At 43.5% G+C, this 60948-nt stretch overlaps 2 protein-coding genes and 1 pseudogene across 3 annotated transcripts; 2 read left to right on the top strand and 1 right to left on the bottom strand.

Annotated features, from left to right (window-relative positions):
- Positions 1-469: 469 nt before the first annotated feature.
- LOC308488541 (asialoglycoprotein receptor 2-like) lies at positions 470-12505 on the bottom strand (the record flags this gene model as incomplete). The annotated part of the gene is made up of 8 exons (XM_081028342.1): positions 470-626; positions 865-971; positions 5348-5493; positions 5580-5666; positions 5968-6039; positions 6683-6778; positions 6993-7112; positions 12382-12505. 8 exons carry the CDS (start codon positions 12503-12505, stop codon positions 470-472), a joined length of 909 nt encoding a protein of 302 aa, XP_080884468.1.
- An 18110-nt stretch (positions 12506-30615) lies between these two features.
- LOC308489291 (lysozyme-like protein 6) lies at positions 30616-34511 on the top strand (annotated as a pseudogene). Its single transcript has 5 exons — positions 30616-30620; positions 31119-31258; positions 32162-32319; positions 33237-33315; positions 34443-34511. The product of its transcript is annotated as a lysozyme-like protein 6 (transcript).
- Positions 34512-48542: 14031 nt separating this feature from the next.
- Positions 48543-48728, top strand: LOC308488540 (metallothionein-2A-like; the record flags this gene model as incomplete). Its single annotated transcript, XM_081028341.1, has 1 exon — positions 48543-48728. One exon carries the CDS (start codon positions 48543-48545, stop codon positions 48726-48728), a length of 186 nt encoding a protein of 61 aa, XP_080884467.1.
- Between the last annotated feature and the right edge of the window lie 12220 nt (positions 48729-60948).

Below are 60948 nucleotides of genomic sequence, written 5' to 3'. Positions count from 1 at the left end.
CAGCCCAGCCCGACAGGCTCCTTCCCCCAAAAAACATCCCCAGTGCCTTCTAATGAATGCTTCTGCTCCAAGCCTCTAGCCCCCCACCACCAGTGTCCCTCAGGATTATGTATCAAGGAGCAGCTGTCTAGGACTTAAACTTTTTTCCAGACCCTCTCCTCTCCCTCTTTTTTGCACCCTTCATTTCCTTGCTCCAAATAACCAATCCACACAGAGTTTCCAAGTATTTGATTCTTCTTTTCCTACTCCTTTAAGGAGGCTGAAAATTATAATAATGACAGTGAGTAGCAGAAGAAGGCGGGATCTCAATCTCCCCAGCGTCTGAGATTCTTAAACCACCCCCTCTGTCTTTTCCTCTACTCCTCCCCATGCCTCTGACTATTCTTCCTTTCTTTGAAATCCCTAGTAGAGAAGCTGGGGGCAGAGTAGGGGTGGGATACAGGTAGAGATCTGCCGGAGGTCGGGGCTCCTAGCTGGTAATGTTCCGTTTCATCTCACATGCCCAGCGTTGCACCTGCTGGCAGAAATTGTCATTCCAGCGGCCATCCACCTGGACTTCAACACAGTCTTCACTTCCTCCCTCCTCGTGCCCCTGCCAGTTATCTGGTTGAGTGGCAGCCCAGTTCCTAGGAAGGCAGGATAGAGCTCAAATTCAGACCATCCCCGTTCCAGCAACCCTCACCCCCAACTCGAAAAAGCACAGCCTTAGAGAGTTCAGGGAGCAGAAGCAGCAGCCTTGGATGTTGGGAGTCTGGAGGGGAGAGAGTTGGGATTTTTGATCCCTAAGAGATGGGTGGGGTTGTATTGGGGCAAAAGGCCAGGTGGCTATCTGCAGGCCAAACCAGCAGGGTGAGGGGCACTTACTTGTAGCTATACCTATAGTCTGTGCCATCCACCCATTTCCAGGAACCATCGCTTTCAGTGAGACCTATCCAGATACGAAAGGGGCCCATGTGTTGTCCAATGAATTTCTGGAAAACAGGTGGGAGAGAATTTCTTATCTCTTATACCTCTTACACAGGCATTAGCTGTGGTCCCCTCAGCCTTTCCTAGCCTGATGTACCCCCAAGCTGAAGCATCAGCTCCCAATGAAACTAGTTCCTCGTTTTTCCTGCTGTAACCTTAGCTATTTTTAGAGAACATGTACTAAGCTAAGGTACATGCTTCACAAGGATTATTTTATTTAATCCTCATGAGTCCTCTAAATTGGTTGCCCTAATTTATACATGAGGTTAAGAAACTCTTGGTAGTTGGTAAAGCCCAGAAAGTCAATGCAGTGCCTGAGTGTGTGACTTCTGCCCCTGATCGAGCCCCACCCCCTTTCATTCTTAACTCACAGCTGTTAGCCCCACTCTAGTCTTCTCCTTGTCTTCTGCCCACAACCTCAGATTTGAGATCCTGACTCTGGCCTCTGCTGCCCCCATGAACCCCTAGGTTTCACTCGCTTCTCAAGTGCATCTGCCCTGCTCCTGCTTCTATGTGTAGCTGTCATTTCTGGAGGTTCACCAGGCCCAGAGCTTCCGGTTGGATCCACTGTCCAAAGCCCCGTTATGACTTGGCTGTAAGGAGTCTGGCAGTCTGTGCTGAAAGTAGGAGCCTGCCCTGGGTATGAGGGTAGCCCAGTCAGCCAGCTGGCAGGAGCTAGGGTGAAAGTGGTCCTCTGAGATAGCTCTTCAGGACTCACGCAGACAACAGACCCTCCCCCCCCAATAGCTTCCTCTTACAGATATGACCCTTCCTGGGGACTTACACGCTATGGAATGGGAGGATAGCAGGGGGAGACTCTAAAGGAAGCAGAGGGGTGGGTTGACCAACCTGAACACCTAGCAGTTCCCTTTGACAGCATATGAAGTATCTCCAACTGCATTTGGAGGAAGATTTCCTAATCCACTCTCACTTCCTATAGATACAGCTAAGATTGCAGTTTGTCATCTCGTCTGAGGGCAGATATGGTAACATCCCTGAATTCTAAAATCCTGCAAATAGGACAATATCCTGTGCATAAAGGGGCAACTCTCAGAGGCTGATGGGGTACTCCCACAATTCAGAGGAGTCAACAGAGCTGGAAGGAAAGTTTTAGAGACAAGATATCCTATTTGCTGCTGCCTGCTGCCCCAGCCCCTTCTTCCCATCACCACAAGAAGCTTAATTACTGAACAAAAAATACAAATTGGGACGGCCCGGTGGCTTAGGTGGTTGGAGCACTGTGTTCCTAACACCGAGGTTGCCAGTTCGATTCCCACATGGGCCAGTGAGCTACGCCCTCTACGGCTAAGATTGTGAATAACAGCTCTCCCTGGAGTTGGGCTGCGGTGAGCAGCTGGTCGGTGTGAGCAGTCACTGGCTACCATGTGCTGCTGTGAGTGGCCGACGGCCACTGTGAGTAACTGGCAGCCTGCGAGAGCTGCCATGAGTTGCTGTAAGCAGCCGACCAATGACTGGTGACGGACTGCCTCAGCCAGGGGGAGAGCAAGGCTCATAATACCAGCATGGGCCAGGGAGCTCTGTCCTACACAACTAGACTGAGAAACAATGGCTTAAACAGAGTGGAGGCAGGGGAGGCGAAAGAAGCGGGGGAGAATACAAATCATCAAAACCCAGCCCTCTGTGTCAAAGACTGATGGGGGGAATCAAATACTGCCAGATAATCAGAGGAGATAGATAGTCCAGGAGAATTTATCTCCCCTATTCACAGATAAACAACAGGCAAGAAAGAATTGTGCCCATTCATGAAAGTGGAAGAGTCAGGAAATTATCATGGAACTTATGCAAAAATAAAGAGGAGGAGGAGGAGTGTGGGGACAGAGCCCCAGAAAGCAGTTTCCAGGCTCTTGGCCTCACATAGAAAGGTGCTGGCTCAGGTAGTAAATGGCCATCAACTGTGATTGCATGGCCATCAGCTGTGGCTAGTTGACCATCAGCTGTAACCAATGAGCCATTGGCCACTAATATAACTGCCGTGGCTACGCTAGCTGCAAAATGGGGGCTAGCAAGAAGATGGTGGCTGAGCTAGCAAGGGGTGCAGTGAGGGTTGTGAACAGTGTGGCTCCTGCTTCATGTGTCTCCAACCCAGTCGCCAGCGAGAATATAGTGGTATGACTCCCCTATCTATGGCTCCTTGGGTGTTCCTTTTTGGCCTAGCCATATCCTACCTTCTTATGTGGGGAGCGGGAGCAGAGACCCCTCCTGTCACCCTGCACGACAAGGAGGAAGAAAGAATTGTGATATCAAAAAGAGAGGTGAAGGGGCGGCCAGATGGCTCAGTTTAGAGCTTCAGCTCTTAACAACAAGGTTGCCAGTTTGATTCCCACATGGGATGGTGGGCTGCACCCTCTGCAACTAAGATTGAAAACAGCGACTGGACTTGGAGCTGAGCTGCGCCCTCCACAACCAGACTGAAGGACAATGACTTGGAGCTGATGGGCCCTGGAGGGACACACTGTTCCCTAATATTCCCCAATAGAAAGAGAGAAAGAGAGAGAGAGAGAGAGAGAGAGAGAGAGAGAGAGAGAGAGAGAGAGAGAGAGAATGTTCTGGCAAAATGTAGTACTTGAAAATACTGGCTAAGGAGGCAGAGTGACTCTGAATTCTGACTCCATCCTGACTTACTACCGTGTTTCCCCCAAAATAAGACCTACCCCTAAAATAAGCCTGTCATGCTTATTATGAGCCTGTCATGCAGGGACTCATGCAGGTTCTCTCAGCCAGGGTGCAGACACAAAAGCAAACATCCGCCAACACCCCAACAAGGGGCCTTCCTGCACCAGTCTCACTTGCCAGCTCAGCCACCATCTTCTTGCTAGCCCCCATTTTCTGCTAGGGTAGCCACAGCTGTTATATTAGTGGCCAATGGCTCACTGGTTACAGCTGACTGCCAACTAGCCACAGCCGATGGCCATCAAATCACAGTTGATGGCCATTTACTACCTGAGCCAGCACCTTTCTATGTGAGGCCGAGAGCCTGGAAACTGCACTCCTGGCTCTGTCCCCACAAAGCCCCAGTCAAGATCTCAGCCAGGGGTCGGCCCGGTGGTTCAGGCGGTTAGAGCTCCATGCTCCTAACTCCGAAGGCTGCTGGTTCGATTCCCACATGGGCCAGTGGGCTCTCAACCACAAGGTTACTGGTTCAACTCCTCGAGTCCCGCAAGCAAGGGATGGTGGGCAGCGCCCCCTGGAACTAAAATTGAACACGGCACCTTAAGCTGAGCTGCCTCCCAGATGGCTCAGTTGTTGGAGCGCGGGCTCTCAACCACAAGGTTGCCAGTTCGATTCCTCGAGTCCTGCAAGGAATGGTAGGCTGCGCCCCCTGCAACTAGAAAACGGCAGCTGGACCTGGAGCTGAGCTGCACCCTTTACAACTAAGACTGAAAGGACAACAACTTCACTTGGAAAAAAGTCCTGGAAGTACACACTGTTCTCCAATAAAGTCCTGTTCCCCTTCCCCAATAAGATCTTAAAAAAAAAAAAAAAAAAAAAAAGATCTCAGCCAGACGGACGCATTTAGTACATTATGGCGATGTTCCAGAAGAAGATGACATGACTGTATTTGAATAAATGTAGACTGTTGAAAAAATAAGGCATCCCCTGAAAATAAGCCCTAATGGAGCAAAAATTAATATAAGACCCGGTCTTATTTTCGGGGAAACATGGTAGCTGTGTGGCAAGTTCCCCTTTCCTTAGTTCCCTCATCTCTCCCTCCCTCAAAGTGGGGATAATAAGAGTTCCTACCCCGTAGGGTTGTGAGGATTAAAGGAGTGAATACATCTGAAAGTGCCTGTCACATAGTAAGGACTCAGTAAATGTGACCATTAATATCGTCCTTTTCCAAAAAAACGCCCCACCTATTGTAACATGTTGGTTCTTCCCTGTGAACTTTGGTGTTTGGCGTTGTGCGTCTGGTGGCAGCAGTGGGCCAGGGAGACCTGGAGCACCTTACAGGGACTCAGTAACTCATAGCAGGCATGTCACTGGAAATCCCGCCCACTCTCTTCCTTTCACCCCACTGAGCACCACATCCCAAGGCCAGCACACAGCAAGAAGGGATTCTCAGCACCTCCACTGTTCTGCGCTCAGGTCCTGGCTTTAGTTCATCCTGTCCCGCGTTCTGTCTCCTGACCTGTTCCTCATGCCCTGCTCACCTGGCTCCTGCGCCTTGGCCTGAGCCCCTGGCTGTAATCTCCCACCTCAGAATCAATGGCTGCTCCACTATGAAACTCCCAAAGTTCAGCCAGACTTCTGCTTCTGGACTCTTCCCTGGGTTACAAAATAATAAAGCAAGCCTGATCCGGCCTCCCAGAGTTTGCATTCCCCAGGTTTCCTGCTGCCTTTGGGAAGCAGATGGTTTCACCTGCTCCTCTCTGGAGTTGACGACCACCAGGTGCGCGTTCTCCAGCTGGCAGTACTTCTCAGCCTCAGGCCAGGTCAATCCAGAGTGAGAGAACCAGTAGCAGCTCCCTTTGTGCTCCAGCCAGTTAATGGGGCAGCATTCTGTGCCTGAGAAGATGGGGGTGGGCAGAAGGAGATGAGCTCCTGATGGACGGGACAGGCACACTGGGACTGAAGACAGCCCCTGTCCCTACCGTTGCTCCGCAGGAACTCCAACTGACACGCCAGGATACGCAGGTCCACTGGGAAGTGCTTCAGATGAAAGAGCAAGGTGGCGTGATCTGGAGGGGCGGAGTCATGAACACAGATGTGGGCAGTGTGGGTGCCCTATGTACCAGGACTCTCCACAGGACTCCAGCCTTTGGCTGGGAAACTACACCACACACGTCACACACCACACACACACTCACACTGTGCACACACTCATGCACAACACACACGACATGCACACACAAAATACACATCACTCATACCGTACACACACCACACACACTTATACGCACATATAAGACGTCACTCACACCACTTTCACACGTGAAACACACACACACACACACACACACTCAAGGGAAAGTCTCTGACCTGCTTTCAGGTCCCGCTGCTGTTTCTCCAGCTTGGCTTCCATAGATGTCACCTTGTCACCTGTGCTGCCTCCTGAGAGAGAGGAAAGCTAAACCATTTTCCCTCCATGGTGCCTCCTTAACGTCCCTCCATCCTCACACACTGGAGCACCAGTCCGAGTCACCTGGGAGGTTGCAGGCTCTGCCCCCGGCCTCCCAACTCCACCCGGTCTCCTTGAGCTGCCACACTAACTTTCTGAGAAACAAATCTGCTCAGGCTGCTCCCCTGCTTAAATGCATTTATTCGGTCCCCATTTTCTCAAAATAAAAGCTCACTTCACTAGCACAGCTTGCCTGTGCGGCCCGGCCCCTACTCATCTCTCTGGCCCACCCCTCATTACTTAGCTCCTGCCACACTGGAAGGGTTTACAGTTCCAAAATGTGCGGTGGTCTTCCCCACCTCCGGGCCATTGCAAATTCACTTCTCTCTACCTGGCACTACCCTCCCTTTTCACCTGCCTATCATTCTTCAGGGTCCTTCAACCCAGGAAACAGCATCCCTGGAAGATTGGCCCAGCTTCTCAGGCTGGGTTATTTGCCACAGCACCCCAAACACGCCCCTTCGCAGACCTAACATTGAGCAAATACCTCAGAATCCAGCAAGCCTGTGTTGGTAAGCCAGTGCCTCAACGACCCAACCATGCCCACCCCCGTCCCTCTGGGGAGCACCCACTCACCATGGTAGCTAAGAGTCGAGATCTCCATCACAGTGCTGGCAGAGAAATTGCTGAAATCTTCTTTTAGGGTCCGAAACTCCACTTGTAGCTGTGCTCCTAGTCAGGAGACAGAGGGCACAGGACAAAGTGGAGGGGGCTGTGCCCCATGTGACAGCCCCCATCACCATCCATGGCACTGTCCCCCTCATTGCCCCCATACTTGCCCCAGCACTGCCTCCATCTCTTCCCCTATCATACTCTCATTGCCCCCAGCACTTCCCATCTCTCCTCCCCCATCAGCCCCACCCCTGCTGGCCTCTGCAACCCTCACTTTGGGACCCAATCACACAGACGGCCACCAGCAGCAGGACGTTGAAGCCCAGGATGAGCAGGCTGAGCCAGAACTTGGAGCACAGACGCTGCAGCAGAAGGGGCTGAGAAGGAGGCATCCCTGAGAGAGAAGGGATATCAAAAGGAGGGGTGTCAAGAGCCAGTATAATGGAAGTATTCAGGGAGACAGAAGTCTGAGGACATACAACCCAGGTGGGTGGGAGGAAAGTCGATGGGAAGGGTTATTGGGGAAGTCAATGGGCTTTGACTCCAGTGTTCAAGTATTGCACACACACGCATTTGCACACTTGTACCCACATGATCACATGCAAATATGCACATACACACACCTACACAGGTACATGCAACACACCAGCGCATGGCACTAATATTCACATCATTTTTGTGTAAAGCCCTGATCTTGCACCTGGGGGACCTAGAGGCCGGGCCTTGTGTTCTTAAAATCCATGCCTGGACCCCTCAGATAGGTCCAAAACTGGGCCAACCCCCCCACCAATTCCACTGGGATCCTTAAGTTTAGGTCATTCCACCATAGACCGCTCCCCAAGGGCCGCCCTCCAAGCCTCATCCTCTCTCAGAACCCACCCCTCAGAGCCTCCTCTCCCGTATCCCTCTGCCCTTCCACCACAGAAACCCTTGTTCCTCTATAAACTCTCCCCCCTTAGCCCTCAGTCATCTCACAGAAACCTCTCCCTCCCCTTGGTCAAGCTGAACCCTGAGAACACACACACACACACACACACACACACACACACACGCGCGCGCGCGCAATTTTTATTTCACTCTCACAGTCCCCACTGCATACACACCATCGCCCCCAGCACAGCCCCACCCCTGCCGGCCCCTGCAACCCTCTCCTTGATATCTAATCACACAGATGGCCACCAGCTCCATGGCGTTGAAGTCCAGGACGAACGGACACCTTCATTAACACACATCCTCACACTCACACACATTCTTTCATACACACCTTCTCCCATACTATAGCGCACATTCACATATGACACACACACACACGTTCTCATACACTCACACACAGGCACCCACGTCTTCACATGCACAGAACTGGCTTCACCCCTCCTGACACTTCTCCAAGCCTGGAGCAGTGGCTGTCCTCCCAGGTGCAAGCTTCTGCTTTTGCACCATCAATTTCTAACAAAATGTTTCTTTTCTTTGCCTCAGACCTTGGCCTTCCCTTTCTCCTCACTGCCATCATACTCAGGCACCCTCACATCCTGGGGAGGCTCAGGCAGGGGCTCAGTATCTTCCTCCCCAGTTCATCAACTGCCACCATCCTGAGTAGGACACTGTCCCTTTGAGTGACCACCCGGAACTCTTGACCTCCTCATACCAGTAATTGTCACCCTCCTCCACTTCAGCCACACTCAGGACCCCATCTTGACCCAGAGAGGCCATGTCTCTGACACCTCCACTGCCCACTCCCTGCTCTGAGCACTGCCTCCCTTTTGCCTTTCTCCCCATATGTATTCCCTGATTCCCTGTGTTTCTGTCCACCCAGAAGCTCTCACTGACCAGTCTTCCCCACCCAGCTGAGACTCCATGGCTGAGCCTCTGACTGCTCTCTCCAGTACTGTCCACTCAGTGGGCCCTTATCCTGCTTCCCAACCTGACCTATGACCTATGAAACCCTAACTCTGGGTCAGCTCACCAATATGTCTCTGCACCTCTACCCTGAAATCAGACCACCCTTGGCTGAATCCAGTGGTGCCACCAACTAGCTCAGAAATCATAGACAAATCATTCAAACTCTTGGTGCTTCAGCTTTCTTGTATCCACTTACACAATCTAAAATAGTCAAATTCACAGAAACAGAGAGTAGAATGGTGGTTGCTAGGGGCTAGGGGAGGGGAAATGGGGAATTGCTATTCAACCAGTGTAAAATTTCAGTTATGCAAGACGTATAACTTCTAGAGCTCTGCTGTAAACACTGTGCCTCTAGTTAACAAAGCAGTCTTGTGCACTGAAAAATTGGTTAAATGGTAGATCCCACATTAAGTGTTCTTATCACTATATATATATATATATATATATATATATATATATATGCATACATATATATATATGTATGTATATATATGTAAGAATAGTAGCTACCTGATTAGGTTGTTCTGAGAATGAAATGAATTAAAACATGTAAAATGCTGCTTAGACAAGATTGAAAGTCAAAGAAATGGTCTGCCCAACATGGAATAATAGGGGCTTGATTTCCCCTTCTCCCAGAGACAACAGAAACAAAAAACAGACAACTGTAAGAAACAATCATTTTCAAGACGCTGGGACTTCAGGCAACACAGGGCAACGATCCCTGAGAGGTAGGATATAGATGAGATGAGCCCTAGGACTGGCCCAGCCTCGTGCTGGGGGAAAGCTTTCAGGCCCTGGGGCAGGGAGGGGCAGTCCAAGCAAAGCAGACAACTCCCCCAGTTGAGGAGCTGGGTTGAGAGTCTAAGGAGACCAAGGTGGTTAAACTTTACAGGACAGAGGGTCAGAGGAGAGAGCTGCACAAAGAACCCCAGAGATCTGTGGAGAGTTCCCTTCAAGCAATCAGCTGAGTACTGATCAGCCCATGTATGTAAAGAAAACTACCCAAGACCAGGAGAAAAACAATCTGAAATGATTAAGGAACAGTACCTGGCACACATACAGGGCCAAGAATAATGCCTATTCGCACCAGCCAGTCTGGAAAACTCACAACCCACAGGGCATTGGGTAGAAGACCCAGGAAGCCCTTGCCCCCGTGATGCTGCAGACCCACCTAACAAATCATAAACGGTCCAGAATGACTCCAAGTGACTTAACTACATCCCAGAACAAAGCTCAGGAATAGTTACAGGAATATAAACATAGCCATCACTCAACAAAGTAAAATTCACAGCGTCTGGCAGCCAATCAAATATTACCAGACATACAAAGAAGCAGGAGAATACATTTTAAAATAAGGAGGTTAATAAATCTACCAAAACTGACCTAGAACTGACACAGATCTTAGAATTAGTAGACAGGACATTAAAATCGCTATTGTAACTATATTACATACGTTCAAAAAATTAAGTAGAATCTCAAGGAAAATGTTTTAAATTCCTAAGTTGAACTTCTAGACGTGAAAACTACAATGTCTGAAATTAAAAAGACATCGGGTAGAATTAGGGAAGGTTAGACATGCATAAGGAAATATTAGTGAACTTCAAGACATAGCAATAATAACTGTATAAAAAGAAACACCAAATTGAAAAAAATAGGCATAGTGCCAGGTGGGTACTAGACTTATGGGGGAATCACTTCATAAATTATATAAACGTCGACCCACTATGCTGCACACCTGAAACCAATATAAAATAATATCGAATGTCCACTGTAATTTAAAAAAAATAATCATGGGGATATATAGTACAGCATAGAAAATATAGTCAATAATATTCTAACAATTATGTACAGTGTTAGATGGGTAAAAAACTTATTGGGGTTATTACTTTGTCAGGTATATAAATGTCTAATCACTATGTTGTTTTGTACACCGAAAACTAAAAAAAAAAAAAATTTCTCCTAAAAACCAGAATAATTATACAAATATATATATGTATATATATTTATATATATATATGTAAAGAATTGCCATTAAATTTGATGCAAAGGCTATTGTGCATTGTTCGAGACCCTGGAGATTTTGGTTCTCTATATTGGGAGGATGTATGTTCCAGGTATGGGAAGAAGAAAGTAGAGAGATTTTTGATTACCAGAAAAACAAATGGTAGCTGAGAGGATAATAGAAATATTTTAAGTATTCCTCTACCTTTTCTATGTAGGGGCCATGTCTGACTAATTATGTGCAAAAGAATGTAATAGATTCAAGACTTTCCAGTGCTGTCTTCTGTCATGCTGACCAGTGGTGATTCCAGTGGTGGAAATTTCTATCAGCTAATGTCCTTGAGGGATCACGTGAAGCAGTTTTCTACTTCTACTCCCATATAACCATATTGCCTATGTGATATGAGAAAGAAATAAAAATTGGTTGAGTTAAAAAAAAAAACCGAGAAGGAAAGAAACACCAAGAGAAAAACAGTTTTTAAAACTGGAAGAGCATCAGTGAACTGTGGACCACTAATAGATGTACAACTGGAGTCCTAGAAAGAAAGGGAAGAAGGGGGAGGCAGACAAAAACTCTTTGAGGAAGCAATGGCTAAAATATTTCCAAATTTGCTGAAAACCGTAGGCATATAAGGTGCTCATAGAGGGGAAGGTGGTCACAAGCAGGCAGGTAATAGATGTCAGCTCACACGAAGGCAGCAGAGGCTGCTGGAGAGAAATGTACTGATGGTTGTACCACCTCAGAGTTGCCCTGTGAGGTCATCCATCAGGCCTTTTGGGTGAGCTCCTTCTCTCATAAAACACAAAACCTCTGGACTCTCTCCAAGCCTTTTGTTTAAACTCTGAAACCTCTCACCCGCAGAAGATTCAATAATATCCAAAATCATTTTGGAGCGTGTACTACATACAAAGCATCATAGGGCATTGAAGATGCAGAGGGGAGTGAGACAGACATAGCCACTGCCCCGTGCAGCCTACGGCTTGGTAGAAAGGCCTGCCAGCCCACTACCCCAGGAAAGAGGAAGCCATGGGGGGGGGGGATGCCTATCCCTCCTGCTACTCCTGCCCTGCCCAGCTCCCACCCGCACCTGCAACAGCACTAGCTCCTGCAGTCTCCCAGCCTCAGGAATGAGGGGTCCCTCCTCCCAGCCCAGGCTAACTAATCCCCCTCCTTGATCCCCAGCCCCTTCTGTCTCTACAGAGCCTCACTCCATCACCAGCACCCACACACCTGACACGTCCTCCCCCACCCCTGGCTCCTGCCCTTCAGCTTAGAACAGCTCAGATCTCTCTTGCCTTAAAACTTTTTTCCAGACACAAGGCCTTCCTTGGAGATCTGCTAGAGAAGGATCCAGGCAGGGGATTTGGGAGGAGGGGAAATGTCCCAGGATAGCTCTGTATGTATTGCCCCACCCATCTCCATGCACCACCGCCACCACCACTCCAACTTACATACACATTCTCCTGGCTGAATGTGCTTTCTTTGAACACACACACACACACGACGCATGTTGTCAGAAGGATGGTTGGAAGGAAAAGGGAAGGAAGTCATCTCCAGGTTCCACTTATTCCCTCGCCTCTGGGCACATACCCTTTCCTGAGGTCCGGAAGGTGAAGTTGGGGGACAAGCAGATGTATCAGCACCTCACACCTATAGAGGCCCAGTCCCTGCTCACTGAGTGAATATGACAGAGAACTCAGAGAGCCAGAGCAATCGGGAGTGAGACAGAGGTGAAGCAAAGCTCCAGAAACTGGACACTTGCCATTCCAAAATGCATCTTCTACCCTGTGATTGTGCCTGTGAGTGTCTGGCCCCTCACTCCAACTGAGCTGGTGGTCGTTTTCCTCAGAGTCCAGCTGCTGGATGTCTTGCACGTCCTTCGCCATGCTGAGTCCAGGGCTGGAGCTGGACCTGGGGTTGGGTCACGGCTGCTTAGGGCTGGGGCTGAGTTCAGGACTGATGCTTGTGCGAAGATGGTAATTCAGGTGGAGGCTGATGATGGGGTTGGATGTAGGGTAAGAACAGGTCTAGGTGACAACTTGAATTGGGTCTTATGTTGGAGGTGAATTTGGAGCTGAAATACAGCCAGGTCACATCCCTTCTCAGGTGATTACTTAGGCTGTGACATGGCCAGGAAGGAGCCTTTTCTCCACACTCTCAGCCACCAAACCACCCACATCTTCCCATCTGTCCCCCACTGTCCCTGAACGAGGGTATCCCTCATCCCAAACATCCCCAGTCCCACCAACCTCCCCAGTCTTTGTTACCTGTTATGGGTGTGGAAGGCTGACTCCTGGGTCCCTCAGACAACCCAGGCCCCAAGCTAAGGAGGCCTGGAGCCAGGAGAAGTGGGGCAGGTGGTGCTAGACAGGAGAGGAGAGGAGGGGAGGGGGCTGGTCCAGGCAAGGTCCCTGAGCCCATGTGTCTGTGCGTCCAAGTGTTTCTAAACTCGCATCTCCTGACCCCAGGACTTTGGACAGTAAACAGAAGTAGAAATGGAGTTGGAACTCAGGCAAAGCATAGTGGGGGCGAGGGATAAAACTGTCTCTGTTCTTCCTAGAGAAGGGGGTCTCCTGGTCTGTCCTCTTCACCCCCATAAATTGGTCACATCATTCCTCATTGCACAGTTTGGGGGGGCAGGCCAGGAGGATTGGGGTGCAGTTGATGGTTTCCCCTCTGCCCTTCCCCCTGTCACTTTCTGCCTCTAAATTTCCCAGAATTGCTGGTGTCTCTAAATACCCCTGACCAGGATCAGAGAGGCCAGTTCTCTGCTCTTGCCCAATCTGACCCCTGAGCCTCGGCCCCAGCTTCCTGTGGGCTCAACTCCAGGCTCCCCCCTCTGGGCTGACAAGCTTCAGTCTTCTGGGAGTAAGATCCCTGGAGAACCAGAAGTGCAGGGCGAGGAGGGAGGAGTGTGGCAGAAGGCAGCCAACCTTGGGCAGCAGATTTTAAATCTTAATAAGCTCCTTGCATGGCCCTGGTAACACAAACTTTTGTCCTCACTCTCAGCCAGTTTCTCATGTAACTCTCACAACACTCACCTCCTGGTGGCTACTAATGTTGTTTTCATTTCACAGGGAAGAAAATGGAGCCTCAGGGAGATTAAGTGACTTCCCCTGGGTGGAGGGGTCAGAGGGTAGGGAAACTGGGGGAAGTGAAACAAGGTAAAGAGGGTAAAAATCATATCATAAAAGAGGGGTCTTCACAATCCTATGAGGAAAACGGGGTTCAATGAACTGAGGAACATGAATAATACACTCACACTAACAAGAGCTTGGGGAAGAAAACACAGTTTTCGTCCCTAATTTTCACACCCTCACTAAACCTGGGCTGCTTGCATAGTAACCTGTGTTCCTCCTTGTGCTAAAAAGGGGTTGAAACAGAGTCCTGAGCTTTCCTTTTTTTTTCAATGGAGTATAATTAACATATAACATATTAGTTTCAGGTGTCTGGCCTGTACTTTTCTTGTGGTGACTTTTTGACACACACAGGAAGTCACCACACACTCCAATATCCTGACATTCCTATGAAGCCACAAAGCAGTGGTGGCTACTTTGCTGTTTGACTGTAACCTGCAGTAAAAGAGACATTCTACAATGTGAGAGATACAGAGATACGTTCTACAATGTGATCCAGTACAAACACGGTAGCACCAGCACACACAAGCATGTTTGTACGTTTTACTTTCTTCTGAATCCCCAGTGCCTGGTACATAGTAGGTGCTCAACAAATACTTATTGAATGAATGAGTGATTGAATGAATAAATGAATGAATGAATTTGTAGATATATGATTGACATGAAAGTTTCATAAAACAATGCTCACCTTACTACTTGCTTTCTATTTCATGACCAATTAAATTGAGTGTCCTGATCCATTAATGGGTCACAAATCAAAATTTGAAAACACTGTCATGAAGCGCCAATCTTGGCAGGGATGTTGTTTTAATTCCAAGATATAGGCAAGAGCTTAGCAAATAGAGTATCAACTGCATGTCAAGGTTCTCCAACTGCCATCCAGGAATAGGGGTATTCTCACCGGCCACCCACTGCCACTGAACTGATTCCAAGTTTCAAGGTAAAACCCCTCACTCCTAGCACTGGTGAGATAGAACAGAAAACAAGTGACATCCTCTATATCCTACTGTTTCTCCCTATTTGAAAGTCAGAATTTAATTTACCAAAAGTTGACATATACTTGGACTATTTCTGAAGTTTCCACATTGTCTCATTACTTTTTTTTGTTGGGGTTTTTCTGGGTTTTTTGGTTATTAAATCCTTTTTTAGTTAGTTGATTTTGGTTTTGGGTTTTTGCTTGGCTTGGTTTGGGTTGGGTTGGGTTGTTTTTATTTTGTACCTCAGGCATAGAAAATTAGGTTTGTCAATTCCTGAATTCATGATACCCTGTCTTCCTCAAGGGTCGGAAAAAGACCTTTCTGTTTTTCTATTACTTTCCCTCCTCCACCCTGATTCTCCACACCCTACAATTCTTCTACTCTCCACAGGCAGCCCAAATGGTGTGTTTGCTATATGTGATAGTCTCCAAAGATGGTAGCCATCAACTTCTCCCTTCACTGTAGGTGCAAATCACACCACCCATCCAGAGGTAGAATTTATTTCCCCTCCCCTTGAATCTGGGTTGACCATGTGACTTGCCTCAACCAATAGAAAGTGACACTCTACCAACTCTGAACCTAGCTTTTAGGGTACCTAGGAGCTGCAGTTTTTACTCTTGGAAGCCAGCCACCCTGCAATAAAGAAGTCCAGCTATCCTGCTAGAGAGAGAGAGAGAGACCTCATGCAGAGGCCTGGTTGCAGTGGGAGTGTTTGGGATTGAGGGAGAGAAAGAAAGAGAAAAGGAAAGAGACCACACAGAATATCACAAGGCCCTTGGCATGTGAACAAAACCTTCTGGGAGCTCCCAGAGCAGCCCAGCCACCAGCTGAATGCACCCAAGTGTGTAACCCTAGCCAATACCACATGGTCCACCTGGCCTAGCCCTGCCCAAATTTCTAATCCAGAGATTCTTGAGAAATAATACATAGCTGTTTGTTTTAAGCCACTGAAATTTTTGGTTGGTATGTTACATATCAGTAGGTAACTGAAACAATACATGTTCTTAAATATGTATCCTTATAAAATATGTGGTGATGTAGTTTGTGTGTCTATCTGGTTTTTTTATATCCATAAATGGAACTTTTATAAATTTCATTTGCTGCTGACCTTTTTCACCCAACAATAAATACTTAAGATCTATCATGTTGCTATTTGTGTATCTGATTTGTTGCTACCAACCAAATTCAATGGTGAGTATCCATCTAGTTTATTTACCCAGTACCCTAATAATGAATCCTAGGTTGTCACCAACACCCAACTACCACAATTTAACACTGTGATTAATGTTCTCATTATTTTCCAATGCAGACCTAGGTGAGAATTTCCCTTTCAAATACACCCAGGAGTGAAATTGTGAGGTTGCAAAGTATTTTTATGCTTAGTTTCACTGAGTCTTGGCAGGCTCCATTTTCCAGAATGGCTGTACCAGCTGACACTCCCACCACCAGCACATGAGAGCTCCCTCTTCTGATTCATCCTACTCAATACTTGATATTATTCAACCTCCCAATTGCTGCCGATCTGATAACATCTCACTGTTCTTTTATTTTGCATTTCTGGTTAATACTGGGTTTCAGCATTTCTTCATCTATTTGCTAGTCATTGGGTTTCCACTTGTATGAACTGCCTTTTCATATCCTTTATTCATTTTTCTATTGGATCTCCTGAATTCACTTTGTTAATTAGCCAGAATTTCTTGTATATAGATACTTATTCAGAAAACAATGGTCTTTTGAAAATAAAATTAGTAATGTTAGAGCCAAAAAATTAATAGAAGCTTTGGAAGATAAAATTTAAGAGATTATTTTTTAATGATAAAACAGATAGCTAAATTAAGGGGATTTTTTCCCCCTTGTCTCATGTTTTTGTGTATATTTCCCACTAGGGAAACTGGGCCACTCTCCAGACTGCCCTCCAACTCTGCTCACTCCTCCCCAGGGGAGGAAGCTTGATTTACAACTGAATACTCCTGGCTCAGCCACGTGGGGCTCTCTCTGGTGTCTCCCTGCCTACCTTGCAATCTACTTTCTGCCAGGTGGCACTGAGTCCACTCCTGCAGGGAAGGCCTGTTTTGCCCAGCTCTGCCTATAACTCTATACATACGAGGTCGGACAATAAAGTTCACAACCTCATCCTACAAAAAGTGCTACATGCCTCACTGCTGAATACCACTACAGTCACCTTTGAAGTACTTCCCTTGGGAAGCTATGCACTGACGCCAGCGCCTAGTCCACCCTTAAAAGCAATTTTGGAACTCTTTTTCTGGAATGGCCATCAGAGCTGTCATCGTATTACCCTTGATGTCCTGAATGTCATCAAAATGTCTTCCTTTCAATATTTCCTTTATCTTCTGGTAAAGAAAGAAGTCATTGGGGCCAGATCAGGTGAGTAGGGAGGGTGTTCCAATGCAGTTATTTGTTTACTTGTTAAAAACTCCCTCACAGACAGTGCCGTGTGAGCTGGTGCATTGTCATGATGCAAGAGCCATGAATTGTTGGCGAAAAGTTCAGGTCATCTAACTTTTTCACGAAGCCTTTTCAGCGCTTCCAAATAGTAAACTTGGTGAACTGTTTGTCCAGTTGGTACAAATTCATAATGAATAATCCCTCTGATATCAAAATGCGGTTAGCAACATCATTGCAACAAGTCCATAAACTTAATTGTGAGGCCTAATTCTAGGATGAAATATTAACAAGTCCTTTTGATTTAAGGTTTTAAGTCAAGTCCTCCTTCACTGATTATCAGCAATAAAGCTAACATCTTGATATCCATTTATCTGTCTACTGTATCTTATTTCTCATTGGTTTCAAACTTCAGAGGAGAAGAAAGAGCTCGTTTTTTATTAGCTCTGTAAAACCTTCACAAACAATATAAAAGGCCAATTTGGAGAACTAACATCCAACTAGTAGTTCTACAAGATAAATCAGAAAGTAAAAGGGAGAAAGTTATCAAGAAAACAATATAAGAATTTTACTTAGAATTAAAAGGATGAGGCTCCAAATTTGGATGACCCACTAATTGCCCAGCTCTTCACTGAAAAAATGATCCAAAGCACACCGTCACGAAATTTTAGAATACCAGACGTAAAGAAAAGATTCTAAAAGCTACCGGAGAGGGGAAAAAAGTCACCAATGAAGAAACAAGAATGAAAATGGATTCTCCTTCTCAGCTGTTAAATTCAACTCTAGGAGATAACAGAACCGCTGCTTTCAAATCTCCAAGGGAAACTCTTTTCAACCTATAATTGTAGAGTCAAATGACTATGGGTATGAGAGTAGAACAAAGTGCTTTCAGACATGCCCAGTGATCAGAATATGTGTCTCCTACTTTTACTATGTTAGGAAGTACCATAAAAAGAGGAGATAATCCAAAAACAAGACATGTAGAAGAACATCTCAATATGAGCCTTTTTCATTATTATTAAGTTAAACTCTTATTTAACTCTTTCTGTATTTCTGCCTATGGGTCAGGTTTTTTTTTCTTGTAATGTTAACTAGTGAAATTTGAGAGGCTGGCCATAAAAATGCAAGTCATCAGGGTGGCCAGATGGCTCAGTTGGTTAGAGCGCAAGTTCTTAACAACTGGGTTGCCGGTTTGATTCCCACATGGGCAAGTGAGCTGTGTCCTCCACAACTAGATTGAAGACAACGACTTGAGCTGAGCTGCCAGAGGGGCGGCTGGATTGCTCAGTGGTTAGAGCATGAGCTCTCAACAACAAGGTTGCTGGTTCAAGTCCCACATGGGATGGTGGGCTGTGCCCCCTGCAACTAAAGATTGAAAATGGCGACTGGACTTGGAGCTGAGCTGTGCCCTCCACAACTAGACTGAAGGACACCAACTTGACTCGGAGCTGATGGGCCCTGGAAAAACACACTGTTCCCTAATATACCCCAATAAAATTTTTTTTTTAATTTTAAAAAAGAAAAAGATGAACCCAAAGAGGCCCACACCAAGACACATCATAATTAAAATGCCAACGGTTAAAGACAAAGAAAGAATCTTAAAAGCAGCAAGAGAAAGGCATCTAGTAACTTATAATGGAGCCACCATAAGATTGTCAGCTGATTTCTCAACAGAAACTTTAGAGGCCTGAAGAGATTGGCGCAAAATATTCAATGTGATGAAAAGCAAGAACATACAACCAAAATTACTCTACCCAGCAAAGCTATCATTTAAAATTGAAGGAGAGATAAAGATCTTTCCAGACAAGAAAAAGCTAAATGAGTTCATCACCACCAAACCTATATTAAAAGAAATGTTAGAGGGACTTCTTTAAGACGAAAAAAAGAAAAGGTCAAACTTATGAATAATAAAATGGCAGTAGCTACACGTCTATCAACAATTACTTTCAATTGTAGATGGATTAAATGCTCCAATCAAAAGACAGGAGAGCTGAGGGCCGGCCCAGTGGCTCAAGCGGTTGGAGCTCCATGCTCCTAACTCCGAAGGCTGCCAGTTCGATTCCCACATGGGCCAGTAGACTCTCAACCACAAGGTTGCCGGTTCAACAACTCAAGTCCCGCAAGGGATGGTGGGCTCCGCCCCCTGTAACTAAGATTGAATATGGCACCTTGAGCTGAGCTGCTGCTGAGCTCCCAGATGGCTCAGTTGGTTGGAGCTCAGGCTCTGAACCACAAGGTTGCCAGTTCAACTCCCACAAGGGATGGTGGGCTGCGCCCCCTGCAACTAGCAACAGCAACTGGACCTGGAGCTGAGCTGCGCCCTCCACAACTAAGACTGAAAGGACAACAACTTGAAGCTAAACGACACCCTCCACAACTAAGATTGAAAGGACAACAACTTGACTTGGAAAAAAGTCCTGGAAGTACACACTGTTCCCCAATAAAGTCCTGTTCCCCTTCCCCAATAAAAATATTTTAAAAATAAATAAATAAATAAATATTTTTAAAAATCTTTTTTTTTTTTAAAGACAGGAGAGCTGAATAGATAAGAAAAAAAATCCCTTACACATGACATACTTCAGATCAAAAGACACACACAGACAGAAAGTAGAAGGATAGGAAAAGTTATTTCGTGAAAATGGAGACAAAAAAAACAAGACAAAACAAAAAAGCTGGGGTGGCAATACAGACAAAACAGACTTTAAAACAAAGGCTATAACAGAGACAAAGAAGGACCCAGTAATCCCACTTCCGGGTATTTACCCAAAGAAACCCAAAACGCTACTTTGAGGGGACGTGTGCATCCTTATGTTCATTAGAGCATTGTTTACAAGGGCCAAGATGTAGAGACAGCCTGGCATCAAAGGAAGAATGGATAAAGAGGTGGTGGTACATATATGTACGGTGGAGTATTGCTTGGTCATGGAAGAGAATGGGTTCTTACTATCTGCAGCAGCTTGGATGGGTCTAGAGGGAATTGCCATCTGTGGTAGCATGGATGGACCTGGAAGGTACTGTGCTCAGTGGAGTGTCAGACAGAGAAAGACAGATGCAATGTGATTTCACTTATATATGGAATCCAAAGAACAAAATAAGCAACAAAAAAACCCCACACAAAACACAGAAACAAACTCATAGAGACAGAAAACATTTTGATAGTTGTTAGGTGGAAGGGGGGTTGGGGGTGTGGGTGAAAAAAAGGGGAAGGGTTTAAGAATTACAAATTGGTTGTTACAAAGTAGTTATGGGAATATAGGGTTTAGCATAAGGAATATAGTCAATATTTTAATAACTATGTATGGTGCCAGATGGGTACTAGATTTATCAGGTGATAGATGGGAGGCGGGTTGAGAGGTAGGGTGAAAAAGGTGAAGGGATTAAGAAGTACAAACTGACAGTTACAAAACAGTCATGGGGATGTAAAGTAAAGCATAGGGAATATAGTCAATAATATGGTAATAACTATGTAAGCTGACAGCTGGGTACTAAACTAGTCAGGGGGATCACTTCTTAAATTATATAAATGTCTAACCACTATGTTGTACACCTGAAATTGATATAAAATAATATTGAATTTGAACCATAATTGAAAAATTTTAAAAGGGGAGTAGGAAAAGTGAAGGGGAATAAGAGGTCCAAATTTCCAGGTATAAAACAAATAAATTATGGGGATGTAATGTACAGCATAGGGAATATAGTCAGTCAATAATATTGTGATAGCTTAGTATGGTGTCAGATGGTTGCTGGACTTATCTTGGTGATCACTTCTTTCGGTACATAAATGTTGAATAATTATTGTGTATCCATGAAACTAATATAATATTATGTTAGCTATACTTTTAATAAACATCTTTAAAAAACAAACAAAATAAATGAACAAACAAAATAGAAATAGACTCATAGATACAGAGAACAAACTGATGGTTGCCAGAGGGGAGATGGGTTGGGGAGCTGGGTGAAAAAATTTAAGAGATTAAGAAATACAAACTGGGGGGCAGATGGGTGGCTCAGTTGCTTAGAACACGAGCTCTGGGCAATAGGGCTGCTGGTTCGATTCCCACATGGGCCAGCGAGCTGCGCCCTCCACAACTAGAATGAAGTCAATGAGCTGCCCCTCAGCTCCCAGGTGGCCAGATGTCTCAGTTGGTTGGAGCGCGGGCTCTGAACCACAAGGTTGCTGGTTCCATTCCCACAAGGGATGGTGGCCTGCACCCCCTGCAATTAACAACGGCAACTGGACCTGGAGCTGAGCTGCGCCCTCCACAACTAAGATTGAAAGGACAACTTGACTTGGAAAAGTACCAGAAGTACACACTGTTACCCAATAAAGTCCTGTTCCCCTTCCCCAATAAAAAACCTTAAAAAAATACAAATTGATAGTTATAAAATAGTCACTGGGATGTAAAGTACAGCAGAGAGAATATAGTCAATAATGGTGCAACAACTATGCATAATGCCAGGAGCGTACTAGACTAATCGGGGGGCTCACTGCATAAGTTACATAAATGTCTAAACCACCATGCTGTATACCTGAAACTAATATAAAATAATACTGAATGTCAACTGTAACTGAATTTTTTTTTTAAATTGACACTTCTTTCAAAAACAACCTGCAACATTGGGATTCTTCTGCAAATCCTTTGCATTTTTTCACTCAGTCCTGCTAGGATTAAGTGAAGCTGCTGGTGGAGAAGGGGGAGGCAGGATTTCAGCCAGAGGCCCCTAAGAATCTCTTCAGCCTCATCTCCCCTACTTCCCTCTTGCCTCAGCACCACTGAACATATTCTGTTTATTGGATGATCCCATAGCATCCTTGAGGTCCCAGGCAGTGAGAAGTAAGACCTTTGACTGTCCTGCTCAGTGCTGTGTCCCCACCATTTAGAAGAACACTTGGCACATAGTAGGCTCTAGAGAAATGTTTGTTGACTTAATGACTTTTGTCTAAAGAAGCAATGTTTTAAATTATTATGGTAAAAAAAATGTTGGTGAAGATATGGATATGGAGCAACTGAAACTCTCCTCTGCTGCTGGTGGTAGTATACTTGGGGCAGTCACTTTGGAAACCTGCTTGGCAGCATCTACTAAATCTGGACACATAACCCAGGAATGCCAGTCCTAAAGGTATACCCAACAGAAATGCATTCACATTTTCACCAAAATATATACACAATGTTCATAGCATCACTCTGCATAATAGCCAAAAATGGGAAACTACCCAAATACCCATCAGAAGTAGAGTAGATAAACATATTGTGGTATAGTCACACAGTGGGACACTGAACAACTGAGACTGGACCATCTACACCTATGTGCAACAATTCAGATGACTCTCACAATCAACGACGAGTGAAAGAAGCCAGACTCAAAAAAGCATATATGGCATGGTTCCACTTATTGAAGTATGAAAACAGGCAAAACTAACCTATGCTGTTAGAAGTTGGAGAGGGAGCCCAAGATAGCACAATGGGGCTCTGGAATGCTGATAATATTCTTTCATGATCGGATTTCGGGTTGTACATATGTGTTCAATTTGTGAAATCTGACCTATGCAAGTATGAGATAATAGAAAATATATGCATTGGTCCCTACCCCCAGTTCCTGGCACAGAGCTCCTAAAACCCTTGTAAGTTCCTAAGTGATAAGAGAACATCTCTTGTTCTAATGGGCAACTCTGGGTGGACTCCTTCCTGGATGGGGGCTAGTCACCAGAAAAAAGAAGCCATGATAAGAAGCTTGGAATTTTCAGACCCATCCCCCATTCTCCAGAGAGAGCAGAGGGGCTGGAAATGGAGTTAATAATTGATCATGCCTATGTGATGAAGCCTCCATACAATCCCAATAGTATGGGGGTTCAGAGAGCTTACAGGTTGGTAAACACATCCATGTATCAGGAAGGTGACGCACCCCAACCCCAGAGGAACAGGAGTTCCTGCACTTGGGATCCTCCCAGACCACCTAGCCCTATCTATCTCTTCTTCTGGCTATTCAGCTGTATCCTTTATCATATCTTTAATAAACTAGTAAACATAGTGTTTCTCTTAAATTCTGTGAACAGCTCTATCAAGTCAATAGAACCCAAGAAAGGGAGTCACGGGAACCTTCAATCTTGGTATTAGTAAAGGAAAGAGACTGTGCTAGGGCTCAGGGGAGGGAGCCAGTTTCTCAGGTGCACCAAGCAACTGAGACTCCACACACCTCATGGAACTACCCAATGGGCATAGGTGTGGGGGCTGGCACTGCCACATACTCTGAAGCACCCACAGTGCGTTTTCTTGCTGTTGACATGCTGGTGAGACCTAGTGGAGAAGTTTCACTCTCCTGAGAGAACCTGGCCCCCAAAGACTTTGGATGTGATCTTCTGAGATGCAACATAGTGTGATGGGTGGGGGATGGTGTTTATGATGGGCGTGGCAGACAGGGCTTAGAATCCTGACTTTCCCACTCTTAGCAGGGTGACCTTGGGCTTAGTTGCTCATCTGCATATGGGAATAATAATAGCTACCTCATAGTGGTGGCTCATGTGCCCCTGATCTTGTCAGTCAACGAAGTGACTTGTAAGGAGGCAGAAGAGCTTAAGTGACTGGAATCAAGCAGGCAGGCTATGCAGCACAGCACTGCCCCTGATTAGTCGTGTGACCTTGAGCAAGTCACATCATCTCTCCAGCCTCTGCTCTCTTACCTTCTAGGGACAAACAACACCCATCTCACAGGTGGTGGGAGCCGGTGAATGGTCCAATGTATATAATGGGTTTACTGCACAGCTTGTGACATAAAAAGATGGCAGCTGACGTTCTGTGGTTGTTAATTAGCATTGCATAAGACCTGGGTCTTGTCCCTTCTAATTCAGCTGATGTGGTTGTTAGTCAAGGACTTGATATTCCCAAGGAAGTACTGACATGAGCATCTAATTAAACAAGGGGTCGCCAGGTCATTTGTGCACACAGCAAACCCTAAAGGCTGCTGGCCCTGCAGCGCAACAGAGAGGCACGTCCCAGCCTCATGGAGACACCAGGGCTCTGTGAATTAGGCAGGCCCTGCGGCCTCTAAGCCTCAGACCGCACCAGTGTAACATGGGGTGAGTGTGGCCACCTCACAGGATCAAAATCATGCATGAATGCTCAGAGTCTGCCACAAAGCAGGTGCTCAGCAAAGGTTGCGTCTTTCTCCATAAGCAGCTCAGAGTCATCCTGCAGCCAGGCAGCTTGTTGCCATTCTTGCTGAAGGACGAGTGTTGGCTTTCCCAAAGCTGCGCCTGCTCAAGTTCCTCCACAGCTGCTGGTCTCTGATGCTGTGGCAGCTGAGCTGGCTGGCAGCCACCTCTCATTGACTGTGGCTTGGAATCTCTGCTGCCCCTGGAATATTCCCACGCTCCCGAGAAAGACCCTGGCTTCTCATCAACACAGCCTTATCCGTTGTCCCCAAATGGGTCCCATCTGCACAAAGAAGGGCTTGCAGTTTTCCCGTGGCTGCTCACCTTTAATGAAAATGACAATAGTAGCTGCCACATATCGACCCTACCTGTGCCTGGCCTTACAGCCTCTATCTCTCAGCCTTATCTCTGCAGGGTGTGTGACAGTATTCCCATTTCACAGATGAAGATCAGAGAGATGAAGGAACTCAGTCAGGGTCACACGGCTAGTAAGTGGCAGGCCTGTCTGGCTCCCAAGTTACTCCTCTGCACCACATGGCCTCTCAGCTGTCTCCCTTCCCTCTTCTACCTCAGAGGCAGAGGTTCCCCAGCTGATTCTGACATACAGCCAAGTTTGATAACCATTGTTTTAGAAGCAGTGATTCTCCATTGACTATGGAATCCCCTGGAATGTCCTATGGTAATGTCGTATTTCTGGAAAGATGTTTTTAAATGCTTGTGGAAGGGAGAGGGAATGTCATGCGGGGTGTCAGTCTGGGTCTCTAGTCCCACTCCCCACATAAGAACGCAGGACATTGTGAGGCCAAAAAGGAACACCCACGGAGCCACAGATAGGGGAGTCATACCACTATAGTCTCGCTGGCGGCTGGGTTGGAGACACAGGAAGCAGGAGTCACACGATCCGCAACACGCCGTGCACCTGTCTCTGCCAACCCACCTCCCTTGCTGGCTGCAATCCGCCTCTCTGCAATCCGCACTCCATACTCCGCCACACCTTGCTAGCTTAGCCACGGCAGTTATACCAGTGACTAATGGCTAACTGGTAACAGCTGATGGCCATCTACTACCTGAGCCAGCACCTTCCTATGGGAGGCTGAGAGCCTGGAAACTGCTCTCTGGGGCTCTGCCCCACAGGGAAGCATAAAGGTGGGTGGAAGGGGCGTGGGTAGGAACTAGAAGGGGACACTCGGGGCCTTCTGGGCTTGTGGTAATGTCCTAGTTCTTGATCTGGCTTCTGGCCACTTGGGTGTGTTCATATTTTTCTGAAAATCATTCAGCTGTACATTTACGATTTGTGTACTTGTCTACCTGCATATTATTCTATAGTAACAATTTTTTCAAATACATTTTTTTGAAGTAAAGAAAAAAAGGCTGTTGTCCTCAGCCACTCACAGACTCCTGGACAAAAGCAGCCTGACCCAGGACACATCGTCTCCAGGATGCTTTTCACAGCATCCAGCATTGTTGGCCTTGAGTCTGTACCCGTCCTGCACAACAAGCACACCTGCTATCTTGTCCTGACCCTTTCCCGGGTTGATGCCATGTTTAGCTAAAATGCCCATGCGGCTGCAGGAGCAGGGACTCCCCACAGCCAGGCCCTGTGGGAGCCTCCGCAGCTCCTCCCTCCCCACAGTTGCACCCATATGACCCCATCCTGCCCAAGCTCCAGGACTTAGGGCAACAGGGATGGAAACAGCTACAGCCCAGCACCTGGTCTAAGCCGTGAGTCCCCTGCTGACCTCTGCCTGGTTACTACATGCACTGTTACCCTCGTGCCTCACACACTGGGAGGGCTGAATATTATCAGCAATCATTTTTATTGAGAGGCCTCCATTGTAGCGTCCGTGGGTGCTCCACCATCACCCCCACTCCCAATTAAACCTTCTCTTTCTTATAAAAATGATCTTTTCAGGGCTTCATTCTTTAGCCTAATTGCCTAAGCCTGTGATGTTGCAATATCTGATGATGGAACCTTGCCTTGCTCTAAAACTGTGGGGTTTAAGGCAAGGTAAAAGGTCAATACAGAGTACCCCCAATCTGGGAGGTCTTCCAAAGGCACCTTGAGAATCACAACTCTTTGGTGCCATGTCCAGCTTCTTTACATCAGCCCTGCAGATGACAGACTGGAGATGGTTGCTGCCCCACTGCACACAGGACACCCCTTTAAAAGATATAGTAGCGCAGGGAGTTCTGTTGGTGTTAGGAACCAACAAGGTATTATCGGAAGCTACAGCGGGCCCAGCCCAAATCCCAGCTCTAATATACTGCTCTGCAAAATCGACTTATGGACTCCCACCTCCGCGCTAGTGAGCACAGAGGAAGGAATTCTTCTGTGTTGTGTCCTGCAACCCCACTTCCTGTGTGTGGGCCGCTGCTTCCCTCTAGTGGTCACTGGGTAAATTGCATAGCTAGTTGACCTGACGATGGGGATTTGGGAGAAGGTATCCCGTAAGTCTGAGTAAGTGATGCTGGAGTTCTCAGCTTTGATGGACCCACATTCCCTTTTCATAAACGGATATCAACCTTATGATTTCATAAACTTGATATGTTAATGTCATGTTCATGGTTTAGAAACATGTTTTCCGAATTTTAATTTCCCTTTGACTCAATAATTATATAGGTGGGAAAGTGTGCGTGCGTGTGTATATGTGTGTGTCTCTGTGTGTGTGTGTGTGTGTGTGTTTTATTTACAAGAAATTGAATTTTTAAAAATTGGTGCCAGAGTTTGAGGCCTGTATAATTTCTCCTCTGGGGGAACTTGAAATATTACTTTTAGTCGGTGTTTATAATCAATTTGTAAAGAATTGGAGAAGGTATACATGCCGTGTGGTAAAGTACAAGCCTGATAATAAAGCCAACATTTCAGCCTCATTAATATATGGTATGTAAGTGGTGACTGTCCTTCTATCTATTCTTCCTGGGATGGAACATACCCGCCAGATCTGCACGCTCACCTTTTTCGTGCTGGTGTCCTGTCCCAATGTAAGTCTCTCATCTTCCTTGTCCACCTCCATCTTTTATCTCACTGTTTTGCACAGGTCTGTCGGGGACCTTCTGAAATGGGCACCTACAGCCTAGATGGACTCGTGCGGTGTGCTCTTCACCTTCAGTGCACATTTCATTTCTGTCACTGGCTTTTAGTTCCTTGTATTCTGAATTTCCACAGGCAGTATTATTTTGGGGGTTTCTCATGATTCATTGCAAAATCAATGTAGGCATTTCCTCAAATTTTCCTCCGTTTTCTATAGCAATTTATTTCCAGAAGCATACTTTTCCAGTACTGCCTTTAGAACTGGCAAGAGGAGCCCCTAACTGGCCCTGTACTTTAGAGTCCTCCCCATACAAGATAATTAGATTTCTATAGGACCACAGAGGCCTCTGTCAGTCAGGACCTGGCCTCAGCACTGGCACAGCAGGACCCAACCAGAAACATTCACTCTCTGGACTAACAGTGTTCAGGTCTCAGGGAGATGCTTCTTCACAGCTTATCCCATATCCTTGGGGAAAAAATACAACTGCTTCTAAAGGTTTAATGAAAGCTTAATGGGGCCACCTGCCATGCCCTAGGAGGGAGTACAGAGGGGCTCTGAGTAGCAAAGTACTTAGGTAAGAGAAACAAATGAATGACCATGTCAGACCTTTCCTCTCAGATAGCCTGAATGCAGTAGATTAAACACAATGAAATATCACTTTCTAGTAGTGCTGAGTGTACAATTTGTTATAGTTTTCGTGTTCCTGTTAGTGGTTCTGGCAGTACACATGAATTGCTACAGTATTTGCCTCAGTTGTAACTGGAAGCTGGGACTATGTTTGCAATATTACATAAGACACATTCCACATTACTCTGATATTTGTCAATATGCCTAGACCTTAGACATAACATGATACTGATTCTTTACGTTGGCAACTAGATGGACATTGAATACTATAATTCTGAATTTTAACATTTTTATTCAATGAGTTCCTTAAGTTTTCAATTAAATTTTGAGATAAATTTATAATTTAAAAAAACTGAATTCAACTTTCAAATTAAAAGTTACTTAAAATTGAATGAAGCTTCCAAAGTATGAAATAAAATGTTGGATGTATGTGAATAATTTTGATATAAAATTTCATGTGCAGTATTTCTAATTTGTTTTTTTCCATTTAAATTATTAAATGCTCTTCGATGATTAAAAAAGCTAATTTCTGGGAAAACATACTGGAAAATATTTAATTAAAAATTTTTGCATAAATTTATATTTTTTTGAAAATATAACTTTTTGTATTTTGATTATGATTGCTTTGAATTCTTAAATACATTTTAAAATCTTGATAATAATATGGTTCATGACTTTGCTGAAAAGACAATAAGAAAATAAATTTCATGGAATATATCATAAATTAATTATGTATATAATTTTGTCATATACAAATCATAGTTTCATGCACACTTAAAAATTTTGTCCTTTTACAGGAATTTTTGGCAGTTTTTCAGGATACAATATACTTCATTTAATAGCTTGTTAGTTTGATTTATAACTTATAAATATTTAGACAAATGATCTGTGGCCTCTATTTGTCTTTATGCCCCAGGCTGTGACTTTCAAAATTTATTTATGGCCCCCCGCTTGGGTTTTCCAGTTCCTTGAGTGGGTAGGAATCCACCCAAGGTCGTGTCTGTCACACTTGGGGAGGTGAGGATAGTGGGTCCTTCCAGAACCCCTTTGAGGCTCACATCAGCCCCTCCAAGTTTTAAGCTACAGGGAGAGCCTCTCCTGGCCAAATTTCCAGCATGTGGTCCTGGGCTACAGAAGCCTCTCCCCTCTGCACGCAAACCCCGGGCTCTAATTCTGTACAAGTGAGTTTATTTGGGTCATCTGAGCCACCTGTAGCTTTTGGGCCACAAATGGCTGCTCATAAAGTGGTACTCCGGAATGCCCTCCTCCCAGGGCTCTACCTCCCCACAAGCTTTATCTGGCTTCACATCCCCAAATGCAATGTGCTGCTGCCCTACTGGGAGAAGTCCACAGGCAGAGGGTAGGGGCAGCACAGCCCCATTACAAATTGCTCCCTAACTTCTTTCTGTCACACCCTGCCATCCTGTTTCAGAAGGTAGAGTGGACATTGGTAACAAATCTTTCTCTTGTCTCCTTTTGCTACAGTTGGTGGAGATGTCCCCCAGCCATCATTGGTGACTAATGATACTAAGATGAGTGGCCTTCACGAGGAGGTGACAGGATGTCAGGTCATCAGGTTAAGCCCACGCCGACTCTACTAGGCAGGTCTCTTTTGGTTGCAAGTGACAGAAACCCAACTTCAACTTGCTCAGACAAGAAGGGACATTTATTGAACTGCAGGATTGCAGTAGGACAAGAGTGTGTTTGGATCTCAGAAAAGGCGGGCTCTGGGACTGGAAGCCTGTGTGGATCCACTTCCTCTGAAGAGAGGAGGCTTCTCTTCTCAGATGGGCTGTGTCCACAGGATTCCAAACTCTTGGCCTCTGGCTGCCTCACACCAGCAGGCCTCCTGGGAGAAGCTGAGCTGCTGCATGTAGTTTCAATTCAAAATATACTGTTGCCTGGAGGGCCGAGCCCGTGACTGGAGCCTCCACTAAAACCCCACGGGGGATGGAGCTCACCCAAAGGTGGTACTATTTCCAGAAGGGGAAAGAGGTGGCTGAAAGAACAACCAGAGCTCTCTACCCTTTCCCACCCAGTGGTCTTCATCACAGTTGTCACCTATCCTTCCAGGCCCATCTGCCATTTCTGCCTGAAGCTGCATCAGGCCTCAAGACAGGGCCGATTTGCGTGGTGGAGACCAGAGCATTTCCAGGACAGTGATCACGTGACAGAGCTGGGGTTCCAGAAGGTGGGGGAATGCGGTGGCCCTGCACTCCCGCCTTCTTTTGAATTGGAGAACCGTGACCTGGGTGAGACTAGAGTATATGTAGTTCATGAGGAAAAGGAGGCTCCCACCCAAACATCTTTGTTCTACAGATTCTCACAGAAATTCCTGGGCCAGCTACGACCTGTGGGCGGAGAGGGATAGGAGAAAGATAAGCTTTGCAAGGGGAGGTAGTGATGCACTGTATTCCCCCAAGGGGACCCCAAAGGGCACAGCATGGGCAGAGATGGAGCTCCCTGCTTCCCAAGGCTCAGTGACACCTGTCTGAAGGAAACTACTGAGGCAGGGCCGGGTAGGGTTGCATGAGACATGCTTACTAAAAGGGGTTTTTTGTTTATCTGAAATGCTAATGTAACTGGGCATCCTATAATTTTATTGGCTGAATCTGGTTACTCTAGGCTGGGAGAGAGACACAGAGCTTATGGTCATAAGCTCAGGCTAGTATGGAGTGAGTCTTAGGAGACATAAGATATGTGAGGAAACAAGGCCATCTTGTCCAAGCAGAACCGGCTTCCTGCCTATCCATGAAGCTGGTGGATGAGAAACTGAGGCATTTGCCCCGAGGAATAATACCTTTTTTAAGGAGAAAGACACACACACACACACACACACACACACACACACCCCTGGTAATCACACTCTTTGATTTCATGTTTCATGTCATTGACTGTTTTGAAGAATACAGGCCCGTTATTTTATGGAAGTTCCTTCTGTCTGGCTTTGTCTGACGTTCCCTCAGGATTAGACACAGGTTATGGATGCCTGGCCAGAATACTACATAATAAATGAAAAGAAAGAGACTGGAAACAGCGAGGTGGGGAGCAGTGAGTGACCGATCACATTCGGCCGCTTTCTCCAGATTCCTCAGAGACTCAGAGAAGATGAGCAGGAAGTCTGTAACACTCAGAGAACCGACGGCCTTGGGCTGCACCTTGTCCCCTCCAAGGGTGAGAAGGGCGCTACTCATCTCCTTGGTCACCTGCCTCGTTACCATTCATCAGGCCAGGCTCATCGACCGCTGTGACCTGGCCAAGCTGCAGCACCAGGAGGACATGGACGGCTTTGAGGGGTACTCCCTGAGTGACTGTGAGTGCCATTTCCTCACCACCCTCATCTCCTCCTCTCCTGGTCATGCCCTACGTGACCATCTTTCTTTCTCTCTTTTGTCTTTCAAACAAATTCAAAACCCAGCCCTCTCCAAGAAACCTTTCCCATCATCCTACATTCATTTAACAGTTAATAAGTGAGCAATTATTATGTACCAGGAACCGTTTCAGTGTTGGGGATATAAACAAAGCTACTTCACTTATAGTTTCACATTCTCCAGCACAGATAAGCAATACACAAAAAGAAAAATACAGGAATATTTTTATCACCTGGTGGTGATAACTGCTAAGCAGAAGAATAAAGCAGGGGGGAGTGGTAGGTGACGCTGTTCTACAAGGGGAAGTCAAGGAAAGCCTCTCTGAGGAGGCGACATTGAGCGGCGCTGAATGAAGTAAAGGACCTGATCATCCAAATGTCTAGAGGAAGAGCCTTCCAGGCAGAGGGAACAGCCAGTGCAAAGGCTTCGTCCTACTCTGTGGGAGGGATCTCTCCCTTTGGAGCAGGATTTGTGCACCCCTGTTCTACACTTTCTCCTTTGATCTTGCTTTTTTTAGGTACACTTCTTTATTCTTATACCGTAGGCCCCTTGAGGGCAGTTTCTATGTTTGACCCAGCTACATATCCCTCACTGGGCTTTGCACAGTTCCTGGTATACAGTAGGTGATTATTAACTGCCAGAAGCATGGCTGGACAGATGGACAGATGAATGGTTAGACTGATGAGTAGCTGGATGGACCGCTGGGTGGGAGAAGGAGCTATGGGGTGTTTCTAGCCCACTGGCCCATGTAGCCTCTTAGGCCTTGGTCCTTCCTTTGGATTCCTCATCTCCCTTTCTCCTCCATCTCCCTCGGCTTCTACACATCCTCCTCTCCCTGCTCTAAGGGCTGTGCTTGGCATTTGTGGAAAGCAACTTCAACATATCGAAGGTCAATGAAAACACAGACGGTAGCTTTGACTACGGCATATTCCAGATCAACAGCACTACTGGTGCACCGATTACCAGAGTCACTCGGAAAACATTTGCCACCTGGAGTGTCAAGGTCTGGCCAGGGCCCGGGGGCGTGGGGGGGAGTGAGAGAGGAGCAGGCTCCACTCTCAGAGCCTCTCTTCCCACTCACAGCCTGGGAACACCCCCACAGGGATGGCTCAAGAGACTTAGGGACTTACTTCACGGAGCAGGGGCTTTGACTAGTGGCCCTAGTGCGGGTCCCGTTAGGAGATTCTGCAGTGTCCTGGAGCAGGATGCAGAACCGCTCTGCACAGACAGCAGCCGTAGAGCAGTGGCAGCAGCCAACGATTATTGAGAGCGTATTCTATACTAAGCAGGTGACAGGCATAGCTCATTCATCCAACTTTCCATGTAGGAGAAACTCTTAGGATCCCCACTTTACAATGAGCAAACTGAAACTCGTAGAATCAGTCTGGCTGAATGCCAGACTCGTGGTCCTGGAGGCTCAGCTCTAACCACGAAGTGGTACTGTCTTTGGCTAACGGTCTGACCAAGGCCCACTGCAAACTCTCCACCTTAAGCTCCCCACCCAGGAGGCTTCACAGGTCCAGGAATCCTCCTTGTGCTTGCACACTCTGATTAATGTCCCTGGCTCTTCATCTCATTAGGCAGGACTTGCCCTCAGTCCCTGTGCTGCCTATTCTGCCATTTCCTTTCCCTAGAAACTCCCGAGCATTGGGTGAAGCACCACCTAATCTGGCTAGGAACTACGGTAGTGAACAGAACCAAATCTCAGTCCTCTTGCCCCTGCTAACCCCACCCTTGGGCACCCCTGACCTCCAGCAGCCATGCAGGGGACGTCTACATGGGCCTGTGGGCACGAGGCTTTGCCTAATGTGGAGGTACTCAGCCCCTGGGTGGCACCTGCCTGGGCGGGGAGAGTCAGTGCCACCCAGTCTGTGAGACTGTCCTCGGAGCTCTCACAGGTATTGTGTTTCTCCTTTTCAGAACTGATGAGCCCCAATCTTCTCTCAACCATCCACTGTGCAAGAAAGATTGCGTCTGGAACCGGGGGCATGAAAAACTGGTGAGGAAGACACTGTAGGACTAAGTTAGTGGGCAGAACCCCAAGAAGGAGTGATGACAGAGAAAGGGACAGCAGGCAACGACGAGACCCTTTCTGCAGTCTAGGAAAGTGTGGGAGACTGACAGGGCTTGGAACTGTGACTTAGAAGACCTGGGTCAGGTTCTTTCTCTGATGTTCTATTAAACAAAACTCTTTTGGTTGCACTAATAAAACAACTTGAGCAGCTGAGGGAGAGGTATTCTGAGAGGACAGCATCTGGCTGAGCCCACAAAAGGTGCAGCTGGGCCTCGGGAAGAGAATGGAAGCTGGGCGGGAACTCGACAGCAAGCTTTCCCAGGCAGGGTTCGGTTTCTCTTGGTGTATTTGCTTCACTCGTCCCTCTGCAGACCAGCTTTCTCTGATCCACTGTCTTCAAGACAGACTGTCGCTGCCCCCCCTTTATGCACTAACATCCTAAGCACTAAGTGCCTGGGACAGAGATTTGATTGGTTCAGCTGTGATCCCCGTGTTCCCTCTTGGTTCCATCACCTGTAGTCAAGGGAGCAATTAAAACAATACAATCATGGCTGCCATGGAGTCCTCTTTCCATAATTGGAAGCAACAATTCTTTTAAAAAGTGTGTTGCTCATCATCTGGGCAGATACCCCAAAGCTGTCAGCTTTCCACCTGTGGATGTTGGGATGGTTACTTAACTTTTTGAGCTTCAAAGCAGACATATAAATAATATAAATGGCTGCCTCTGCACGAGACTGTGAGGATGGAAGGAGTTAAGTGTATTGCATACTCTAAAAACACCATGCAAAAGAAAGGACGTGATGACGATTAGGTCTGGTGGAAGAGTCCATAATTGTACCTGGGAGATAGATATATATATATATGTTAAGTGTCAGCCCTTCAGAGGGAGATAAGGATTTGAAAATGTGGAAACACACTGAATGGGGAAAGAACGCAAACCCCACAGATAAGGGAAACTTAAAGGAAGAATCAGAGAGGCCACAGGAAGACAGACTAGGAATGAAGTGGGTGCTGGGCTTGCTCTGCGTGGAAGACTCACTAAGAGCTGGGTCCGATGTATGCAAAAGCAGCTACTAAGTGGGAAGCAAGAACCAGTCTTTTTTCTCCCACAGGGTAGCATGGAGGATGCACTGTTTAGGCCGCCACTGTCCTACTGGATGACAGGATGGCACCTGGGATGAGGCAGGGTGCAGGCCTGCTGTGAGTCATTTCAAAACTCCTCTCCTCCCGCGGAATTCTTTATTTCCTTTTCTTTGCCTCCACTTCGTGTTAATTTCTTCCCTTCCCATTGACAAATAAAACTGACCAGAGCCTCAGGAATTAATGGTTTTCTGGGGATTCCTCCTTGTTCCCATCCAGATCTAGGCTCCTGGTTCCTGACTGTCATTTGCAAAGCAAGAGGACCACAGTGAAGATGATTCTATATTTTTGAATTATTACATTTCCTTGTGCAAAGAATGTGCTAATTTATTCATTATTAGTTCCACATATGACTGGGGTGCCAAAAACATGTATACACATGATTTGTATTCATCTTTGGTTCGGTATGTATTGTGTATTCCAATTTTAGTATACTTTTTTCCTTTCTTGAACGTGTACACATTTTTTTGGCAGCCCCAAAGACCTGATGGGAGGGGTCGGAAGTGGATGGTCCTCAATGGGCAGGAGGTCAAGCGTGTTGGACATAACTGGTACTTGGCAAACCGGGGAGAGGACACCAGAATCAGTGGTTATTTGACTTAGTAACCGACACCCCATGGGAATGATGTGTCCTCCAGTTCTGAGATTTCTGGGGAAAAGACGAAGAGAAGCCCTTCTTCATCCTCCTTTTCCCACACTGCCTCTGGCAGAAGTATTGGCTACCACAGGGATTCTAACTTCAGCCCTGCTTTTCTTGCCAATGACCCTTGTTATTTGTATATAAATACTTAGCTACTTACATCTTAATTATTTATCATGTGGCCAGAGTTGGTTATGGATTTAAGTATTTTAATACAAGAAAAACAAGTATTTGACCAGTAATGTGGAGAAGCCAATATTACAAAGCTAAATGTGCAGGTGGCCTGAGGCAGGACAGGTTGCACGCTGTGGTGTTGTCATAAGCTGTCTCACTTTCCTCTCCTGGCTCATCAGCAGTGTGTTCACTAACGAGATTCTTCTGTACTATGACGTCGGATTCTTCATTTCTACGACTTTGCAGAGCCTCCTGGGGTGAGAAGAAGAACGCCAGGGCTTTTACTATTGAAAGGCACATTTAAACTATTCATTATTTCCTCATTTTAGATAAGAATTCTAAATTGTCCCCAATCATTTACTCATTATCGGTGGTCTCATCCTCATCAAAAGAATCTTGGTCTTGTAAATTCTGCGCCAGGTATTTCATGTGTGTGACACTGAGAGGTTTATATATATCCTGAAGCCAAAGTGGCTGACTTCTCCAGTAAGCGCTCTCCTAGAAAACAGACAGGGAAATATCAATTCTGCACTTCCCCTGCTTTCTCCTGAAATGGCACTTTATCCTTCTCAAATTCACCTCACTCTCCTCCTGTTCCGATGGGCATTTCTTAGGCAGCAAACACCAACAGGAGCTCCTTGGAGGAAAACAAACACCACAATTATTCATTCGTGCCACTTTCCACGTCTCTGCAACACACAGCTCTGGACTGATTAGGACCAAATGGGTACCTCGGCCCAAAATCACAATGAGCAAAATCACCACAGACCTGGGACCTTAAAGTAATTCCATGCGAGCTAGACTTCCCCAAGTTCTATGTGTCTGTTCACAATGGCCCACAATGTCTCTCAGGAGATTTGTATGTGGCTTAGCATGGAGTACGGGCAGGATTTTCTGCCCACTCAGTTTCTTGGTCCTGGCCAAGAAGCTGCCCTCATGCAGTAAAAAGAAATGTACCACAGTCCTGGGCAGAAGCACTTAACTTTCCCCAAAAGCTTTTTACTTCAGTCCCCTTTGGACTTAGTCTCACATGCGTCGTTTGCTGGGGGTGGGGGAGAGGGTGCTTATATTTTCCTAGCTGCTTTATCCTATGAGTCAAATCACACCATCAATGCCTGAGTCCGACTGGCTAACTTCTCCAGTGCTGGTTGTCACTGATGAGTGAGGGAGTCGGGAAACCAGTTTAAAGGTCATGACCAGCACTAAAACACAAAATATTCTTTTCGAATACACACAGAATAGAAAGAAAATGAGATGGCATAATAAATGTGTCTTAGAAACTAGTTATGTCTCTATGGTATGTGTGCACTGAGTTGTGACATAAAAGCTACCTCATAGCCCAAGCTCAGGATAATCAAAACAGAAGTCCCCACCGGGAAAGGAACCATTTCTTTCTGGCACTCACTAGCAGTGTGACCATGGGGCAAGAGCTTTTCCTTTTCAACTTCTCCATTTCCTTATTTTAAAAGGAAGCGACAAACTACTGTCTAAGGCCTCTTCCAGTTAAAATTCTATGAGGTTGGGATAAAGGGAACAGAGAGTAGGGGTGTGAAAACCAGTAGGATGAGAAGGGCATTTCTCCTGCAACTTGTCAGAAAGTACCCATCTATTCTCCCTTCCATAAGCCTTGAAGGAGACGAGCCCTCTGACCCCACGACCATGTGGCCTTCCCTACCCCTTTCAGAGCCTCTGAGAAGGCCTCTGGCCTGGCCTCATGCCTCCCACCAGCAGCAAAAGGTACGACCCAAGCCCCTCCCTATGCACCCTCTGTCCTTAAAGGGCTAGTACAGCACATGCATCTGTGCCAGTTTCATTCTAGTCAGCTTTGGCCAAGGAGCGAATGTGGCTGAATCCAGGAAAGCATTAGGGTAAAGAAGTATTCTTCCTGACTTTGGTGGATTCCTCACGGTAAATGAGGAGATTGGAATAGACGAGTTCTAAGTCCTCCTCTGGTTCTAAAACTCTACTTTAAAAATCGCCAGACTATTATTTACCTTGAGCTTCCCTCTTTACCTTCCTCTGATGCTCTTCTACAACACTGAATCTGTTTTGGAAGAAAACATGATAATGATTATCCATCACTATGGCCACTGTCTCTATTCATTGCTTTTGATTTTAAGTCTTATCTACCCAGGGAGGTGATAACTTTTGCTTTTCTTTTCTTGAGGACAGGCATTCCATCCTGTTTACTAGTCTTTTGACTCATCCACAGAACCTGACTTAGGATCTTGTGTGCAGCTGGCTATACATTTTATTGACTGTATTAGCTAACACTCAACAGATAATTCCTAATGACTCTTAGAAGTAGGAAACTAAAAGTATCTACCAGACACCTAAATGGCTGTGTTGTTTTTCAGTCAAGAATAACAGAAGGTGCCTGTTATTACTGCTCCTACTCATCATTGTAGAGGGTCCTAATCAATTTAATGAGAAAAATGAAGCACTGGAAAGAAAGAAACAAAACATATTTGCATGAAATGATAAACAACGTAAAAAGCCCAACTGAATCAACTAAACTTTTATTGGAAGTCATATGAGAATTGATGGCTGGATACAAAATCAAGAGATCAACATGCAACCCTCAACAGCTTTGCTAAATATCACAAATAACTGACTGAAAAGTGGAAAGAAGAACCCATTTATAATATCAATAAAAAATGCGTAAAGTACCTAGGAATAAATTTAACAAAAACTGTGTAAGACCTCTGTGATGAAAACATTAAACATGAAGGACAGACAGGAAGAAGAAATGAACACATGATATGAGATACCGTATTTCTAGAATATTGAAGAGATGTCAATTCTTCTCAAATTAACTGACAAATTCAATGCAATCCTATTGCAATCCCAAAATGGTTTTTTGACAAAAGTGGTCAGCTGACATTTGGTAGAGAAAATATGAAGAATAGCTATGAAGTGTATGAAAAAGAGGATCAAAGAGCAGGAGCTTACCTTACCCGATATCAAAATACACTATAGAGCAACGGGAATGACACAGTGTGATACTGGTACTGGTACAGGTACAGGAAAAGATAACTGGATCAACAGAATCGAGTCCAGATAAAGACAGTATTTTACATCAGTGAAGAAAGAACGAGCCATTTAATGAAAGATTTTAAAACAATTGGGTCTTCATGGAGTGAAACAAAGTTGGATACCTGGGCTACACTAAAAAACAAATACAACAAATTCTAGATGGATTAAAAAATATGGAAAAACAACAAATGTTATAGATGTTCTAGAAGACAATGTCAGAGACTATTTTCATGTTATGAAGTGACAAAGGCTTCACTAACAAAACCCACACCCCAGAAGCCAAGAGGAGACGACAGACTGTAAACAAACACCCATCACTCTTCACAGCCCGTGCCCTCTTCTGCCGATTGTCTTCTTCCTGTTGATTTACAAAACTCTCTTAAATATGAAATACATTAATCCTTTCAGTGGATTTCACTGAATTTCAATGCTTCAAATATCCCCAGTGTTTTTGTCTTTAAGGAGACAGAGCAGTGAAGTGAGCAGCACAGGCTTTGCACGCAGGCAAAACTGGGTTCTGCTTTGCGTCTTGCCCCTGGGGCCCTAAATTGATGTCCTTCATCTATGAAAGAGGGTGGTAATATCGTCCCCACAGGATCATGGGCGTGGAATCAGACAGTATATGGAAAACTACATCCTATGCTTGGCCTAAATGGTGCCACGTTTGCTGATGAGGTCACAGACACGGGGGCAAATGTCTCACAGGCTCTGCCTGTGGGATCAGGGCACGAAGCTCGTACTCACCTTTGATTATAAAAATGCTGCTTCTATTTTCTTCTAATACTTTCATGGGTTCTTTTATATATATAAAATGAAGCACTGTTCTAAGTTCTCTGATGCTGCCGAAAAGCATTTTATTTTAGTCCCCTTTGGACTTAGTCCAATATATATATATATATATTCACGTAAATATGTTTGCTTAAAATAAGAAATAGATCTGATGTTATTTTTCCTCAAATACAGCTGTTCTCTTACCATGTATTCATTTTCCTCCACTGATTAGATTATTAAAAGGTGACATCTCAGAAGTCTTAGGAACACATGGGTCTGTCTATTGCTGGGTCTGTGCTACTTCAAATACATATTAGGTTGCATTATTCCTCAGTATGGAATTGACACAGACTCATCTCTCTCCCATTGAACCACTACTGTCCACTAGAGGAAAACACTGCAGGTCCCTGTCCTCCAAAAGCTTGTCATGTAAGTGACAAGGGAAAATAATGAAACCATATAAATAATACAAATGCAAGGTTAAACTACGTACAGATTATAAACAGTACAGGAGTTAATAGAAATTGCGAAAAACCAAAGGCCATGTGCCACCTGGAGATGGAGAGTCCATGGCCATGACTGTCTTCCCAGAGGCCTGCACAAGCTGACCCCATGGGAGACCCCAGCCTCCTAGGTTGAGAAATCAGACTGTCCTCACCAAGAGAGGACTCCCTTCTTCCTTGTGGGGCAGTGTCACCTTAAGTCTCACCTTAGCAGTAACACAGGAGTGATCAAAACTCAGAATGCCAGATTGTGACTTGACAATGAGAAGTTCATTGTTCCACAGACAGCATCTGTCTACGTGACCAGGGAGTTACCTTGTGTAGAGGTAGGCCACCGTGGCACACTAAAGCACAATCGGAAGGCTGCTTGGTAAGGACAGAGTTAGAACAATAGGAATCTAATGAATCCAGCATTCAATGGAAAAGACTGAGGCGGTCAGATTTATCCATCTACCCGACAGGCACAGCCTGGCTAGAGGGGCTGACCCTCCACGTCTGCTGCCTGCGGTGCCATCTCCACTCCAGGGCAGTGCTAGGATGGGCACTGCCCGTGTTGGTCTCTTCTTCCCCTTTTTTGTGCTTTCATCACTGACCAAGCCTCCTGCTGAGAGACACGCTGCTCTTTAGCAGTTAACACCTCCAGTCAGGAGGTCCTCACGTCTGACAGACCAGGAAGTCATCTGGTCCTCACACACCTCTGCTCTGCTCCATGATGTGTGTTGACCTCGGTGTATCACTCTTGGGGAACCGCCTTCTCAAAAACTGTTTACCATATTTCTAAGTTCTCGGGCAGGAAATGCCTCCCTATTTCCCCTACAAACTGGTGACAGACCTCACAAAACGACTAGGGTCAGGAGGCTTGTAGTATTTAGAGAAGGCTGATGAGGAAAGATGAATTGCCTTGATTTTTGAGAGATTCATAGGACGTCCACAGGCAAAGCAAAATAAGGGAATTCGAGATGGGTCAAGGCACAGACAAAAGGAGGAATGGCTAGGTTATGGTAAGGGGCTGCGCTGGCAGGAGTGCAGGGCTGCCCCGACAGTGTAAAAGGGAAATATGGGAAATGAGGTTGGGTTGTCGGGTACAGTCAAGACTGTCAGCTTATTAATTCACTCTTTTCAACGTTAGCACCTGCCTGTTGGGAAAATAAACCATTATGTGTACGAAGCTCCAGGACCAGGTCACTACAAAGACGACATGCTTCAGAGCAGCCTGATGCAGATTTAGGCTGCAGTGTAGACTGAAGCTATTTATACAATGTCTTACACACTGGAGACGAAACCTGCTAAGTAAACCTCATGCATCGACAAGATCACACTTTTTATCTTTTAACCATGTCCTTTCTCCCAGGGTGCCATGGCTCCATGAGGATGGAGATTACACATCTCTCCTCATTTCCGCCAAGGAAACAGATCAGTGATAGAAAGAGAGGGATTGGTGAGTACATCAAATTGACATCATATTGAGTTGAAGAAATTTTGCTAACATGTCAACTCTGGCCTATTATATTTAACTTCTCAATATAGCCCCATGACTTGTCATCATGGTTGCAATTCCACAGAGATCTCTGGGAGGGGAGCTCCTTCAAAAATTCCCAGGATAGAATTTGCAATAAAAAAATAAAGCACATGTCACTCCTCATTACTGAATAGGAATACGAAGCAGTAGCAAGTGGGAAAGTGGCTTGGTTTTCAGTTTGTGGGTTCTGAATGTATTATAAAAACAGAATATATTTTGGAAACCTGAAATTACTGTTGCTTACCTCAACGAGACAGAAAATTACAATCAAAATCATCACTACTGCAGAAACAGATATTACCAGGATGAGTCTGTGGTGACAGGGAAATCCTTTTGTGCACTAAAAAAGTAGAGAATAATTTTGTTAAAACAAAGAGATGGAAAGGGTGAAAACTAACCGTTCTCAAGCCTATTCTAAAGAATAGCTATCCTTAAACTACTATTTTGTATAATAGCTTATACGTTCTTAAAGAAGATACCCAATCTAATGGGTGACGTGATCTTAACATTAGCATTTTCTTCTACAATTTTTTTATCTTGAGTGTCAGGTCCTCGTCTCATCACCCGAGGAACAGTGGTACCTTTCTCCAAAGGAGCAAAGTGGGAGATCGCTGTCTTAGCCAAAGTTATGTGGCCAAGAAAAGCTACAGACTAGGTGCTCCTGGCTTTTGTGCTTGGGCACTTATGTGGCATGTCCTAAAAGTCCAGGTTCCCCGTCTCGGGAGCTGTCCTCACCTCTCGTGGCTCCTGCCATTTCTGTTCACTCTGGGCTTCTGTGCTCTCGCTGATGTAGTTCTCATTTTCCCATCGATCCGTATCCCACTCTGCCTTGGACACCTTTACTTCCTGCTGTTCGCTGAAAAGCTTCATCAGGAGGCCTGTTCTGGAGATGAGCCTGGCACAGAGCAGCTGCACGCTGACCTCAGAGCAGTCTATTTTCAAAGTCCGGATAACATGAGCAATGAGCTTTCTCACATCATTGTTGGGGATGAGGGACTGTAGCTGCTGGTTCAGCTGACTTTCCAATTGGTCACCTGGGGATGAGTACAATGGGGACGTGAAGCCTGTGGAGTTGGAGAGTAAGTCAGTGACCTCATAGGGGTATTCCCCTTGTGTTTCATGGGTTTGGTTAACTGTTGGCAGAAAGTTGTCTGCAGTAACAGCCGAATCTGCCGTGAAAACATTCTCATGAGCAGCGATTTCAGGGGTAGTTTCTTCTGGCTCAGTAGCCTTTCGTGTAGAAATATTTTCTTGAAAAGAAATTTGTGCAGTACTCTTTCCTTTAGAAGTTTCCAAAGGAGAAACTGATTCTGGAAGATGATTTTCCTGAGATGTCAATTCTCCTGAAGATGAAAAAGCCTCTCGTGCAGGGGAATTTATGAGGCTCCTCACTGCAGATATCGGATATCTCTTTGCAAGCATCAGGCTTTTGAGAGAATCTTCCTTTCTGAACTCTTGACTCATTTTGGCCTTGGCATTTTTGTGCATCACATGAGAACGACTTTTAAGAAAGAGGTGTTTCTTTCTGGAATGTGAGATTGGCTTAGAAGCCTTCATATTCCTAACTAGAGCATTTGCCTCATCTAAAATGAAAGTAGTATCACTTAAGTCTTTCGATTTTTTAACCTCAGGTAGAGATTTTGGAGCAGTGGAGGCCAAAGGTCTGCCCATCAAGTATTTTTTCAGGGTAGGAGAAACTGCTGCCTCATGTTCCTTTATGAAGGAAGGCTCTGTATTTAAGGAGTTTCCCACTAATTTCCCGGGCCTGTGTACCATGTGCAGCTGTCCCAGCTCCCTTGGGGGTGGCCACCTAAGTCTCCTAACTTTGACAGTGTTCTCCATAATAGGCAGGGCATTCTGCTTCCTGGAGATGCTCTGATGGGCCACTTCTTTGAAGTGCCTTTTCCGGATGCCCTTAGGGCCCTTGATGACCCTGTTCACTCTCAGCAGCCTTTTCTGGACACGCTGAATCTTTGCTAGGCTGTAGCCCTGTGGCTGGTCAGTTTGCAATTCCTTCTGAAAGATTTGGCGTTTCAGTTTCGGACCTAAAAGGTTGGAATGTATAAGCATGGCCGCTTTTTCTTTCTTTTTAACCTCATCAATTTTTTCTTGAATTTCTACATCTAACAAAGTTTTCAGAGAACTGAGTTTCCTCAATTTACTTTTGTAAGTTTCATCGTTGGATTCAGGCTTAAGGGAAGGGTTCCTCGCGTTGTTTGTCAAATGACTCAGGGGCATATGTCCATCTTCTGTATTTAAAAAAAGGAGTTCAATGAGTGGTAATAATTTTGATTCTACATCTGTTAGATTGCCCTTGGAGAAATAAGGCAATATATAACTTAGTGCACTAATAGCATCATTTTCATCACTGAAGTCTAGTTGGTCGTTCATGAAGGCTGACAAATTAATGCCATTTTTGTCTGAGGATGGCTTCTCTGGCTCAATAGTCAGCACAGTGCTTGTTTTCTTCTTCCGGGCTTGTAATACCTTCATGAACGATCCTTCTGCATTCCCTATAGATACTTCTTCATCTGTCAAAAAACAAAAGACCGCTTTTGATAGTGAAAGACTGATGGGACAGCTTTTTGTCCACCCACAGACATACATCCCAGTTAAATAAATCAGGAACCAGCAAGCATTTGAGTGCCATTTAGAGAGGAAAATATAAACCCAAACTTAAATTCATAATTGGCAACACAACAAAAGGAGGAAAAGGTGTCTTTTGAAAAAGTGGCTATCTACTCAGAACATTCCATAGCGTGAAATACAGCAACTGTACTTAGAATGATTCTGTTGGTCCCCAAGAGCCAATGGCCCGGTACTCAAGAAAAGCCAAGGCTGGAAGACCCCACTCAGTTAGGCGCTCTGCAGATGTACTGTGACTCCTCACATTCATATAGCCCAGCCTGTCCAGCCTCACATGCAGAGGGAGCATGAGGCCTCCTTTCTCCACCTCTTCAGTGCGCTCGTGTTCTTGTCACCATCAAATGTGACCATGACCACACCCACTGCTAACACTTCCCCATCTGGACATGCCCTTCTCCACTTATCCCGGGTTCCTTTGCTCGGACCCTGCTCCCACATACCCCCGCCCCCATAACAGAAGGCTGAAGACAGAAAAAACACTATGTCAACCCTCCCTCTTTGCTTAAATCTGGGTCAGGCATATAAGACATAGGTTATGAGATTTGCCAGGTTTATGCCAGTGTGGAATGTTCAATTAATCTACAGATTAATACTTGGGGTCCTAAAATGCAGAAGGGAGAAGGTAACTTTCGTTTGGTGCCCACTTTTATTTCATTTCATTTCTTATATTTTCAGCTTTACTTAGGGAATCATCCAAAGCTGCTGACTGTGAGAAGGTCAAGTGTACCATTGCACAGTTGGGTTTCGGTTCCAGAAGAATTAAAAGTATTGTTGGTGCTGGTGAAGGTCAGAGGAGGAAGTAAGGGTGGTGAGGGTCAGAGGAGAAAGGAGGAGCATGGGTTTGCAGAGAGCCCAAAACTGGAAGCAGGAGCCCTAGATTATAGCACTTAACACTTCTGATCTCGTTTTACTCACCTGTAAAGGAGATTAAAATGCCTGTTCTGCCCACCTCTGGGGGAGAAGGGAGTAATTTAATTGGTAAAAAATTATTTTGAGCAATAAGCTGCTCTGTCTTTATATCAGTAGCAAAGTGTTATTTATGATGTCCCCAGATTACGGGCAGAGACTGGTATTCAAGCTATCTGGGCATGAAAGCACATTTTGAAAGTTATCAAGTAGGTGCCAATAAACCGAATACATAGAAAAATACGTAAAAGCACCCAAGTGTTCTGTGGATAGAAAATTTTGAGCTTCAGAGTAAGTTGAGGGTTTGGCCATCTAAGAATACACGAGCCCTCTCATCCATTAGAAGGGCTGGCTGGCAGCTTCTGGTGATGGAAGCAGAAACTCAGGTTTCAAATAAAACAGCATCACTTGTACTCTTTTTATAAAATTGCAAAAACAAATAAAATAATGTGTATCTATACCTGTCCCATAAGGCAAAGAGCACTTGAGGCCTAACGCATATAAAAATCGCTTTATAATCTGTGAGGCGCTCTATGAATAAATTCTCATCTGGAGGTAAAGCAGCAAACAGAGAGCAGGACACACAATATGTGGCCATTAGTGTTAGTTCCCTCCCCCTTTCCATTCTTTTCTCTTGTTCCTTAATCTGACTGTTAACAAGGGATACGTTTTAGACATTTACGGAGTTGAACTCTGCCTGAATTAATATAAAAGATACAGTTACATTATTAGTTTAAAATTTTATCACAGATTAAAAATGGAAAATTAAAACCTAAGTAAAATAAAAAATTTTTAAAGTCTCATCAGACAATTCAGACTCACCACAATGTGTGATGTCTGTCAGACATTGAGTGTCACAATGCAGTTTTACTGTCTTACAGACGACCTCAATATCACTTTTAAATTGGCAGAGGCAGCAGGTCGTACGAATGGGTAAGATCCTATAAATGGAAACACAGAGAATTAAATTAGTGGCCAAGGAGTTACTTAAGTAGGTAGAAGCGTAGGTCAAGGCTACCCCAGGGCTGTGCAGAAAGGAGCTCTTGGGGCATACAGCCTGGACAGTTGTGTAGGGACCAGTTGTCCATTTGCTATTCTTGAACATTGGAAATAAATAGAGAGGACAGGGGTATCCAACAGAAGGATGGCAGTGGGTATGGTATGCCTACAATAAAGGTGATAGGGATTAGAATTGGGTGTAACTGATCTGTGGTTTAATTCAGAAGTATCTCCTTCCATTCCAAAAGTCTCACTTTGGGTTGAGAGTACACAGGAAGAGGGTAGACTTCTAAGAAGCTTCTGATAACAGAGCTCCAAAATATGAAGGAAAAGTGAGAATTACAAGAAGAAATAAAGAAATCTGGATTTTTCAATATCCCTCTTTCAATAATTGATTGAACAAGTAGGTAGAAAATCAGTAAGGATATAGGAGTCTTGAATAACACTATCAACTTGCCTGACTTACTTGACATTGACAGAACACTCCACACCAAAGCAGCAAAAGGCACATTGTTTTTTCAAGTGGACACACAACATTTTCCAAAATAGACCATACTCTTACTTATCATGAGAACTTATTGGCTATAAAATGAGTTTCAATAGATGTAAAAGGCTATTAGTCATTCAATATATGTTCTCTGACCATAGGGGAATAAAATTAGAAATGAACAGATCCGAAAAAATCTCCAAATGTTTAGAAACTAAAACACATGCAGCCCTACGGGTCAAAGAAGAAATCAAAAGGGAAATTAGAAATTATTTTGAAAACACAAATATCAACATGTGTGGTGTTACTAATGCAGTACTCAGCTTCTTCAGCATCTACCTAAAGGAACTAGAAAAATAAGAGCAAATTAATCACAGAGTAAGGAGAAGAAAGGACAAAGTAAAGATTGAAGCAGAAAGAAATAACACAAACCAGAAAAACAGAGAGGTAGAGAAATGACAAAATGGTTCTTAGAGAAGATGAATAAAATTGATAACCCTCTAGCCAGCTTGATCAAGAAAAGTCCCAAATTATCAAAATTAGTAACGAGGGGTGACATCACTATAGAGTCTACAGATAATAAAAGGACAATAAGGGAATATTATAAAATGCTTTGTGCCAATAGATTCAAGATGAAATGGACAAATTTCTTGAAAGATAGAAACTACTACTGTTTACTCAAGAATAAATTTGTACCTTAGATAGCACTATTAAAGAAATTGAATGTGTAGTTTAAAACCTTCCCACAAAGAAAGCTTCAAGCCCACATGTCTTCACTGTGAATTCTGCCAAATAATTAGGGAAGAAATAACGCCAATTCTACACAAACTCTATCAGAAAATTGAAGAGAAGGGAATACTTCCCAAACCATTTGTAACGCCAATTTTTCCCTTATCAAAACTAGACAAAGATATTACAAGAAAATTACTACAGACCAAAATCTCTTGTGAACACAGATGCAAAAATTCTAAACAAAATTTTAGCATATAAAATCCAACAATATATAAAAATATAATACATCACGACAAAGTGGGGTTTGTCTCAGGAATACAAAATTGGTTTAATATTAGATGATCAATGTTATTTACCCACGTTAATAAACTAAAATGGAAAAATCACACAATCATCTCAGTAGATGCAGAATCTAACAAAAATCTAACATTCATTCTTGATTTTAAAAACACCCCCTTAGCAAACTAGGAATGGAAGGAGACTTCCTCAACTTGATAAATAACTTGTACAAAAATCCTAACATCATATTTAATCATGAAAGACAAAGTGCTCTCTCTCCAAGATCAGGACAAAGGCCAAAATGTCGGATCTCATTACTTCTATTCAACATCGCTCTGAAGAGTCTAGCCAGTGCAATAGGGTAAGAAAAAGAAATAAAAGGTATTCAGAATGAAAAGCAAAAAGTAAAGGTATCTTTATGTACAGATAACGTGATTATCTACGTAGAAAACCTGATGGAATCTGCAAAAAGGCTAGTAGAATAAATGAGTTTATTAAGTTTGCAGGATACAAGATCAATATGCAAAAAATTAATTTATCTCTAATGCCTCGCAATAAACAATCAGAAATTTAAATTTAAAAAATACTCTCTATAATAGCAGCAAAAGTATAAAACACTTAGGAATAAGTCTGACAAAAGATATAAAAGATTTGCACACTGCAAACTACGAAACTATTGCTGGGAGAAATTAAGGTAGACAGAAATAAATGGTGAGACATAATGTATTCATGGATCAGAAGATTCAATATTGATAAGATATCAGTTCTCCCAAAATTGATTTATAGATCAAAATCCCAGTAGGCTTTTCTGTGGAAATTGACCAGCAAATTCTAAAATTCATATGGAAATGTGAAATTCCTAGAATAACCAAAATAAGTTTGAAAAACTAAGCACAAAGTTAGAGGACTAACAGTACCTGAGTCATGACTTATGAAGCTACACTTTCGAGGCATTGTGATACTGATGTAAATAAATAAAGATAGACAAATAAATCAAAGGAGCAGAATAGAGAGCCCAGAAGTAGACAGATATGGATAACTGATTGTCAAGTTCAAAGGTAGTTCAGTGAGATAGGATAGTCTTTTCAGCAAATGGTGCTGGAACAATTGGATATCTACATGTAAAAAAGTGAATTTCAAATCATATGCACAGATGAAGTCAAATTAATTGAAAGATTAAAATGTAAAACCTAAAACTATAAAACTTAAAGAAGACAACAAAGGAGATAAACTTTATGACCTTGAATTAATTAGGCAAGATTTCTGAGATAGCCTAATCCAAAGCATAATCCATAAAAGATAAAAAGTGACCACGCGTCATATCAGCACTGGTTCCTCTTCACCTCTCACTTTGGACCTCCTGCCTCACCTCTGCTCGAAATGGACCCCAACTACTCCTGCCCCACTGGTGGCTCCTGCCCCTGCGCCAGCTCCTGCAAATGCAAGGACTGCAAATGCACCTCCTGCAAGAAGAGCTGCTGCTTCTGCTGCCCCGTGGGCTGTGCCCAGTACACCCAGGGCTGCATCTGGAAAAGAGCATCAGACAAGTGCAGCTGCTGTGCGTGACAGCAGGGAGAGCCTGCTCTCTGATATAAATAGAGCAACATGTTCAAAGCTGCATTTTAAAATTTTTTTAATAAACCCTGACCCCATTGCCACATTCCTTTTTGTATGAACTATTTGAATAACAATAAACGTATCTAGACTCTTTAAAAAAAAGGTAAAAAGTGGATAAAGTCACATGATTATAATTAAGAATTTCTGCCCCACAAAAGATACTCTTGAGAGAATACAAAGACAAGCCACAGAATGGAAGCAAATACTTAGCAAATTACATATTGGATATAGGACTTGTTTTCAGAATATATAAAGAACCAAAAACTCAATGAAAATATAGACAAAAGATTCAAAGATATGCAAAAGGAAAGTAAGCATATGTAAAGATGTCTGACATCATTAATTATTAGGGAAATGCAAACTAAAGCTACACTGATATACAACTACACACTTATTAAACTATCTAAAGTTAAAAAAACTGACCATAGCAAGTGTTGGCAAACATGTGAAGAAAATGGAACTCTCATGCACTGCTGGTAGGGAAGTGAAATGGTACAACCACTTTGGAAAATAGTTTTTTAAAAAATTAAACATACACCTATAGTATGATCCCGCCATTCCACTTTCAGGTATTCACCCAAGAGAAATGGAAGTATATGTCCATAAAAAGACTTGTACACAAATATTCATAGCAGCTTTATTTGTAATAGCCAAAAACTGGAAGAATTCAAATATCCATCCATGGTGAATAAATTGGGGCATAGCCACATAATGGAATACTATTCAGCAATAATAAGAAATGAATTATTGATACACACACAACACGCATGAATCTTAAAATAATTACGCTGAGTGAAACAAACCAGTTAGAAAAGAGTAGACACTATGATTCCATTCATATAAAATTCTAGAAAATGCAAACCAATCTATAGCAACAGAAAGCAAATCAATAAATGGTTGCATGGGGATTGGGGAGGGCAGGGAGAGATGGGAAGAAAGAATTATGGAGACGTGAAAAAACTTTTTGAGATGGTGGACATTTTGATTCAATTACACCTCAAAAATCTGTTAAAAAGAAAGGATATAGTTGAGACAACTGGTAAAATTCTAATATCAACTCTTTATTATATAACATTATTGTGTAGGAATTTGATTTCTTCAGTGCATTAATAGTATTGTAGTTATACACAGAAATGGTTTTGAATATCCAGAGAGGGAGCCATCTAGCTGACCAGGAGGGATGGACTTTGGCCGATGCTGTAGGAGGCCGAGGAACATGAGGCTAGAGGAACGACCAATAGATTTGACAATGTGGTGAAGACAGTCATTTGTAGGCTGCCCTCTCAAAAGCAGTTGGAGCATAACCCTTTCCCATACTAATCTCGTGTAATCCACTCCACTAGCTTTAGCATAACAGCAGGTTTCTGATAGCCTGCCATATTGGAGTGGGGATGGCACAATTTAAGGTGCAGTAAGTTCTGTCATAAACTGTCACAATGGGACCCTAGAAAATATATTTTTAAAACTGCAAGGATAAATAGAAAAAGAAGCCTGACCCTTACTTTACACCATATATAAAAATTAATTCAAAATGGATCATAAACCTAAATGTAACTAGATGACTCCTGGAAGCAAACAGGAGAAAATCTGTGTGATTTCGGATTAGACAATGGGTTCTCAGACAAAATTTTCTTAGATAAGACACAAAACAAACCCCACAAACCATATAAGAAAAATAATGCTAAATTGGAGTCCATCAAAATTTAAAAATTAAAACCTTCTAGCCTTCAGAGATACTTTTAATAGAATGAAGAGAAGCCACCACCTGGGAGAAGACATTTACTAAACATATATCTCAGAGAGAGGGCTTATATAAAGCACTCTGAAAACTCAATAATCAGATACATATTCTATTAAAGATGCATTTGAACAGACACTTCATTGAAAAAGACATTTTCACATAAACAGATACTCAACATCATTAGCTATTACGGAAATGCAAATAAAAACCACTATGAGATACAAATACACACCTACTAGAAACTGAAATATAAGGATAGGGGGAAATGTGGAACAATTGCAACTCATATACTGCTGGTGAGAATGCAAGATGGTACAACCACTTTAGAAAACAGTTTAGCAGTTTCTTAAAAAGTTAAATATGCACTTAACATATGATGCAGGTATCCCACCATTAGGTATTTGACACCAAAGAAATAAAAACATATGTTCACATGTTTGTGACCAGCATGTGAGTGTTTTTAGCAGGTTTATTCATAATGGCCTAAAAACTAGAAACCACTCAAATATCCATTAACCGGTGAATGCATACACAAACTGATATATTCATGCAACCGGAACACTACTCAGCAATAAAAGGGAGTCATCTACGGACAGGTGCAACAACATGGATGAATCTCAAAAGGATCATACTGAGTGAAAGAAGCCAAACACAAAAGGCTGCACTCTACATGATTTCATTTGTAATACATTCTGGAAAAGGCAAAATTATAGGGACAAAACTCAGCTTGGTGGTTGCCAAGGGCTGGTGGTGGGAGGAGGGACTGTCTGCAAAGGAACATGGGGGCCGTTTTGAGGGGACAGAAGTGTTGTAAATCTCCAATGTGCTGGTGGTGACATAACTATATATTTTTCAAAGCTCACTGAACTGTACACTTAGAAAGAGTGAGTTTTATTCAATGAAAATTATACTTCAATAAACCTGACTTAAGAATATAATAAAACAAATCTGAAAAAAGACCTAAGTGAAAGTAAATGTATGAAAAATCAACTTACAGTTTTTCCAGTTGAAGGGACATCATGAGGATGCTCTCAACTGTTGTAAGTGACACTTGCGTCCTCCCCATGTCTCTGAAGGAAAGAATCCAAATGTGCATGACATGGACCCAAGACAAAAATTCCATACTTAAAAATGTGATTACATCAATTCTGGTTCTCTGTCAAGCCAGCGCGAGTTTACTTGCCATAGATGATCATTTCAGAGAGCTCTTATTGAAAAAATGTATTTGCATCATCAAAAAAAATACCTTAGTGCTGAACAGGACATTCTTTTTTATTTTTTTCCCATTATGCTACTATTCATTCTCAATTGCACCCACCTCTCAATTACTCTTTTTAAAACATACCGGGGTACCAAAAAAATGTATACACTTGACTTGTATTCATCTTTTGTTATCGATATATATTACTGCAAATTTAATATAGTTTTTCCTTTCTTAAAATGTGTATCCATTGTGGGTGGCCACCCTCTGTATATAACATGCAAGTTACTCCTCTTTGCCTCTTGGGGTAAATGGTGTTTCCACATGCTTCTATACGTTCCATATCTGTATGTGTTCTTCAACATGGCTCCCGCCTCTGCTGGCTGTCTGGCCCATGCACATTCTTTCCTAATTAGTTTCTGTGGTGATAACTCTTATTCAATAACCCCGATAAAATTTAATTCATGACATTTTAGCCAAAATGCAAACTACTTAATCTTTGGTGAAAGTAAAAAAAGAGCAGAAATCATCTCACAACCCATGCGATTAGGGCCATACTTACAAATATCTCAGTGCTGGCAATTTTAAAAGATACGAATCTTCAACAGTTGTCAGAGGATTACGATCAAGAATTCTGAAAAATGCAATGGAATTAAAATTATTGGCACTTTTCAATACCTGCTATAAAAGTTTATATTCATCTCTTTGGTATGAAAGTTGAAGGTAAAAATACATTTTCTGTCCTTACCTATAAAATCACCCTTCGAATCTATAAAACACTATTTCTTTGGGAACTACCCAGTTCTCTAGACGATCAAGTGGAGAGGAGAGAAAGACAAAAAGTGGATAGCAAAGAAAAAGTATGCTAAAGAACTTTTTAGGTTGAAAACCCTAGAAGTGACCCTGCTGACAGGAAGCTCTTGCTCTATAGGAAATACTATTTCTAGTGTCCTCTTTTATTCAAGTTGCTTTTCTTTCATCTCCAGCAATTAAAAAATTCTACAGTTTAAACCACCCAGTTCAAGAGAAAAATAGCACCAATCCCTTGGTTTTGGAACCAGAGAAGGGATAAATGTCAGAGGAACAGGTGAAAGCCATACTTCCATGAAATATTCCCATGTATTCCTTGTATTACAGCCTTTGGGACATTGTATGTCTGGGACACTTGTCTGGGACACTCATCTGTTTCTTGGACTGTCAGCTCCTTGATGGCAGGGACAAACTTTACTGCCATTTTGTCCCTGTACCTGACACCGTGCCTGACTGTTACTAGGTATTTAATAAATGTTTGTTCAATAAATAACATTTTGTTTACATATAAATAAAATGAACAAATGAGTTTTTTTTTTATTAATTAGTTTATTTATTAGTTTCAGGTGTACAAAACAAGGTAATACTTAGACGTTCATCATTTATATCCCTCATACTGTGAACCCCCCTCCCCCCATCCACTATCCCTCCGACCTCACACTGAACCATCACATTATATATATAAAATTATAGTTGGCATTCATTAATGTTTAGCTTCTGATGTACAATGCCATGATCAGGTATCCACAGTATCCCTGAGGTGGTCTCCCAAATAGGACGCATGTCCATCGGATACCCAACAAAATCTTTACAACATTATAGAATACCTTCCCCAAATTAATTTTCAAAAGAAAAACCCTGAGGCCATCTTGTGGTTACCAGCTGCTTCCAAATCCCTTCACCTTTCCCCTTATCCCCAACCCCCTCCCACACACCCATCTAACCACTCTCGGTTTTTTCTCTGCGTCCCCAAAACTGACTCTGATTAGTTCATTCACATAGTCTTTTCTTTAGATTCCATATATAAGTGAGATCATATGGTACTTGTCTTTCTCTTTCTGACTTATTTCACTTAACATAATGTTCTCTAGATCCATCCATGTTGCTGCAAATGATAAGATTTCTTTCTTCTTTATGGCTGCGTAATACTCCATTGTATAAATGTACCACAGCTTCTTAATCCAGTCATCTACCGATGGGCATTTTGGTTGTTTCCATATCTTGGCTATTGTGTAAAGTGCTGCAATAAACATAGGAGTGCATACAGATTTTTGAATTGGAGTTTTGGATTTCTCCGGGTAGATGCCTAGGAGTGGAATTACTGGATCATAGGGTAGTTCCATTTTCAGATTCCTGAGATACCTCCATACTGTTTTCCATAGTGGCTGCACTAATCTGCAGTCCCACCAACAGTGCACTAGCGTTCCCTTTTCTCCACATCCGCGCCAGCAACAAATGAGTTTTTTTGACATTGATATTTATTCCAAATGCTGGAATAGATTTTCTTCTCATTTTTAAAAAACAAATAAGGAAAACAAAACAAAAGAAAAGAAACAGGGAGAAAGAAAAGAAAATCTGCCTTTATATTAACTCTACTGAAGAATCATTAGTGTACTTTTGCAGAATATTATAAAGATAATGATCACAGCTAACTATATATTAGGCTGCCAGGCATATGTGATAAGCATTTCACATTTAATCTTCACAATAACCTTATGTTATACATGGTATTACCCCATTTTACAAATGAGGAAACTGAGGCACAGAGAGGTTATATAACTTGTCCTAGCTCGTCAAGCTAGTAGGAAACAGAGCTGCAATTGTAGTCAGGTCTGACTCCAAAGCTTGTGTTTAACCTCTATGAAGAAAAGGGGTTTAAAATGGCTGTTACTTTAACCTTAACTTTGAGACGACTAAATATAGAAATTTCAAATTTCATCTTTTTCAAATTTATCTACAAATCTGGGAGAACCACTATGAGAATTACATTTTCTGTTTTGATTCCTTTTCCCTAATCATCTCCAATGGTTAAATATTTCATTAGCCTATAGTCACGGAGACTTTAGAGATTTAAAACCAAGTTGTGGGCAAATCAGTACAAATGGTGCAATAAGGACATCTGAAAAGTCATCCCTAAAAAAGCCACAGAAAAACAACTGACAAAAATTGTCAGAATCAACTTTTCATACTCTGGACATTTAACCAACAGTTTGCAGCAATCCAGGGAGCATTTATTCAAGAACAATGGCGAACTTCTGTAAGAACAACAATCTATGTTGCTCTAACTCATCTTAGACATTTGGCTCTCCACCCCAGTGGTAATGTTGAAAAACAGCCCATGTCCCCAGTACCAGAGGGAGAAGAACGGAGCTAAAGTTCCTTTAAAACCTCATTACCAAAGAACTGTCACTTTACCTGTCTGGTGATTCCCTGGAAGACCTCACTTGAAAGGCTTATCTTTGACCTGACTGAGAGCTGCTTCTTCTCAGGGGGCAATTTGGAAAACAATTACAGGTAAACATTTTAACATGGCAGCTGCTGAGGCAATGGATAATAGAATAGTTGGGGCACAGAATAGCCTAACCAAAAAGCTGAAGAGGAAGAGCTGAGAAATAAGATGTGCATGCCAAAAAGTGATGACAGTCCCCTGAAGTGTGTCAACTTTTGTATGTTCACAGCTAGCTAAAGGAAACCAATGCTGGTTGACTAGGGGAGCATTGGGGCATCTCTGTGCCAGCAGCCCCATTGGCTTTCATACTGTGGGCAAACCTACCTCCTTGATGTTCTCAACAGTGGGGTCAATAATTCAACAGGGATAAGCTTGGCTTTTCCCTTGGTGTTCTTGGCACAAAATTGATGTACCTCAGACCAGCCAGCCTGTGACTCTGCTCTACCTGGATAAGGGATAAGTTTCCTACATTGTAGAGTCCGCAGGCTTCTGAAATCATGGAGCTTTTTATTGTTAGAATCAAGAAGTGACTCAGAATTTCTTAAATAAGCCATCAGCCTGCACCTGTGTAGGCGAATGAAGGAAAAGCACCAAATTCAGAGGAAAAAAAAGTCTACCTAACATTTAGGATTCTCAACCACTGCTGGCTTTCCATACCATATTTCAGTCCTCATTTCATCCGAAAGACTCATGATTCTTACTACCATTCAAAAAGTGGTACTTTGTAAATAACCCTCTTGGCATGTCCTTGAGATGGATTTCAGACTGAAAATAGTCTTGACCACACCACTAACTTGTTCACTCGGTGTTTGTCAATAACGTAGAGACTTCATTCAAGAAGCTTACTGAGTTATCATTACCTGAAACCCAGGGTTGAATCAAGATTTTGGGGAGCCTGAACCTCACCTAATCTGGGAAGTCCTAACCAAAATGTGGAAAATTATGAATATACGAATTGCTGGGGTCCCTCCCAAGACCTCTGAAGGGGTCTATGCAAGTGAACAGCCCTGGAGCTTAAGCCTCATTCAGTTCTAGATAAATCCACGTCAAACTTATTACAAACTTATTTAATGCTGGGAAAATATTGTTCCAACTTATAAACACCCCAGTAATATGTCATATAAATGATAAAATGACTTAACTCGAGGGGAGCCACCTTCCCTTGGCATCTTGCCTTTGGAAAGAGATGCAATAAAGTTTATATGTCACTATGGCAAATGTTTTCTGAAGCAAATTAGCTTTGTCAACTAAAAATATTTGGCCCCAAACAAAGAAGCAGCACAGCTTCCTATACAGACTTACTGTCCTGTGACAATCTTTTGAAAGCAACCGCACATTAGTTTTAGGAGTACAGCTCTATTCAAATCACATGATGTGAGTATTAATTTATTCCTAACACCATGTAGCTCTGATTCTTTCATTAACTTTTGCTGACATTTAAGATGAACCCCGAAACTCAAGATAAACTCCTCCATGACAAATCTTTTTGAACCTACCACCCATTCCCTACTTTGTCACCCCCACTTCACCCCACCCCACCTTGTCAGCCTGCTCTATAGACGCTGGCGTGGCTCTCAGAGATGCTGACATGGAATGGTATGTTTTCCGTCAACATCCATCTTCATCCTTTCAGTATGAAAGTAGCCTGGGGACAAAGTCCCTGTCCTATTCTCCTTTGTATCCTCAGCACATAGTAGAGTGCTGACACACAGTAGGCATGGTACTCTGTGAATGGTTTTCAAAGAATTCCTTAATTGTTATCAACTGTGATTCCACAATTTTCCCCCCTGCGTCGCCTTCAGAACTACAGTGAAACTCAGATTGTTATAAGGGACTCACTCTCAGTGTCACGAAATGCTTAATAAAGCTGGTAGTTTAAGACACTATATTGACTCTCCTAAGTCCTCTTGGTGGAGAGACCCAATGAGCCTGCTGTCTGATGCACTGACCAAAGGAAAACTGACCCTCAGTTTCCTTTCCCACAACTAGACATCAGCAAGTTAATGAGGGAAGAGGGAAGCCCGATACAGTGGGGTATCTGCAGGAACTGTTACTCCAGCTCCACATGCACCCTAAGCACCTTCATCTAACCCGAAATGAACTCTGTGAAACCGGCTTTCTGAACCACAAGACAGGTGAGATAGTCTTCTCCCAAAGTCAGGTTTATAAGATCTTTACCTTGACTCTAACGTCCCTTTTAGACCATTGAACATACCCAATGAGATTTGCTTTTGTCACAGAGAAATCAGAGACTTTTCCAGCTGAAAGGGAATGAAACCCACTGTTCTTATTGAGGAATAGTCAGGATAGGAATTGGAATGAGGCTACAGCAGTGTATTTTTTTAGGAGTATTTTTTCATACTACAGCTTATAAGAAACAGCATCTTTTTCCATAACTCAAAGTTTCCTATTGCCCACAGATAATTCACGTCAGAGGCATATACTTTTCTGAAAAATAATGTTCTAGGTGATTGGGGAGAGAAGTGCCCTGGGGCAGGTTTTTAGAAATTCTTTCTGTTTTCCCATTTCAAAGACACTCATGGCTGAGGAAGCACCCACACCTTTTGCTCCTTGGAGAACTCTGCACTGAACTAATCCTTCCAGCTCTTTGCTGCATACATTTTAGCAGTTAGGTGCATTGCCCACGAGCGAGAAACAAGGTTACGTTCAAAGGTGGGATTTCAAGGTGCTGCTCACATATGGGAGCTGCACCATTGGGATTCCCATGCCAACGCCACTTTGAGTGTTATTGGCTTGGTGCCTTCCCTGCCCAGGCCAGAGATCAGTACCGGGGGAAGAGAGCCTGCCATCCATGAGGCAGACAAGGCTCTTGGCCTCTTTGTACCTTTGTTTCCTCATGTGAAAAAGAATGAATGGATCTTAGGACATATTGTTCAGAGTTCATACTGAGCTTATGCCCAGCTAACCAATCACTGTATCATGTTGTTACCCGTAGTTTTTTCCCCCCATGTATTCATCTTCTATTTCACTTACACTTTGTGTAAAAACTGCATTCCGTGCCAGGCCTGAAACGTTCCAAAGCTCAGTTCTGTGATTGAATTGCACCCAAGATTTCTACAAAAAACAAACAAAAAAGACACAAGCAAAAGTAGGAGATAAAAGATATTGTTTCAGAATGTTTATCCTTTGGCAGTCATTCTAATTTATATATGATGAAACAACTCTCAATACTCCCTCCATACACTAAAAACAATCTCCCCGTGGAAGATATTTGCTTATGATTTATACTTTCATATTTATACATGTGGTGCATTGGATACAAAACAGTAAGTGCTCAGTAAATACACGTATTAAAGGATTGGCATTTCTCTAGAACAGGGTTACATAACTTCAGCACTAGTGACATTTGGGCTGGATAATTCTTTGTCATGGGGGGCTGTCCTGTGCATGGTAGAATGTTGAGGAGCAACTCTGGCCTGTGCCCACTTTTGCCAGTAGCACAACTACAGTTCTGACACCCCAAAATGTCTTCAGATATTGCCAAATGTCACCTGGGTGCAAAAGTGCCCTGGTTGAGAACCAGTGCTGTAGAACAATTCATTCTGATCTGTGAGATAATTCTCACACTAATCTTTGCTAAAGACAAACGGCTTCGCTACATAATTTTAGTTTTCCACTAACAAAATGTTAATATTTCCCCAAAAATAACAAAGTTTGCAATTAACTTTTATAAAAACTCCAAATATAAGGAAGTTATTTATAACTTACATATACTGCAGAAAAGGTAGCGGTTCAAATGTACGTCTTCCAATAGATTCTATCCTATTGCAGGACAAATCTCTAGAAAAAGTAAAAGAAAAATATTGCCTCAATTAGCTATCAGATGTCTAATTAATAGGAATAACTAGTAGAGGTTCGAATGATAATATTGAATAAGTAGCTATTGTCTAAGCTCTAAACCTTAGGAGTTATTTGAACCTTCCAGAGTCCCTAACTCTACCCTCAACTGTTGAGAGTCTCACCTTCACAGTCTTCATAAATAAAACATACAACTATATAATCTTGATAGCTTTTGAAGGTAATCTTTCCTGAGAGCAGAAGAATTGACTAGATGACCTTTTGTGGTCTCATCAAACTCTGGATTGTGAGATCAAAGTTTTTATGTGTAATTATAATTTCTAATATTAAAAGGAATATCCTCAGATTTACACACTTTTCTTGGTTTGGTTCTGTTTTTCCAGGCCAATCAATAACTTGCAAGGATGTTATTCCTCTAATATATCACTTTGAACTAATTCGACTTTCTAGCATAAGAATAGAAATTCATTTTTGCTTTTATATTGTCTTAATATTCCATGAATTTACCTGCTTCAGTTGTACAGTGTGGGACTGCAAACAACATGCCATTGGATCTTTATTTGAAAACACCCAGTCCTGACTATACTTGACTCTTATTGCTATGGATTCCAGCTTAGCTCCTCACTTTTCACCTCGATGGGTATAACTGTCTTCTGACTGGTGTTTCTGTCTCGTCTCTCCCTTTCTAACCCACCATGCACACTGTCACCAGATTAACTCTCCGGAAGTGGTTCTCTGATACCAGCATCACTGGGGAACTTGCTGAAGATGCAAATTCTCAGCCCCGCCCTGGACTGCCTGAGTTAGTCCTGTGGGGTGGAGCCTGAGTTTTAACAAGCCCTGGAAGTGATTGTGTTGCAGGCTGAAGTCTGTCCTAGAGCACTGCTGTGACAACATGGTAGCCGGGCTTGTTATCCTTGGCTTGGCCTTTGAAGCCCCAAACTTAGCTCTAATCTACTTTCCTGGCTTGTACTCCACAGGGACTCAGGGTATTTTCCCCATCAGGGTTTTGCCTCTCTCCTACTCTCCTTCTGCAAGCTTATTCTTTCCAAGGTGTCAGTCTGATGATTCCCAGTGGCCCTTCGAGGTCCCGTTCAAACAGCATGCGCTAGTAACGTCTTCCTTGATCCAATATGAAGTCTTTGCTCCCTCTTCTGTGCTCCAAAACCGATTTGCATCTCTCATTGCCCATGTCCATTTCTACTTTTTAATACTGTTAACTATTTTTGCATCCCATTTCCTCTGAGCATAAACTCCTTGAAAGTATGGACTAGGTCTTGCTCATCTGCATTGTCTGCCATGTTTAAAACTGACACATGAACATAATGCAAACTCAAATATTTACAAAATGAACAAATAGCTGGGGAGTGAGTAGAAGGAGGAAAAGAACCTTTTTAAAAGAAATGTAGTTTTCTTACTTCATGGGTCCTTCTTCTGTGCCTCTGCAGCACTTTGTCTGCAATTTAGTGCTTGTGCACTATGGTTTGAACTCAAATGTTTATTTTCCCTGTGAGATCATGAGATCCTAGAAGGGTGGGAGCCCTGTCTTACCCATCTTGGTGGCTACCATACTAGGTACAGTGCTTGGCATATTCTTTGTAGCTTTCTTATTGATTGGCATTTTAAAAATGACCGAGAATATTTCTGCTAACAGGAAACAACTAGCTTATGAAGTATTTCATAGTAGAAGTAATGAATGACCTAATCGATTGAGCAGTTACCTCATTTTTCCCTTCAAAATGTGTTCTTAAGGTTTGGAGCCCAGATGGCAGGGGTACCCAAGAAGACCGATACAAAAGTGGTCGTCTGCCGGAGATTTGGAAAGTTTCATAATACAAAGGACTGTTCTTAGTGTCATTTGGGGCTCTTTATACCTACTTCCCTGAAGCCTTGTACATTTGTATGAAGAATCTATTTTCTAAGAGCATCATGAATTAGATTCATACAAATTAATGGCATACACAGCTCTGGATTCATGGACAAAGGATAAAAATTGAGCTTTTCTTGCCCTGTAGGTGACAATTTGAGGTTAACTTGAATTCCTCTCATTTTACTAAATCAACTTTTTAAAACCTTTCCTGTAAAGGCCCAACAGTAAATATTTTAGACTTTACAGGACACATGTAACCACATTTTCTTCTTCATTTCT

Source organism: Rhinolophus hipposideros (genome assembly GCF_964194185.1).
Source record: "Rhinolophus hipposideros genome assembly, chromosome: 20".
NCBI classification, from domain to species: domain Eukaryota; kingdom Metazoa; phylum Chordata; class Mammalia; order Chiroptera; family Rhinolophidae; genus Rhinolophus; species Rhinolophus hipposideros.
Note: the sequence above shows the minus strand (reverse complement) of the source record. Positions and strands in the feature narration are given on the sequence as shown.